The sequence below is a fragment of the Rissa tridactyla genome, chromosome 4, assembly GCF_028500815.1.
Source record: "Rissa tridactyla isolate bRisTri1 chromosome 4, bRisTri1.patW.cur.20221130, whole genome shotgun sequence".
In the NCBI taxonomy this organism is placed as follows: domain Eukaryota; kingdom Metazoa; phylum Chordata; class Aves; order Charadriiformes; family Laridae; genus Rissa; species Rissa tridactyla.
The window spans coordinates 60,465,178-60,535,926 of NC_071469.1; the positions used below are offsets into that span (position 1 = coordinate 60,465,178).

Below are 70,749 nucleotides of genomic sequence, written 5' to 3' on the forward strand. Positions count from 1 at the left end.
GTTTCCTGCCACTGGCTCTGGCCTGGCTTGTGCAGGCTGCTGCCCTGCAGACTGCTGGGTGGCCCTGGCACAGGCGTCATCCCACACCAGCCAGGATCTAATGGCACAGGGCTCATTCAATTGTCCCAACTGAGACCTCACCCATGGTCTGGCCAGGAGCCCAGAATGGGAGCCTTTTCCATTTCCTTCATGGGGACTTTACCCACAGCAAAGTGAGGAGCCCAGTTGCCAAGACGTGGGCACGGCCCATTTCACCCCAGTACAGCCTCTCCCCGATGCTGGCAGGTGACTGTGGGGCAGATGCTCTCTGCCTGCCACCTCCTGGGCAAACCCTTGGGAAGCCTGGTCATGCTCTGCTTTGGAAAAAAGCCTCCACACCCACAAATCGCATGAGAAACAGTTAATGGATACAGAAGCACTGACTACAAGGGAGACCCAGAGTCTTCACTGTGGGCTGGTGGCATCACTGAAGAGTTCATCCTGAGCTGTGAAAGACAGGATTTTGTTTGCTGCCAAACACTGGGGACCTTGGGAGAGCCCCTGCTTTGGTGCCTGTCCTGAACAACAGGGTCACATTGGAGATAGCCTTGATACTGCTCCTGCCAGAGAGCCATAGCAAGGCTGGTGAGTAGAGCATGTAGCAGGGTGCCTCGGTTGCCTCTGCGAGAGGTTCAGGAAATATAGGAAGGGAAATAAATTGGACTCATGCCCTGTTCTGATTCTTTGTGTATGAGAGGCTGGAAGTGTTTTGTTTTCTGCTTTTTCTTACTTCAAAAAAAAATATCAAACATCAAGTTGTGTTTTGGCAGAGGTCTCCTCGGAAGATCTAGAGAAGTGGAGTGGGAGGTTTTGCAGCTTCTAGTGAAAGGGGGAGAGGAGGAGGTGTTGAACTGCAGAGATTTTCTCTTCCAACTGTTGGTTAGGAGTGGAGTTAGAGAAATGTTAGCTAAATACAGACTGCTTAAAACATTTTGTAGGAAAAGCAATTCTACTCGAAATTCGTCAGCTTTTACTTGCACTGTCATAATACTATTAGTTCTCCAGTGAAGAAAAAACAAACAGGGTAGACAAGACATGAATTGCTAATGTAAAAACAAGAAACAAAACAGTTTTTGTACCGTCCTCACACAACAAAGAAGTTGACTGAGTGCCCATTTCTCCTTAGCTTTGCACATTCTTTGCTACTTCTTCCTCTTACCGTAAGCGCAAGAGAAAGGAGCACATGGAACTTACGCTTTACTTGATTCCAGTGCGATGTGTCTCATCCTCCTCGTACTCCCAGTGCACAGCACCAGGGGGATTTCTGACCTTGACTGTGACAGGGGTCTGGGAGATACAAGCACACAGGCCAGGCAAAACTGGTTTCTCGGGTCTAGAAATGGAAATGAGGATTGGAAACTCCAGATGGAGGACAAGGCTTCAGCCTCTCAGAAGATGTTGCTCAGGTGGAGGAAAAAGCATGCTGATGTCTGTTTATGGGCCTTGAACCAGTTAGTGGCCCTCTACTGACCAGTCCTAACCAAGCTGTCTTGGCCAGAAGTCAGGAGCTTGAGAAGCAAGCCTGGAGCAATAGACTTATTACAGATAGGTTTCCAGAATGTACCTACAGAGACGCCAGCTGGAAAATCAGCTCGAGTCATAGGCAAGATGGAGAGCGCAGTGATCTGCTCAGCAGGAGTGAGTGCAGGCAGCCAGGAGGAGGTCACATCAAACTGAAGAACAAGAAAGTGATGGACCCCTGAGGCACCCCAGCTGGAGGAAGAGAGGACAATGCCCTGCCTCTGAGCGACACTGGGAAAAAAAAGACCAGCAATAGGTGCAAGACTCTTGACATGGATTATACTGCTAAAAATCGTCCAGCACTACCCCTACACAAGAAGGGTGCAGTGAAGAAGATAGATACAAGTGCTATCAAGTCATCAATGACTGTTACAGGAAGGTTGTAATAGCAAACCTTTCGCGGGCAAGGTGACTTTGCAAGTAAAGATAGGTAAGGATGAAAAAAGTAACATCAATGGGACATAAGGCACTGTTTCATACATTAGAAATAAAGACAGGAACTTTGCCAACAAATCACTGGCAACTTCTAACTTTTCTCCCCAAGAAAAATTAAAAGTGAAACATGTATTACCAGGTAAATTTTCTCGTAAATATAAAGAGTTTGTGTGAGCATACAAGGCAGATCTGGACAGTATTGCCAGGAACACAAATGCTTCTTCCCCCTCCCAAGCAATTTTATAAAAAGCAAACAAATAAAACTTCTAAGACATACAAGAGAACTTGAACTTCATCCCTCAAACAACTTATCTACATGGGATCCAGTTCTCAATAATGTGTGCCAGGCAAACACATGTGAATATTGGAGAGTTTTGTGATTTCCTGAGGGTAGGAGGTAAAAGGTAAAAATTACGTCAAAAGACGTGAGGAGAAGTCCTCATGAAAACAAACAGGCTGCTCTGAATGTCCTCACTATTAATAGATAGGAGAATGAGACTGATGAAAAATATATTCCAGACTGAACCTGCAAAAGATCAGCAAGAGAAAAGAGCTAAACATTATTGACAAGTTTGCCTGGGAGCGTGAGGTGGGAAGCAAAAAAGGGTATGTGAGTTCCCTTCCAAACCTCAGACACCTACAAGTGAACCACTTGCAACTAGAGTGACTCAATCAAAACCGACACGGAAATATTCTCTCTAGCTATGAAGGACAAAGAAAATGTTAAGTAGATCTTCTTATTATTCATTATGTTGAATAGATATTACTTGAAACAAAATTCACCTTTATCTGCAAAAGGCAGAATTTTATATTAATCACAAGCAAATATCACCTTAGAGGATTTCAAAGTGATGGCTAACAAAGTAAAGACTCACGGAGCAACACACCAGGATAAAATTCCTGCCATTTTCTTCCAGCAGCTCTGTGAAAAAAGCTTTGAAAGCGAGCTACATCTCCTCAGCTGAGCCCGGGAAAGGAATCTACCCCTAAGAATGGGAAAAAAAAAGATGTTCAAAACTTCCTCAGCAGATTTAAACTACTGTAACAATCATGATGGAAACATGCTGTTGCCTGTTCCAAGGCAATGCTTTTTGCATAACAGCACTAAGCAGAGCCCACAACGCTGTCAAGAGCAGGCTTCCAGTGCAACTTGGGTTTTGTCCTATTCTTGCATTGACCATATTTTCCACATCATTTAAACAAATGGAAGAATAGCAGCTACCATGTGTCCATATTATATTGGCTTTCAGAAAGTCTTTGGTAGGGCAGACAGAGACTTTCCATGGCAGATATTCTCCAACACCAGAGCAGTCACACTGGGTCTCACTGAAGGTCCATCTAGCCCTACATGCTGGCTTCAACAGCATCCAAGAGATGCTAGGGAAAGAACACAGGTATGGAGCGCGCATGCAGTGATTTTTCCCTTTTTTTTCCCCTTAGGTGTACTTCCCTCATTCACCACCCCAAACATCTGTGACTTAAGGTCTTATTGAGCCAGGAGACCATCATTGTATTTAATTGCCTTCAGTGAATTTTCATTTTCCTTACTATCTATTCACTTCACAACATCCCCTGGCAAGGCAATTCATAGCTGAACTGCGTGGTGTGGAAAAAATTAACCTCTTTTACATTTTGAGCCAACCTCCTGCTAATTACACTTGATGATCTTCAGTTCTTGTACTGACAGAGACAGGGTACGATCATCCCACATTCAACTCTTCCATTGCCTCTTATGATTTCACAGACTTCTCTTACATTCCCCCTGTTTCTCTCTTTCAGGCTGAAGATTTGTGGTCTGCTAGAAATCTTTAGTTATCTAAGTCTAGAGGAATCATCCAGACACCAAATGTGACCCACACATAAGTTAAGAAATGCTCAGTGCTACCACTGATTAACAAAATCAAATGTTTCTCCTTCCCTGAGCTGGAACCAATATTCAGTTCTTTGAAGGAACTGGCCTTTTTCACGGCAACTACAGTTCCAGGTTCGGACAGCATGGTCAGCGATCTGGGCTTATCTAACAACATTTATCTCCTGAGTGGTAAACAGGAGGCAGCAGCATCCAGACAGCCTAGTTTGAATCAGCTAGCAGCAAATGGATCTTAAAATCAGAGGGAAAAATGTCAGTGTGTCCTCATACCATCTCCTAGAAACAGGACCCTTGAGAATTTCTGATGCATTTACTTACCCAGGCAGCTATTTTCCTAAATCTGGTGGTTCGTCCACAGTGGATAGCACTTTTTTTTTTTTTTCAGGATCAGCAGTGGAATTCCAGCACCCTCAGCACCACACTACAGCCCTTTAGCAATAGTGCACTAAGCACAGGTCTTAGAAGAGAGGGAAGTCCAGCCAACAGCAGTTAAATAGCTTTTATCGTGAATGCCTGCAGCAGATGTTCAGAATAAAATGGCCTGACATAATGAAAACTGCTGAGATCTTATAGCGCACAAGTCCACCCACAGCTGTACAAACAGCACAGGAGAGAAGAATCGTCTTGGGTATGTCCTACAAAAGCTGGGCAATGGGGTCTCTAAACAAGCTCTGTTATAGGCGAACCCCAAACGAAAACCAGCCTACTGTGATCTTTGAAATATAAAAACAACTACATCAGTGATTTTATGATGGAACAGTTTGAGAAAATTAGAAGCATTTGTCCATTACGGGGCTGTCTGGCAGGGACAAACTCTGTATCCTGCACCCAGCAGGTAAGATGTGCGTCACAATGGCCAGAGGTTGGATTGAAGCTTACCAGGAGCATCAGAACCAAACCAATCTCAAGTGTCGTGATGCCCACAGTATGAGCAAGGCCCTTACACACTTCCTGATCTTTCTGGCTTGCTACAACCTCGTTATTATGAGCCAGTACAGGTTGGGGGCTGACCTGCTGGAGAGCAGCTCTGTGGAAAGAGACCTGGGACTCCTGGTGGACAACAGGATGACCATGAGCCAGCAGTGTGCCTTTGTGGCCAAGAAGGCCAATGGCATCCTGGGGTGCATCAAGAAGAGTGTGGCCAGCAGGTCGAGGGAGGTCATCCTCCCCCTCTACTCTGCCCTGGTGAGGCCGCACCTGGAGTACTGTGTCCAGTTCTGGGCCCCCCGGTTCAAGAGGGACAGGGAACTGCTGGAGAGGGTACAGCAAAGGGCTACCAAGATGATTAGGGGAGTGGGACACCTCTCTTATGAAGAAAGGCTGAGGGATTTGGGTCTCTTTAGTCTGGAAAAAAGATGGCTGAGGGGGGAGCTTATCAACACTTATAAATACTTAAAGGGTGGGTGTCAGGAGGATGGGGCCAGGCTCTTTTCAGTGGTGCCCAGCGACAGGACAAGAGGTAATGGACACAAAATTGAGCACAGGAAGTTCCACCTAAGCATGAGGAGGAACTTCTTTACTTTGAGGGTGGCAGAGCCCTGGCACAGGCTGCCCAGAGAGGTGGTGGAGTCTCCGTCTCTGGAGACATTCAAAACCCGCCTGGACGCGTTCCTGGGCAGCCTGCTCTGGGTGACCCTGCTCTGGCAGGGGGGTTGGACTGGATGATCTCCAGAGGTCCCTTCCAACCCTATGGTTCTATGATTCTATGATTATAGCTTTTGGGCTTTGAGATGCCCCAGGCCTGTGTCCCATCTCATGACAACTGAGCATTAGTGATACTGTAATAAAAAGGGTCTCAGCTGATCATGCAGCTGTCCAAAAGGCCTAATTTTATTTTAAAAAAAATGCATTAAATGTAATCTTCAAAAGCCACCTTCTTGCCTTTGAATTGGTGCATCGATATTACTTTGAGTTGTGTCTCATGGTATAGCATTACCCTTAGAAAAGCAAAGGGAGCCAAGTTTTAAAACGCTTTTTGTTGTAGGCTTATATAACTTCACAAGATAACATTGCTAGACAACTTCATGTAATAGTTTACAGACTTGTAAGCTTTTTAATAGCAAGCCAAAATTATTGTCTCCTAATATCGCCTGACTTTGGAGGAGCATTGCCAGTTTCCATCAGCCAGGAAATCTGTTCCTTGGGCTCATTCACAGAACATTTTGAGCATCTCTGGCAAAACATTGGCTTAAGCAAGAGAGGAAGAAGTTACTCTGAAATAAAAGTAAGTGCATAGACAGCAGTAAGAAAAAATTCCAGGATAATTGCATTGTCCTGCAGATGCACAGGCACCAAAATGTCCACAACATGACATTTCAGCATCCTCGTGCCCCTAACACAAAGCAAAAGAGAAGGTCTTGTTTCTCTGCAAATGGTCCCAGAGCTGATTGAGGAACAGTCAGTGCCACTGGTTTGCTGCAGTGGCCTGAACAGCACATAAATCAAAATGGCTCCAGTGCAAAAAATAAGTTGTTGTGTTGTTGTTTTGTTTTTTCCCTGAGGGATAAGACCTTCCTTTAAAATAAGCACATAGAGCACTTGATATGGGGCTTCTTCCTAGCAGCAGCACGGAGTTGGAAACCTACTGTGGTCACATCTCTGCTGTCACTTTTACAGATACTTGGCAGAGAGAGAAATCATTGCCCGAGACTCTAGGACAAAAGCTGCTTGAAAGCAGACCTCAAAGCCCAGTTGTGGAAGCTCGGGGTGTCCTTACACAGTCTGACTTGAAGGACCCAGCAGACCCACACGAGAGGCAGCAAAGGCATGCTGCACAGCAGCCATCTCTCCACACAAGCTCATCTACAGCAACCTCCCAATTAGCGGGTGCAGCTCAGTCTCCACCAGCTCCAAAGCACTTCAGTGCTTCAGGCACTGCAGTTCCAGGAGTGCCAACCCCAAGGGGTGCAAACAACATAAGGTCTCAAAAAATCGGCAGATTAAACAATAAAAGCAGGCTGCCAGTGCTCATGTTCCCCATGCCGGAGAGGGTCCTGCTGGAGCACTGCACCAGCACAACAACCTGTAGACCCAACCCCAGCTCAGGTTAGAGTAATTTTCTCACCCCAACTACCCCCTCACACAGGCAGCTTTGTGCACTCACACTTACACACACCCACACTCAGCTTCAGTTCTCATTCCCTCCAGCTTCCCCTGCCCCTCTGGAGGGTCAGAGGAGCATCACCCACCAGGGAACAGGCAGCACCACAGCTCACCTCACCCTAATGCTATCCCTAACCACAAACTCAAGGCTGCCCAGATGCCTCTTGGTTTGTTTGCTTCAGCAATACTGCACACAGCCGCAGAGAAAACAGCGGTCCCAGCATTCACCGTAGTTAAGGAGTTCTGTTAGCTCTCATGCTTCAGCTGGAAGCAATATTGCCGATCAGCAATATTTACTTACCATTAACATCAATTTAAAAAATAACCCTAAGGAGCTCTCAGTGACACACAAAAAAAAAAAATTGTGAAGGGATTTCGCCTGCTCTATATCACTTTTCACCTTCCAAAAATAATGTGGCTTTAATGACTCCTCTTCAGTGGGGCCCTTTGCTGCCTGCTGCCGGTTACACTGAGGTGTTTTACAGGTGCCCCATGTAAAGAGAAGAATGATTTCTTGCTGGGACGAAACGAGGTGTGAAGCCCCTCAGCAGGGCAGTTTCACGGGTTACCTGCAGAGCAGGAGTCCCTGCCAGCACATCGCACCAGCAGCCCGTCTGCATCCCAAGGTGTGACACCTCCCTCACCCCCTCCCTCGGCAGCAGCGGGGCTTTGGGCACAGCCGGGTTGCCTGTGACTTCTTCCCTGCCTTGTGCGAGGGGAAAAAAATCACCGAACAGAGAATCTAGAGGCCTTTTGTTTGCCTCCCCCATCATGGCTTTGAGTCACCATGCGGAGGGTGCGTGGTGCAGTGACACACCGAGCCCCGGCACCGAAGCCAGGAGCACCGATGAGTGCTCACAAGTGGCGGGAGGAGGCACCATGACGTACAGGAGTCACGATTATTTTTCCTCGCATCACTATGTGATCCTCACAAAAGAGGCATAAAGCACCCTCTCCATCCCTCCTTTTCAAGCCCACGTTTTTCTCAAGGAGACCGAACTGACCCCATCGCCCCGAGGCTGCCCCCCAACTTCTGCTCGCCGCTTCCCACGCTGATGCCGCCGGACCCTCGCTCCCGCTCTGTGTGCGCGACGGCTCCTCGGCGGAGCGATGGCGGGGGGCCACGAGACAGGAGCACCTCAGACACCTCCGGTGAGGAGTCAAGCGCTGGAGGGTTTGAAACCCCTGCAAGGCCGCAAACGGAGCCTCATCACCCTTGCATTTACAAAGCTCGTCTGGAAACCCTGAAGCAACTCTCAGAAAACCCTGCTTGCCTCAAACTTTCTTTAGAGACTAGATAAAGCAAGAAAAAAAGTTTGTGTGGCAGCTGCTTTTGCCTTTTGATAGCTTTTTTCTCCAGCAGAGACAGAAAAGATAAAGGGAGCTCTATGGGGAAGAGAATTGCACTGAAGAATATTTCTGAGTCACTGAACAGTGAAGGAAATAAAGGGCTTCAGAGCTTCTTGCTCACTTAAAGAAAAAAAAAATGGATCATTGATTTTATTGGGACTCCCCTAGGCAAAGCAGTTACCTAAAGTACAATATATTTTTATTGTGCCACTGGGAACAGGATGCAAACATTTATAAATCTTCCTTTGAGGAGGTTATCACTCAGCCCTTCTAAATAGCTTTCTGCGATACAAAAGTCCTTAAAACCAGACACCCCTCGCATTTAAAAGATGCCTGCGGGGAGACGAGGGCCCACATTTGGAAATGAATGGATGAAGCCCCCACCTCCCCAAGAGCAGGCTGAGGCTGAATTGCCCCCCAGCAGCTCCCAGTATGTGGACCAAGACTCACTGGAGCTGGTCCAGCCCCAAAAGGGCCGAGCAGCTGTGGGATCCCCCTGGGGGCAGCAGCTCCTGGCCCCTGGTCCACTGGGTGCTGGGGTGGGCAGAAACGCGGTGGGTCAAGGCTGCTGGAGCCAGGTGGGATTAGCTGCTGGCCGCTACTAACAGGAACAGGGTTTGCTCATTTAAAGCTTGCTCAGGTGTCTCTGCATTCCCCGCGCTCTCTCCGGGATTGCACAGCCAGCACACCATCAGCAAGATGCAGCTGTGCTAAGGTAGTGGCAGCCTGAGGCTGCAGGAGGGGTAAGGAGTGCAGGAAGATACATCTTTAATTATAGCCGCTGATATATTAGAAGAACTCCACAAATTCTGGCCCAGAAAGGGTTTGGCTACCCTACAACTTGTCTTTTTTGCAGTTGTGTTAATTTATCAAACAAGGATGGAGCCCGCAGAGGCTGTGGAGACCACAAAGGGCTGGTATGTTACCTGTTGGGTACTGCTTGGCTGTACGGACTTAAAATCAGTGTCACTAAAGCAGTATAACTCACTTTTCAGGCCACACAGTAATTAAAATGTGTCTTTTGAAATAGCTTTCTCCTGTACACTGAAGGAAACATTCTTTGTCTCTTCCAGTACAGGAATTAGGGGCAGAAAAGTGAAGTCTGCTTCAAAGTGAAGCCTCGCTTCAAAACAAGTATAAGAAAGTGGTTCTTCAGAGAGTGGGTGGCCATGCGGGACTCCTTGCTGCCTGTTGTTTTGGATGCTAAAAGTCTGCATGCATTCAAGAGGAAGCCGGAGGAGTTCCTGGAAAAGGAACCTGCTGAGTGTTGCTACATGCTCACTGCAACCCAGGAAGATCCTGGGCTGAAAATGGTTGGAGGTTGGAGGAGTACCTTATGTATCTGTTTTCTTCTTATTTTTCTCTGTGCAACAGTTAATGATGACTTTCAGAGACAGGGTGGTGGGCTAAGTGGACCTATAGCCAGAGTCAGTATTGCCAGATTTGTGCTGTTTTGAAACAAACCACACTGATCCAAACCATCTTTACACCAGTATGACAGTGCCTGTTCATTGGGACCGAAATAAACTATGTGGGACCTGTGTAAAGGAAGGGCTGAGGGATGCAGGAATCTAAAACAAGACGTGAGAAGAGAAGCCAGCTCCCAGGAGCAGCCGTTCCACAGACAGCAAAGTTTTCTCTGGATGATCCCTCAGCCCTTCCCTTTCCTCCCTGGGCACCGATGAGGACAGCGGCAGCTCACCAGCTCCTGGATCAGGATGGTCACAGTCCCTTCACCAGCCCCACAAGGAGACCCATCTTCAGGGACATAAAATACAGATAGGAAAGGAGCAATTCCTTTTTAGGCTGGGAGCCCACCGTTCCCCCTCCTCACAGGCAGCCTTGTTTGTTTGCACAGCGCATTTTGTACTTGTTTCTCTTGGAGTACCAGCCCCGGGCAGAGGAGCAGAGGGGGTACAGATGCACGGAGTCCAACCGTACAGCTAATCCTCAGCCATAAACATGGGCAAAATAAAGTACCATCAGGCTGGTTTTGGGGTTTTTTTTATCCATACTTTGAAAATGGTAACAAGAAGTAATTTCCATTTCTTCTGTCCCCTGTGTTGCCCCTGCTTCCTAAACACCGAGCTCTCCCCACCTGGGCACCCCAAGGTAGCAGGGCATGTACCCCATTTGGAAGCAGGAAAGGGAGCATCGCTTGGCCAGCATCGCTCTGAGGTGGTCTGTCCTGCCCAGGGAGGCTCAGCAGGAGCAGCGGGAGCCCCCTGGCCAATTCCTGTGGGCAGGGAAGGACCCAGGAGTAAGAATTACTGGGCATACTGGCCATGCTTGGCAGCAACCTGATGCTCCCAGCAAGGGCACGTTGGAGTCCATTTGCTCAGTTCTCAGACCTTCTCTGTTCTAAAGACCTTTCAGAAAGCCCAAAGAATAACATTAATTAAATGCAAACCAGTGCCTGGACATGTTCTTGTAATGCTGGCCAGAAGGGTGTAGCGGAGGAAGCCAGCACATGTGTACCCTGGTGTCAGAGTAGCGCAGGTCTGTCCCTGTGCCACGGTGAGCCTCACCAAGGCCACCAGGCGCAAGTGAAGCATGAAATCCAGTCGGCAATAGGCAGTAAGTCACAAGAAAGCATCTTCCTGGGGGCTGTTGACATTATTATTCTAGATCAAGAAGCAAATCCTACGTGTTAGTTACTTAGTAGATGAAGTTACCATGCCAACTCATATGCTACCTTTTTTTTTTTTATTATTATTATTGCAAGAGTAGGCAGCACTCCCTTGAGATTTCACAAAAGGGGAGGAAAAATGTCAAAGTGCCAAGAATATAATGGAATTTCTAGTCTCAACCCTCTTCCCCATAGATCTGTTTTTCAGCATACATCCCTCTCCTTCTCATGGCAGCAGCGAGGCTAAGCAAAGAGACTCTCTGAATGGTAATTTAGTGGCCAGCCCACGATATTGTGGTGCTACACTCCAGTAATCCGCAGCTCTCTGCCCCCGCTTCGCACAGTTTTCAGGGAACTAATGCAAGGAGCTGGTGCCAAATGATTGCACAGCCTTCCCCCAACCCCTCCTTGACTTCTCTGCACTTCTTTCTTTGTTCACTGCTTCTCTCCTGTCTTCCCATCTGTCTTCTTTTCCTCTGCTGGAAAGATTTTTATTTCTGCCAGTTACTTTCACGTTTTTTTCTCTGTTGTCTTTACTTGTTTTCCTTCACAAAACATGTTATACTCCTGTCTTCCCCCACTCGGGGCTGCCTCTTCTGTTCTCCATCACCTCTAAGGCCCCATTGCAGAGCATGTAACCCCCCAGGGGAGAAGATGTGGATGCCACCAACACGACGCTGGGAGGCAGGGAATTAGCTGTCCATACCAGTAAAAGTTTCAGATAGGCACCAGTTCAGCACAGACACGAGAAAGCCTTTGCCTGCCAGAGCTGCTGTGCCCAACCTTGCTGGAGGCAGAGCCCAAAGTCTGCCTAAATTTAGTGCACTTTGCTTTCTGCCTTGGGACTAAAAACCATCCGGCTTCAAGAAGCGCGGGTGCCGCAGCCTTTCCTGGGGGAAATCCAGTGATGGATTTTCCTGATGGATCCAGGACACATGAAAAGAGACGGGCTGCGGGGAAGACACTGGGAGCAGGATGTGACCGCCAGCTACCTACACCTCTTTGGGAACCTGCGTAGGGTTGGATTGTGGAGGAACAACAAGACTCTTGAGAGTCTATGGAAAAAAAAAAGGTGCATTGAGTTAAACGCAGCCACTCCTGGCACTGCCTCCTGGCACAGCCGGGAGTCCTTGGCGCAGCGCTCAGCTGGATCAGCGCAGGAGCCACTTGTGCCTATACACCGACGGCTGGTTGTGTCAACATTGCCATTTGTTTGGAAGACACGTGGCGGCGACGGGGAGAGGATGGCTGGCAGAGGCTGTGCGGCTGCAGGGGGTAGGTCCCTGAGCCTCTTACCATGGCGGGGCAAGGGGGTCCAAGCACTCGCCGTTCCTGCAGCAGACACGGACTGGGGAGCACCAGCCACCCCTTTCAGATCTTGGTCCAGATCTTACATCCCTCGTTATATGAAGACTTTGGAATCCAGGGTTTACCTTCACTGCCTCAGAGCCAGCTCTACCTCCTAAGAAGGAAAAGCACAGACACTTGCACTACTTTCACACCTGATTTTCTTGAAGACCTCCATGTGAACCAAAAAAAATTGGGCACAGACCTTTGTGCGGAGTAAAGTTTCCTTCACAACTTGCCTTGCATCGCTTTACCCTGCTTATCTGTTCACTGCCCTGGTCGGTTAAGTTCAAGGATGTGATATGGGTTGTGACTCAGCAGCTGGCTGTGGCCAGCACCAAACAGGATACATTTATTTGTCCTGGTCAACATCCAAGGCCGAGTCCTCTTTTTATCTTATTTAACGATCTTGGCTATTGACCATTGTATTCAAACATAGTCAAGCGCAGTGAAGACAGGCCATCCAGAGGTGCTCCTCGGTTTTTCACACACAATGCAGCAGGTAAATATGAATAATTACTGCAGTTCTAATATTACGAAATGTATGCTGATGCTTGGCTTTTTGTGGTCAGGTTTTACACATCTGTTTGGCTTTACCTATAGCCACTGGACCCTGCAACACATGAAAGCCTGACTTAGTGATGCATAACAGGACTTCCCAAAAGTGCCCAGTGGCGGCCAGCTCTGCTCCCACCGAGGCTGGTGGGCGTCAGATAAATCCACACCCACTTCACACCACCTGCTCCCCCCTTCCGATACAAGAAATATTTTAGAAGTTATCAAGCTGAGGCAGAGGCAGTCGTCAGACTTTGGAGAGGTTGCTCACAGGAATGAGGAGTATCCCCACGTATCAATGCTGCTGGAATGATGGAGAGACTGGAGGCTGCGATTTGAGAAATTACACCAGTGCAATTACTGGTTTGCACATAATGCCTGAATCATGGCTTGCGGGGGGTTTATTTCCATCTCAGCGCAGCGCTGTAGCGTGGTGGGCTGTACAATGTGATGCAGTGTGTAGTAAATCTGAAACCGAACTGCACTTGCAGTGAATAACTCAGAGCCCGCAATCACAGCTTGAGCAGAGGGTGAATTGCATTTCAGAATATGATGTTGAAATAAAACAACAAAAGCCCAGGGAAGGTTAATAGGGAAAATTGAAAAGTCTTGTTGGTTATATTCTTTCCATCTGATAAAAGTCAATAATATATTAGAAAAATGTGTTTAATAGGTCAAAGAAGAGGAGATGACTGACATTCCTCTGCGATGTGGCACAAAGATAATCACGAGGCCAAATATTTTTCAACATCAGTTTAGCAGATGATGCCAGAGAGAAAATTAAAATGCAGGAGACAAAATGTGCAATAGCCACAGAAGCAATACAAATTTGGCTTCATTGTTTATCCTTTGATTTTTTAGCAGGCTGGGGAAGACATTTGTATTTGGATTTAAAATGTGATTTACCAGTCCCATTGCTACTTTGCAATCATAGAGAGGGAGGATTTATACACCTTTCCCCCGCAGCGTCATCTTCTCTCATCCCTTTTCTCCGTTTCCAAGAAAAGGTGTCTCAAATGGCTGATTAGAAAACAAAGAATGCGGAAAACTGGAGGAATGCCCTTGCAGTTTTGTTAATTCAAACACATCTATGCTGACTCTTCTAGGGAACTGCTAGAAATGGCCTAAAGTCCAAATTCCCACGTAAGACAGGGATGAAGCCTGACTCAAACCAGAGCTGCATAGTTCCAGCATCTATGGGCTCCTGCAAACACCTAACGCTGCAGAAGGGTAAAACAAGGAATTCAGAGTGGGAATGTCATCTCTGTCCATGCAGGTGCGCATGGGGTATTTTCAGAGAGCAGCGACCTGCAACAAGGTGATCCTCACCACTGGCATCTCTTCACAGGCTGGGGCTGAGTTCCCCAAATAGCTTCAGCTGGAGAAAACTAGTAGCATTTTAGGACTGGGTTTGGTGGAGTTGCCAGTGCAGTGGGGGGAGGTTTGGGACAGTAGTGTTGGGGTGCTCAGCCAGGCTGTGGAGCTCCAAAACCCCTGGTAGGGCTGAGCTCCCACCTGCCAGGCACTGCCCCAGGGGTAAGATGCCAGTATTCCTTTCAGAGCCTGCTCTGCATTGTGCCAGTGACAGACCAGTCCCCGGAGCAAGGCCAGGCAGCCACCTCTGGCTGGGCAACCTTGTGTGTATCTAGGTAAGGTTCTGGTTCACCAAGGTATGCTTGCATGACAGGAAACACCAAGGAGGACACCAAGCATCACCTGCCACTTCCTGCCATCCACTTCTACCAACAGACAGTTGAAGGCAAAATGGGGAGAGGGGCAGGAAAGATCAGGCAAGGTTTCATAGAAATCACTTAAAAAAACAACAACAACAACAAAAAGCCCAGAACCTGAAGAATTTCAAATTTGTTTGACTCATTAATGGATTTCTCTCCCCACAAATTGCTTGGTATGGCTGCTGGCTTGGGAAACCAAGCAAGAGGGATGTCCCACGGCATGGCACCAGCCTGCCATCGATGCTGCGGCTTCCTCCAGGATTGCCCAGCTCCAGGGTGTCCATCCGCGAGGCCGTGGCAGAGCTCTGCAGTGCTGCTCAGCGCATGGGACGCGGGTTGGAAGTGGCCGGGTGCAGGGGAGGGAGCTGCTGCTTCCCTGCGGGGAGAAGGGAAAAAGTCTCCCTCCGGGAAGGGACGATGGTGACAGCCACTGGGAACCGGAGCCTCGCGTGGGGCGCCATAGAAACAGGCAGAAAGCTCAGCTCGCTCCCATCTGCTGATTTCAAAATTGTTTTTTTTTTTATTTATTATTATTTCTTTCCTGCCGTGGCAGTGGGAAGCCCATCCAGCACCAGTAGCATCGAGAAGCGCCGAGTATGTCGGGCTCCCGGGTGGGGGACACTGTCCCTGGGGCTGCTGTGGGTGCTGTGCCTGCAGCGAGGTGCTCAGCAAGGACATGGGCACTGAGGGGCTGGCTGCAGACGCAGCTCCTGGGCGGAAGAAGAAACGCTCCCTGGAGAGCCCAGCTCCGCAACAGCACAGCTGAAGAAGGCTGCTCGTCCACAGCACTGAGAGCTTCCTCCATCTTCCAGCTTCCCAACTAATGCCAGGCTTTCCAGCCCATCCTCAGCTCTGCAGAGACAAGTTTGGCTCCATCCTAGGAGGGATGTGAACAGACGTTTTCTGCATACCAAGGCTATGCTGTGGCTTGTAGGGCATGCCGTGTCCTCAAAACTGTGTCAATAGCGTTAGGTCAAATTAAACCACATCTGTCGGTGAAGAAGAAGAAAGGTTGGCAAGGTTTGCCCAGCTAGGAGGTAGTGCAGCCTCATGCAGGCTACTCAACCTTGGCTGCACCGTGGCGGGTTTGGTGCTGCACAAACCACCCAGACATCGCTCGGAGGAGTTTTCTGTGGGCTTGGAGATGGGGACACGGCTGTGCTGCCGTGACACTTGGCTCTGTCTTGGCAGTGAGGGGGACAAAGTGGTCCCAGCAGTAGGGTCTGGGCTAGCAGGACACAGGGAGCCTGGCGAACGTGGCTCTCTGAGATCTCCACCCTGCCCTCTCCTGCCTCTGCAAGCGCTGGATTTCATCCCCTTCCAGCACAGCAGAGAGAAAAGCTGGGTCTTAAGTCTGTTACCGTGATTTACTTACATTCCTGCAAGATTTGCTGGGCAGAGACAGGCTGTCTTTCAGACCCATAAGTAGAAGATTTCTCACCAACATGCTTCAGAGAACAAAATAAAAATAATTTTGTGCTTTAATCCTCAGTGCTAGAGCATTGCAGGAGGAAGGAAGCAGAGAGAAACATTCTACACGAGGGTGAAATGTGTATTGGAAGACTTTAAATGAAGGGAAATGTGATGGCCTGTGGTCCTTTGGTGTCCCCTACATATGTGCACATGTTGAACACAGCTGTCTATCTATGCAGGGACATGCAGACCGGTTAAAATTACAGTGTGCATTGGGATGACGTAGTGGCATGTGGAGGTAAGTAAATACTCAGTAAATCTGAAGCCTTTGTTTCCCAAGTTGGAAGAAAGTCAGTTTTGTCTCCCCAGGTCCAACACTGGAGCAGATTTTTGATGCTGGAGCAGACAGAGGCAATTAAACAGATCTTTTACATTCTGGTTTTGGCTCTGGTGCCACGAGGCTTTTGCAAGAGCACTTTGGGAGCCCGGGACGCCCACGCACCCCAACGGCAGCTCTGCCCCCCCCAGTGGCACAAACCCCACGGCGGAGGGGAGCGCGCTGCCAGGCAGCCTCTCCTTGTTTCACCCTGGATAAATCACAGCTTCCTGCTAACACACACGCAGAGTCAGTCCCGGCGCTGCAGAATTACATCTGCTCCACTCACCTCCTTTTTTGGTTTTTTTTTGCCTTTTTTTTTTTTTTTTCCCCCTGGGGAAATGTGATATATAGGCTTTTTTAAAGGGCCACACGGCAGATGCAAATATCACCCTTTGGGCTGTGCACCTGACTTTGTGCCCCAAACTCCCTGGGGTGTGCACCAGCAGAGGAAATTGCTCCCGTTGCACAGCGCCGGCTCCCTGTGCCAGTGGCAGCCCTGACTTGCTGGAGGATGGCAGGGACGGGGATGCAGAGGCAGGGAACGGCCGAGTGGATTGCGGAGCGTTTGCTGATGGAGAGACGCCGGGGGAACCAGGCTGCTCCCGCTCAGCAGGAGGAGACACATGGGAGCCCATGGGCGAAGGGTGGCCATGGAGGGTGGCTGGGGAACGCCAGGTGAGCAGCTGGGTTCTCCCCGGTCAGCTGGCCCCTGTTTTGCAGCAGGATGGCCCATGGCCCCCAACAGCGAGTTCCTACTGGGGTTCCCCAGGAGCAGACTTCGCCTGTGCCCCTGCAATCAGGGCTCCATGGGGCCGTGGTGGCTCCGTCAGGCACAAGTGCTGCCTTAATGCTGCTTTTCCACCCATTTCTGCAAGAGACATAGGAGGAGGGGCAAAATCTGCCAGCACGTGTGAGAGATTCATTGTGTCCCTGTCACCACTTTAAATCAAATTAAACTCTACAAAAAAGAAAACGGTGGTTTTACAGCAGCACCTGTTCTGCTGCTGCAGTTAGGGCTTGGTTACAGCCCTGCACATTGCAAGGTTTCAAAACACGGATGTATAAATCCCCTTGGACTGAAAAAGAAAAAAAAATTGCCAGTCAACCGGTTTGTTCGGAAAGGGCTGCGGACAAACAGGACTGACAGATGGCTCTCGAGGCTGAGTGCTTTGGGGATCCTCAAATTATACACCCGAGTTGCTCGAGTGCAGGGGCGATGTTCAGCTGGGGTGTGAGCAGGAGCCGTCCCCACTGACCTTCCGGGCAGCTACCGCCCTCCCGCTGCTCCGTGGGATTCTGGCATCATCTTCTACTGGTTCCCAGTCTTCCATAGGGATTATGCATTTAATAAAATAAAGGCCAGACTCCTAGGACTGGTTTACCATAGCGTTATTAAGCAGACTCCATTCAGCCAGGAGAAGTGCCTGGTGTTTTGCAGCAGCAGCAGCAAGGGTTTGCAAACGCTCTAATAACTGGTTAGGAGCTACTGCCTTCAGCGGCGTAATAACCAGCTACGGCTTAACCCGTTCACTCTGAACAAAGCGGCATCACGATTTCTGCACCAGCTGGATGCGGACGCACCCGAAAGGTCCGACCACCCCACCATCACTGCGCAGAAACGATGCACGTCTCGCTGCAAATGACGGGAAAGACTGTGAGGGTCAGAGTGATGGATTGCACATGAAATAGTTTGGGGCAAATCAACTGAAGAGAGCGACGCTCGCCCTGAGCGTGGCTTGGTTATAAAACCTTCGGCTGCCTCGCACGGATGAGGCCCCTCTGCCTTCGCTGACCACCCGCCCTCATGGCAGCGGCTCGTTGAGCAAATTATCTCCACACCGATGAGCCCTGAAGGCATTCATTGGCACAATAGATTAGAACAGTTTCCGCAGATTTATGGATTTAGGGTTTATGGAGTCATTGATATGTGAATTAAGCACTGACTGACTGAGAGTAACTCTTCAAAAGGAGTCATTATAATCTCTATAGAAATATAATGATTCCAGTGACAACATCTTCAATGAAACTTCAAAAACACTTATTTAAAAAAAAAAAGGTACAGAAATATATATTTAAATAAAATGCTAGTTCTCAGTTTTTCCCAGCCACCGAAGGTAAGGAAAATTCAGCTTTCCAGAGCTCCAGCCCTGAGGATGGACATTCAGGTTTCATGTGGGGACGTGTTCAGAAAAAGCCGCTTCCCCTTTCCCTGGGTGCACCGCAGCTCACACTGGTGTGGGCAATGCAAAATCGTGATACCTTCACCCTTCGGCACTGGGAGGAAGTTAGAGCTAGGCAGATAAGCACCAGCCTGCACTTTTCTCCCCTCCATCAAACCAAGCCGTGGGATTAAACCCGAGAAAATTCAGCCAGGAAGAAGAAGAGGCCAAAGAGGTTTCTCACAAGGCGTTGTCGTTTTTTCTCAGCATCCTTGTGGTTGAGAATATCCTGCAGCAATGTGGCAAACAAATATTAACCTGGCTTTGGTAAAGGTTTTGAGCACCGTAGATTGCAAATTTTGGTGCAGTAAAGCAAACCCTTGCAATGGAGAAGGACAAGCTCCTGCTGACCTCCACGACATCCTCAGCAGAGGCAGTGCTGAGCTCCCAGCTTGGTCCTTGGCCTCCATGACACATTTTCAACAGCAGACATCCGGCTGCAGTGACATGCACAGCAGGCAGGTGCCCTTGCTCCAGAAGTGGTTTGCTCTTAGCCACCTGATTTAAATGACAGAGTAGACTAACTTTGCGTGAATCACTCAGTGGGGCTTAATCCCCCCTCACAGACTGCTGGCCACAGGGGAGCAATCAGCCCTCAGCCACCTCCAAGGGGAAACTCTCCCTGCTAGGTTCAATGCCCCATCTCCACGTGATGGGGCTGGTTATCCCCCCTGTGCTGATGGACCTCGGGCTCCATCCCACCAAAGCCCCTGGAGTTCATAGAATCATAGAATGTGTTGGGTTGGAAGGGACTTTTTAAGGTCATCTAGTCCAACGCCCCTGCAGTGAGCAGGGACTTCAACTAGATCAGGTTGCTCAGAGCCTCATCAAGCCTGGCCTTGAATGTCTCCAGGGATGGGGCCTCCACCACCTCTCTGGGCAACCTGTGCAAGTGTTTCACTACCCTCATTGCAAAGAACAACTTCCTAATGTCTGATCTAAACCTACCCTGCTCTAGTTTAAAACCATTGCCCCTTGCCCAATCGCTACATGCCCTTGCAAACAGCCCCTCCCCAGCTTTCCTGTAGGCCCCCTTCAGGTACTGGAAGGCTGCTCTAAGGTCTCCCCAGAGCCTTCTCTTCTCCAGGCTGAACAACCCCAACTCTCTCAGCCTGTCTTCATAGGAGAGGTGCTCTGGCCCTCTCATCATCTTCGTGGCCCTCTGGACCTGCTCCAACACGTCCAACCCCCGCATGACAGTGAAAAGCCGTGGTGTCAAGCTGGTGTTTTGGACAAACATAGGGTGAACTAAGAATGGAAGCACAATCATGTAGGTAATCAGCAGTCACTGTCATGCACAAAGCACTTCTGCTCTTTCAGGTCTGGTTTGGCAGCTCCTGTGATGAATAGGATGAGGGCACCCTGCTCCATAGGGCAGCAGCTTCTTTCTGAAGGCAATGAGCTGCGACATTTCAATCTCCAGGCTGCTCCAAGGGCTGGGGTGGTGGACTCCACCCTGGCCTTGCTGATGTTCGCTGCAAACTAATGGGCTACTGCGCGCACAACCTGGACAGCTAGGGGTTTTTTGTGTGAAGAGCAATTACCATCCATCTACTCATCGGCTCACCACTAATGAAAAACAAGCAGAAGGAAACAGCTTAGCAGACGGCACCACAGCGTGTCCCTGGTGCACCAGCTGAGCATCCCTGGGAGCAGAGCTGCTGTCAGTGGTGGCGGAGAGAGCATGGGCGCTGCACCCTGGCCCTGGCTGCACCACGCAGCTTGTGGAGATGTTTCGGAGAGTGGTGAGCACAGGATTTATATCTCAAAAGGCCAGAACCAGGTGAACAGAGAAGCCTCTCTCCAGGCCATGCCACCTCCATTGTCTGGCACACTTTGGCATAGCTCCTGGCATAGCACGCAGGGCTGGTGGCTTGCTGAAAGCGTTAAACATTGTCATTATACCAAAAAAGAAGAAAATGAGTGTGAGAGATCCTGCTCACACAGACCTGTTTCAGACCTTTTGTGGGAGGAGGGGAGGGAAAACTGATGTTTATCCTCCAAAAGTACCTAAGATGGGCTTCTGCAGCAGTGGCAGCTCTCATGGAAAATCCTCCTGTCCCACCTTTCTGCAATGAAATGAGCATTTGTGTGCTTGTTTCCCAGTGTAATATTCAGTGATCCCAGTGGTCTACTTCCACGGCTGCTCAGAAACAGTGTTGGACCCTGTCACACCCCCATTCCTGGGTCTGGAGCACCCTCCTCGCCAGGCAACACTCTTGTGCTTTGCAGAAATGCATCCTCCAAATGCTTCCACTCAAGCCTGGGGGCCAGCATCCCCTCTGCAAAAGCCAGTCTCCAAATCACAACCTTATTTTTCCCTCTAAAGGGACTTCTTAGCTTAAGGCTCAACCCTCCCTCACCTTCCCCTACACCCTAAAAACAGGAAGAAAAGTATTGCAGTATAAGCAGTATATCTCGTTTCACTGCAGACCTCCCCCTCAGGAGGCAATAGCTGCATAGGCACAAGCAGCCCCCGAGCAAGCCTTTGCCTCATCCATCACCGGCGATGCTGTTAAAAATACCAGCCCGGTTCCTCCCCTGGAATAAATCACTGCAGCTCCGGGGCTTCCTCCACCCGCACAGGCTGAGATTTCGTCCCCACCACGGGGTGAGTGAAACCTGCAGAAAGGGAGCAGGTCACAGCACACCCTGCCGAGGCCGTACCGGCTGGGCTGCCGAGGCTGGGAGCAGGGATTCGGCACGTCTTTCTGCAAGCGCATTGGAGGAATCTTCCCCTGCCGACCCAGCAATGTGTTTTTCTCCTGGCATTTGGAGCTGATGAAAACCTCGGGGCTGCAGAGAGGATTGCGGGACACCCCCGCCATGACACTCTCCCTACTCCTCACCCTCACCAAGGAGCACCACGGGTGTTAGATGCAAGAAAAAAAATAAGCAAGAAGACAATAAATATGAGTAATAAACACAGGGAAGGGAAGAGGGAGGAACTAAACCCCAAACCAAATATTCAGAAGTGTCAGGAGGCAAAGCAGCAGTGGGGTAGCCTCACAGAGGTTAGTGGGTGGAAGGCATTAGGGAGCTGTTGGCCAGCAACACCCCTGCAGATTTGGGCTGTTGTGCGTGTCCTTCACACCGTGGCTGAGGAAATCAGAAAGCCCTTGAAATACTCTTACAGAAAGAGAGCAACCAACACATCTCATCTATATGACCCTCCCAAGGAGGGTAAACTGAATACCTGCATTTCATGGGTGGGGAAACTGAGGCAGGGGGAACAGCAACAAGCTCCAGAGGTTGTCCTGTTTTAACTGTGCCTGTTAAACCCAGATTAAGAAATAGCAAGGACAGGACAAGCAAACACAGGTCCCAGCAGGTATCTCTGAGCTGCACAAATACCTGCTGGGAAGAGACCCCCGAGCCCCGGAATGAGGGAGGCTTGAAGCAGCCACTTGCCATGAGATCCCTGACCACAGTTCTGAGGTACCTTTCTCTTGTGCTTTCTCAATCCATTTTTGCTTTCTTCTCTGTTTTCATCTCCCTGGTTGAGTTGTCCCGGTGGGAAGGTCCAAGCTTAGCCTGGTCCACCAGCCTGCTGCTGGCTCAGGCTGAAAGCATCCATATTGAAACCCCCAGACGGTGAGTAATCTGTTCTCACGACTGCGCCTGGAGACCCAAAAGGCAATTAAGCCAGTGCTGCTGGGTGGAAGGTAGTTTCACGATGCTTCCTCCAGATGGCCAGATCTTTTAAGGAACATGTGTTCCCGTCGACGGCAGGGCTGAACAATTGTACGGAGCGCCACGTGCCGGCTGCGGTATGAAGGCTGGCACAGCCGGGATGCTGCATGGCTGTCGCTGCGTCAGTGGGTGGATTAGCAAAGGCTGAGCAGGAGACAACCCAAAGCATTGCTGGGGAAAAACAGTTGGAGGCCACCTACTGCAAGGATTGGCTTTTCTCCCCAGTTCACTCATCCACCTCAAGAGCATGGCTGTGAGTTTAGCATCCGAGGGCTGCGCCTTCCTGGTGCCTGGGAGGGATGGAGGAGCATTGTGGGCCTGCGACACCTGGCAGGGCTGGCATGGGTGCCCCATGGCTCTCTGGGGACAGAGTGGTGTCCACGTGGTGCCCATGGCAATAGGGACCGTCATCTTTTTGGGGCGAAGTTCTCTGAACACTCACCAGCTCCACCATGGTACTGCTGAGGAAACATACACCAGATACTGCAGGGCTGTTAATGGTGACATGTGAAAGAGACGGACTTCTTGAAGACTTTTCTCTCCAGGGGCTACAGAGAGCAGGAAGGGATAGATATATTATAGCATCACCCAGCTTTACCATTTTATTGAACTTCACCACAATCAGTGGTTTGTTTTTTTTTTTTTCTTTGAAGCTCCCTCCTGGAGTAAGCAGACCTTAGGTTTCCTTTTCAAAGAAAATTAACCCTCACGGATAGCTTGAGGGTTACGACCTTCTAGCAAAATTGAAAGAAAATGGTAAACAACTGCACGCTATAGTAAATTTTTAAATTCTTATGGCCTTCTGGGGCCCAGACTCCTGGAATCAGCATTGCCCTGATGGCACTTCGAGGAGCAGGCGTGCTCCTTGAGAGCTGGTGCTGGGAGGGAGCACTGGAAAGAGCCATGGGGAGAGAGATGACCTAAACTGTGGGTGCAGAGGTCTCCCAGCGTTGAGTCTATCAGCACCCCGGCAGGCCCTGGTGCTAGCTGTGTTTTGGGGTAGCTGACACCTCCCAGGCAGGTCCGGATCAGAACCCATCCATGTCAGACCTGCCGCCTGCTCTGGCTGCACCCCAGCTGTAGCAAGTCTGTCTGTACAAACAAACAGCCTGTAAATGCTGGGGGGAGGAGACAATTACCGACCTGGACGGAAAGAGGTTTAGTTGGACTTTGTGTGCAAAGGGGCTTTCCACACCTCAGTGTGTGCCTGAGCAAATAGCTCCCTCCTTTTGTCACCCTGCCAGAGCGGCAGAAGCATTACCCATCGTGGTTTTCCCCTGCATGGCAGGGTGGTCTCTGGCTTAAACGTGGCTTTGAAGAGCCCAAGGGCAAAAGGCTGAGCTCTGGGCCACCTGGCTGGGGGAGGTGTCAGGCAGGACTCCCCCTGCACTATGGGGCAGCCCCAAACAATGCTCTGCCTAGTCCTGTCTCGCCATCAGGGCACCTTCCCACCAGTCTGCGCTGCCGCTTTTCCTTTTTTAGCTGATCACAATTATTCCCACCCCAAGCATTTTCCATTGGCTGGACACACAGTACCTCCCAGCCTCAGGGTAGTTATGAACCGCTCTGTTCTCTGCGTGGCACAAAGTCCAAATGTCACAGGACTTTATGTTATTGCATCAATCCCTCAATAAACCCTCTGACCCCCCCTACCACACGGGCAAGCAACGAGCTGGCAGGCTCCTAAAGCAAAGAAGTGCATGTTGCCCGTGGCACAGAGGCACCTCCTGATTTACCCCTCTTGCTTCACGCTGGGGTCTCGGCTACTTTGGGACCGCTCCATCTGGGCACTGCAAGGTCCCCAGGCTTAAATCACTTACACCATTCAGTGGCAAGCCAAGTGACTGTGTTTAACGTCATTTAAGCCTTCCAGACCCCTTCTTTGCTCCTTTGCTTTAAGTTCCCTCTGAGGTGCCCAAATGCCCTGGGGATGGAAGGATCCAGGGCCAGCGTCCCCATGGCAATTAGTGCCCTTGGGACAAAGTGAGGAATGAGAGGGTGAATATATAAATGTATAACCACGGGACATGTACCTCCCCATTCCTCCCCCATGCCTGGCAATCATTATTAGGACCGAGCCACCTGTGACCTCCAGAAACGTGGCAGAAAAGGGTGAAATGCAGCTGCTCCATCAGCAGCTCTGGGGCTGCTTTTGAACCCCCACACCCAGACACTATGGGGCTTTGCCCCACCAGCACAGGACCAGGTGCCAAAATCCTTCTCCCACCAGCTGCCCTGGGCCATCTCAGCCCAGCAGCTCAGCCCAGTCAAGCCCCTGGTCTCACTTCCATCTCCAACTGTAGGGTAAATCATTAACCTTGAACGCTTGGAGCTCGTTCAGCATTTCTCCCCGCCTCTTCCCTTCTTTTAAATCCCCACATATAATGAAAGTGAAAGGGTGCTGCAGTCTCTCCTGGGGAGCAAACAGAAGAAGGTTCTGAAGGTCTTGGGCAGGTAGGGACAGGCCTTTTTTCCCCACTTCTAACAGCCGTTCTCCAGAGGGCAAAGGAGGATGGAGAGCAACGCCATGCACAGAAGGAGCCTCTGGGCCAGCGTGGGCGTGTGTGACGGTGCTCCAGACAGCTGAGGTGGGTGAGCTTACCCGGACCTCTGCCCTGCAGAGCTGCCCACCCACCACTGCATCTCCCCGGGACCTCCTGAGGCACAGAGCGGCTCTCAGTTTCTGTGGATCACGCCTGCGTTATCCAAGCTCGCTCGCTGCGGAGAGGATCGGTTCGGTAGGTACCAGGGTGTGTATCCCTTCTCTTTCTTTGCCCATGGGCTCACCTCTTATGGTCCTCCTGCCCTGGCTCCCTCCACTGCACAGCTCACCCCTTTGATCGATGCTGCTGCTCTGCTGCAGCCACAGAGCCCCCGTGCAGGGTTTGAGCTAGAGGCTCAGCTCCCTTCCTACTGAAATCCCTGAGAAACGAGGTACCCTCCTCTCCCTCCCACCCACTCTATGGGTTGCGGTGGGGTGAGGTCCCGAGCAAGGCAATCAATGATTAAATATCCCCCTGAGAGGGTGCGACGCAGGGGCTGAGCCCCACGGTGCCAGCAGCTCAGCAAACCCCTGGGAAGATGCAGTCCCTGCAGTTTATAGCCTGTGAAATAACCATGCACGAGGGAGTGAAACTCTGGCCAAACTTGGATCGAGGGAGGATGAGATCTATTTTCAGAGTTCCAACATGTCTGTTCACTACAGTCATATTTCAGTCTCTGGCTCCTGTGTGCTGGACAGACCTGAGATGGGCAGTTCCTGGGTGACCTCAAGCAATAGCTGTTTCTAATGATTTAAACTGATGGCTGAGCTGCCTTGAGCCTGCTGGGGGGGAACGTGGCATTTCCCATCCTTGGAGCTCTGCAATGTACAACGTCCCCATGAGCGGACCGTGTTAGCTGGTGACCTGGTGAGAGCCCTTTGCAAGGCAGGGAAGGCAAAACCCCTCTTCCCCCCTTCCCAAGCACCCAAGCCAGCCCTCAGGGAGGGGAGACGATCTGTCTGCAGGAGGGCAGGAGCTGAGCAAGCACAGCAGATATGACTACAGCCTGGGAGCACTGACAGGAGCACTTCTGTTGAAATCTGAAGTCTCCTGCAGCATCCCCTGCTGCTCACGCAAGGGCTTTGCTTGGCCCTCGAGATACTCATTCTCAGCATGCCAGGACGCAGGGCGCTGAGGTGGGATGAGCGATGAGAATCTTTACCACATTGTACAGCCTCCCGCAGAGTAACCATGACAATTCGGAGTGTGGAGACTGCTGTGGGCTTGATGGAAGGGGCTAGAGCAGAGCTCAGCCACCTGCTGGGGACTGCTCACCCCTGGGACGCCTTCCGTCAGCGGCAGGTCAGGGCTCAAGCAGAGCAGAAACAGCAGCATGACCCAAAGTTGCCGTATCCACTTCAGAAAGTGGCAGCACCTCAGTGAGGCTCAGGAAGCATTATCATGCCTACGTGGCTGGAAATCCACCGAGAAGAATGGAAAATAAAAACATACCTTGTTACCCAACAAAATGGTACGTTTACACACAGTGATTCCTTGGTGCTGGAGAAATAGGTGCCACTTCACTGATTTATGGAGTTAAGTAGAGCTTTCCAAAGCTAAAAGCAGGACAGCACCCTTTGTCTGTGGGTAGTGTGATTGTTTCAGTTGCTACAGACCAGAACAGCTTGCTCTGTCCTTGTATTAGGCACAGGAAAGGGATGGGCCAGATTTTCAGTTCAGGACTGACGTTGGAGACACAGTAATACCTTGTTATGAATGTCTCATTTAATTCTGTTGTTTTTACGCATTTCAGTGGTTACCATCAACCTGCTCGGAAAACCCCTTGTTGAAAGGCAAGATGAATAGAAATACAGAGTTAGCCCCAAGGAGCGTGACCGAAGAACCAGCCTCTCCGACAAACAGTGCAGGGAAGGAAAAGATGGAGATTGCTTCTGAACTGGGCAGCCCAACTTTGCATAGCACGGACAGTGGGTTCTTTGAAAGAGGTATTAAAACAATGTTAAGCATCCGGAAATCAAAACGAAGTCCAAACAAAGAGAAAGGAAAGGAAGGTACTGGTACATGGAAAGGAAAACGACTTTCTTTGCGATTCTCCAAGAGCTACGAGGAGAACAAACCCCCAATCTGTAATGGTGTGGAGGAGATCGGTGAGAAGCTAGAAGCAGAGCCCATTGAAGGAAAGCCTCTGTCAGGTAAGAAGCAAAACCTCCAGTGTAATTTGCTTGGCAGTATATACGTAACCTTCAACTAATTTACACTTTGCATGTCTCGGGCCCAACGGAGATGCTAAAGAACCAGGCATCCCATTACGGGGCAGAGACAACTGTCACCCCTTGCGCAAACTCGTTGGGGTGTTACCTGGCCCAGCCCGGGCAGGTCGCCCATCACCGAACACGCTGTTCTGTGGCCTCCACTACGTTAGTTTAACCATATCCACAACCTGCCTACAATCAACACATCAACGTGTTGGCTCACATATCAGCAGACATATTGCACATCATACATATCAGTCACCAATCTGCTGATCACAGTTTGGGAACTGCTGGTCTGACAGTATTCGGAAGTGCTATTCCTACACTATTGCCTGCATTGCACTTTTGGACAATTTCTGCTTTTTAGCTCTCAGGCTGTATTCTGTAGGTTGCTGCAAGGCCTTCAAGGGGGAAAAAAGATGGCTTGGATGTGATCTGCTTCGGCATCTCCACTTTGTTTCCTAATCTTAGAGACTGCCGTGCAAAGGGACCTCTGCAGACGCTTTTACTCTCTTAAGCTGACTTTCCATCTATTCTTCTCGCAACAGCGCTGCTGCAAGTATTTGTTTGGTTTGTTTTCCCCAGGCTGGTTACTCTCACGCATTTTGTCAGCGTTATATAGACGGCTCTTAGTCAAATTAAAATAATAACCTTCAGCATAACTCTCATCTTTCCCCAAGTGTGGGCAAACCGCAATGACTTTGATCTTAGTTTGCGCACCATTCTCCTCCACCCTCTCAAGGCAGAGGTACTACAATGCACCCACCAGGAGATAGACTGAAGTGGGTCAACATGGCTTAACCTTTCCTCAGCCTAAATTTCTAGGAAGAAGTTCTTGGCCTACTGCATAGCATGTCATGGGAATCAGGTAGAAGGGCTGACGTTGTCTCACTGCTACAACGTGCTCTACTGTGCCATGAAGTTACTTACTGCTTTGCACTGATACATTGTGAGGCTGGTAAGCTGGATCTGAGCCCATCTCAAACTTTGCTAGTCTGGTCTCACAGGGTCATAGATGAGGAGCGACAGGAAATGTTACCATAAGCCCTTTTCATCTCCTGCAATAAACAAGCTGAGGAATTGCATTAATAAGGCCCATCCTGTGCCCAATAACTTGTGATTGGCCTAGACTAGAGCAGCTCTGTCAGAAATACATCCCATCCTGAGATAAATATGGCAAGCGATGGAGACTCCACCATGTGCACCATTAAGCTGCACAATGGTTAATTGCCTTTCAATTGTCTTCCTTCAACTACCAGCTGGCTGGTCTTGTATTGCTAAATTAAAGATCCATTTAGCACCCAATATCACCTCCCTGAATAATTATCCTAGATGGTGATTAAATGGTGTTTTCTCACTTTGATAAACAGAACAGAATGTACTCCTTTAGTCTCTCACTGCAAGCACTTGTGCAAACACAGGGTTTACATTAATTTTCTAGAAGAGACTAAGTTAATTGGCACAATCTCCCTTCCCTCTGAGTGCAAAAGAAACTGTAGCTCCATATAGGAACTCAAAGCTTCATGCATTGTATGCTGCATTAATACTTGGGTTATTTGGTATGTGTCTGTCTTCATATAGATACTCTTATGCTGCACAGATTATTTGGTGCATATGGGATAAAATCTGTGTGCAGACAAGCCCAGGGGCATAAATCACAGGCTATGAACCAGTCCTTCATATCTTTGACTGCTTTCCAATTTTTCTGTATCATTTTATATGTGTATGTCCCAGAAGGACGCGTGCCGAAATAATACACTTTTCCTTCTCCTCTTTAATGTTGTGTTATGCCCAGTATCACAGTGGGATCTCCTGTTCAGAGCATCCGTTATGATGCTGGAGATGGTAAGAGCTTCTCGGGGCCTCTCAAAAGCTAACAGTACTCTTGGATCTCCTCAACATGTGGCAAATACTTCTTATATTACTGGCAAATAGGCAGTAGTCCTTGCACCAGTAAGGTCTGAAAAAGAAATGGGAAACTCAGTAGACCTCAGCCACTTTGGAGGTAACGGTATTTAGTGACTTTCCCCCAGCCTCAGCAAACACCAGCCAGTACTGGTAGTGGGTGCCAAAAGCACAGGAGGTGGGGGAAAACACAGTGAGACCTGAACACCAGGAGAAAGCACCGACAGGTTTGGATCCCCCTCCAATGCACACGTGTCCCCAAACCATCCAGGGACAGCAGTGCTCACTGCTTGGAAAACAAATGTCACAGGTGAGATGCTTGGCAACTGACGGTAGGTTTATATACAGGTGGTGAACAGCCCATCAGCCAACTCTGAACCACCCCAGGTGTGTGAACTCCACATACCTGTCATACTTTGGTATTTCTCCATTTCTTCCTGCTGGGACGCCGGGACCACCATCCCAGAGACTCCCCTCAGTCCCCAGCAAAAGGGTTATTGCAGATTGCAGTAACTGCAGAGCGAGAAGCTGTGGCTTCTGGTCCTCCACAAGTCCCTCTTTTTGGTTGAGAGGAGGCTGAGGACACAAGCACTCACAGAATGTCTCGTAAATGTCTGGAACAGGTAAGAGGCATCTTTCAGAGGCCATTTGCTGTGATAGGCACAGGCTGGAAAGGATGGCCAGCCATGTATGAGCCAGTGTCTAGCTTGCTGCCTCTGTCCCTGCATCTCAAGGAGTCCTCGTAATACAAATCACCAGCGACAACCTCTGCAGTTTTGAGTAAGCATTTTGCTCAGCCTTCAGAAATGCAGGAGCCAGTTTAGCCATGACGTTAGTTGGGAAAGTGTCTTAGGAGAACTTGGTAATGCACAAAATCAGGACAGGAGGGGAGCCCAGGTTTTGCTCAGTATCCCGCTCCCCCTGGGCCTTGGTATCTCTGGAGGACATACTGGTGGTTAGGCTGGGGGCAGACATGACCCCATAATGAGATGTCTGACCTGGGAGCTCAGAGGGCCCGAGGAGGTCTGTCCCATTGTGCTCCCTCCCACCCCTCCAGCTGGACCCCTGGACACCAGAATCAGAATTGGAGAAGGTTTGGTTTGGAAGGGACCTTAAAGATCATCTAATTCCACCCCCCAGCCCTGGGCAGGCACACCTCCCACTAGACCAGGCTGCTCAAAGCCCCATCCAGCCTGGCCTTGAACACTTCCAGGGATGGGGCAGCCACGACTTCTCTGGGCAACCTGTGCCAGTGCCTCACCACCCTCACAGTAAAGAATTTCTTCCTAATATTTAATCTAAATCTCCCCTCCTTCAGGTTAAAACCGCTACCCCTCAGAACGACCCTTCCTGGCCTTCTCGGGCAACGTGCTGGAATGCCCTTTCAGCCAGACATGCTGTGCCCAATGCAGCAGCAGAGCTGTGCTGAGTACACTGGGAAACAAGGGCATCCCTGCCAAAGGAAATCCTGCTGGGAGGGTATATCACAAACTCCTCCTGCTGCCAGTCCCACTCCAGCTCCATGCTAACAGAGGGGAAGAACCAGCAGTAGTTTTATGCAGCCGGAGATCCCAGTGCCCCTCTGTGCAGCCTCCTCAGACATTGCTTGAGGTTCTCCTGCAGGGCTATAATCAGTTTTTTTGATATTTCCTACCTCTGAAACCAGCAGTTTGGAGATGTGGCTCAATTTGCAGTGATTGCATTCCCACTGCTTTCTTCTCCTGTGTCAAACAGGAGCTGGAGTGATCGGGGAGGGGGGGCGGGTCAGTCTCAGGGACACTGCTGGGACCTGGCCCTGCAAGCCTCCCTGTGGGGCATCTTGTCCTGTTACCAACCTGTCAATCACCTAACGCCTGCTTTGTCCCAACCCCTTCCCCCCTTCTTTCCGCAGTAATGGAAATCAATGAACTTATTCAGAAAAGGCAACTTCTGGAAGCGTTTGCAAGCATCAAGTACTTGGAAGATGAGACTATTGCTGAACGGGATGCTGAGAAATACAAAGATAACCCCCAGGAGTTTGTGAGGAAATCCAAGGATGTGGATTTGCTTTATAACTCCATCACAAATGCTATCCAGTCCATCGTGGTGGGAACACTGGAGCATCCCACTGTGGAGGATACCATGCTGACCTCCCTGGTGACTTTAATTGCCCGTGAAGAAGCAGCTCATCCTAACACAGGCAACGCTACTTGTCCTGGGTTGGACTTGCTCGGCACACCCAGAAAATGGAGGGAGGAGTGGAGGGAAGCTATCAAAGAGAGCGCTAGAAAGAGAGTCCAGAGAGTACCCATGGCATCGAAGGAAGAAGAGAGTTCTTGGCTTGATCTCCACTTAGGTTTCCTCCAGAAACACCTGAGCGAAGACTTACTGAAAATCAAGTTATCAGTAAAAAAGTGCTATCCAGAGGAGTACAAGGTGTGTGACATATATGTGGAGGCTTTTCATAATGCCATTGCCTCGCACTTGCAGGATCTCACCCATAGACCACTGGAATTCAATGAGCTCTACACCTTACTCGACTGGGTGGCCAACACCTACCGCAGGTAAGATGCTACGCTTGCCACGCTGCTTCATCTTCCTCCGGAGAGCGGCGGGGCCGCAGGGTGCTTTGAAAGCACCAAGCTTTTTTCAGTTTCCTGAGCGAGCAAGAGAGACACAGTCACTTCTACAGTAGAACCAGATAGCTAATCTATTAATAGGTGGGGACAAAGGTTTGTAGATAAAACACTTGCTGCTTTTCACAGATCTAAATTACCTCGTTTTCCCCTTCATCTCCCACTCACTGTTCTCACATGCCAGGAAGCTCCTCCTTGCAGCACTGATAAACCTGCTCACTTTCTGCAAATATTTTGCAAGGTCCAGCAGCAGCTGCTCAATGACTTTTCCAGGCGCAGGGAGGGAACTATTGTGGGGGGGGTGGGGGGCGGGGACTCTGCCTTCTTCCTGTTTAATTAAAACTGTGATGCGTTTGGAAACAGGCCACGTTACCCCCCACGTTCAAGGGTCAGAGTCATGGCAAGGAGGTGCCAAGACATCACTGTGTGGAATTAGCCACATGAAAGCAAAAGCTCTGGCTCAGACGTATCCACTACTTGAATGGGAGGCCCATGGTTTTTAGGACCTGTTAAAGCTCCCTGTAATTCAGGTGTGACTAAAATGTTCTAGGAGCTGCATAGACACACCAAACGCCATCCTTAGGGCTCCCTGTGTGTGGGGAAGTAAAGGCAGGAATTCTTCACAACAGTAAAAACAGTATAGCTGGACATTGCCTCCTTTTACAGCCAAAGGAGACATCTAAGATAGGCACCAGTAGAAGGTCCAGGCATTGTGCGTCCTCAGTTGTTCACTGGGCCCATCATCGCAGCCCATCATTCCAACACCAAAGAGCTCCTAGACTAAACCCAGCAGAAATACAGAGTGGGGTGGAGAGGAGGAGAGAGGCAACAGCCACAGGAGATGGGTCTGCTAATAAGCACATAAGAACAGCTGTGTCAAAGCAAAATCGTGTCTCCCCCAGCAGCTGGTCTCCAGGAATGGTCTGAACCAGATGCCCAAGGACGGGACAAACGCAAACCAATTGACACCCCTCAAACAAACCAAAAAGGGGGTGAAGGCAGGAGTATCAGGACTGAGTCAAACGGTGGGCAAAAACGGACAGGGAGGGGGCAGTGGTGGAGCAGGGCAAGCTGCAGTGACACTTGCCCACACGACTCCTAGCCTGGGCAGCTTTTGGCGCAGGGATGTTTGGACCACAGATGGTCTTTGTTTTGAACAGCCCTGAACAGATTTATTCTGTGAACTTGCCTAGTTGCTCCTAAAACCCCGTTTACGGTGTGATGACTGTAATGACATGTGTAACTCCCTCGGCATCATGGCACTGGCTGACCCGCATTATGGCAGGACCGCTATGGGAGTGACGCCCCCGCCCATTGCCCCTCTCCCTCACGTGTCCCTGTCGATCCCATCTGGAAGGAAATTCCTGCATGTCCCCAGCCCTTGGGAACTGTACTGCACCCCAGCATTGCAGGAGAGGGGGGAAGAAATGAGCTTCAGCAGCCACGTTCTGCACCAAAGAAAAGTGCCCCCATCATATTTCTCTAACTTGCTGTGAAAGAGCTTATTGAGAGCTTGCAGCTGTTTTGGGATCTGCTTGCAATCACCTTGCTGGGTTGGGCTGTTTCCATTTGATTTTCCCATCCTGAAAGAACTTCATTCCTTCTTGGGACCTATGCCAAAAAAAGAAGAAATTGCCCGACCCAAACTCATTATCGATGCTACAATTCAAACAAATGGGAAAAAAAAAAGAAAGAGAGGGGAATAAGCTCCTCAAGCATACATTTGAGCCAGTCCTTTCAGTCACAGTGGAGAGTTTGTATTTAAATCTGTGGTGTCCTTTTAAATGAGCAGCAGACCCCTGCGGCAGCTGGGCTGTGCAGTGCTCTGCATGTGCAAATCGACCTCTCCAGGAAATCTCAACCATGACTGTGGGGACATTGACCCCAGGACACTATCAGCAGGCTGAGCTTTTTTTCTGCCAAGCAGTCGCTCTGCACCATCCTGACCTCGTACGGTACAATCCTCACTTGGATCCAAACCTAGCCGTGTGCTCGGTGCTGGTTTGGCAATGGGAACGGTTTTTTGATGGTTCAACTGGCTGTGTGTAGGACATTGCAGCTGTCTCCCTTGCTAACCAGGTGACTGCTTGCAACTTATTCAAGTGCCTGAATATGTTCTTCTTTCTCCTCTCCACCTTCATCACCCTGAAAGACGCAATGCCTCCACAGTCGGTGGCAGATTGCAGGGGTGGCACATTCAATTGTACAGGCTAATAACGGGTTTCTTGCCCTGGAGGGAGAAACACAAGCGCTCCCTCCCTTTCCCTGCCTTCCTGCTAATCAGCTGGCCTGATCACACTGCAATCCAGAGGAAAGCGAGTGGCAAAGTCATCTGTCATCTTAGCGCACTTTGTAGTCAGACTCCATAGCTGCACGTCCACCCACCGCTTCCATCTGCGCGGTACGGCGATGGCCAGTGTCCCAGGCATGGGAATGGCTTCCAGGGGCTGCCCTACACGGAGCAGGACCTACTCTGCCACCTCCCCTCACTAGGGATAACACACAGGAACGAAGAACAGGCTTGACGTGAGCTGTGATGTGACACCAGAGAGACCAGCTAACTCCAGGGCAGCACGCTGCTACAGGAATTACCCTGAAAGGCATCTCGCAGGCTTGTAGTCAAATGAATCAGCTTCAGGTTGTTTATTTAAAAAAGTAAATTCTCATAGCACTTTTCATGTCCAAACAACTCAGAAGTCTCATGATTTCTAAGGTGGGCTGGAACCTTAGATCATTTTGATTTTGAATAATTAGGATTTTGAATAGCGAGGAAAGATTTTCTTGTTAAAGCTTGAAAACAAGCATCGCAATTTAAGCTTTAAGTATATTTCTCGCAGCTTAATAATCATGTAGCTCATGCCACATGAATATTCTATCAGTTTACTTACACTCCAAGGCAACATAATTTGTTCGTTTGAATCTTTCCAGTGAACTCTTTCTGGGTCACCCTGATCTCAAACCAGAAGTTAAGACAGAAAACCTGTCCCTGCTGTTAACACCAGATGATTGGGACAAACTGAAGAACGACTACATCACTTCTGCAAAGGTGAGAGCTTTGACCTTGCCCCCATGTGCCCCCCAGGGAGGGTAGGGGAGTCCCAGCCTCCCAGGCAGAGGTCTTGCATGGCTGCCTCATGGTTCCCAGCCCCACCAGGTGCTGAGTCCTGCCAGCGCCACGCAGAACGGCCTTTAAGCAAAAGCAAAAAATCCTGAACACCAATTCTGGGACTGAAGCAGGCCATGAGCTTTAATCTGGGTAACCACAGAGCCAAAAGGACTGTAACAGACCCAGACAGTATGTCAGAGGCATACTGAAAGATCATAGCTGGGCCTCATCAGACTGAAAGCATTGCAAAGTTGGGTGTAAAGACTTTTTAGCTGCTGTTTTCACTGTGTGTGAGGAGCACATCTGAGGCTTGCTGTAGCCAGACAACTTTGGGCTTGTCCCCGACAGAGGACCTCCCCATGGTTCAGCTCCTCCTCAGGCCATAGGAAGCCCCTTCTGCAGTTGTCTTTCTGCTGTCCTTGGCTGGGACCCTGTGTAAGACTACATGGTTTCCTGGCTTTTTGGTGGGCTCAGACATTTCCTCGCAAAACATGTCTGAACCAGGGCACAGCTGAAGGTGAGATCAAGATACCCAGCTGAATAAAATTGGTGTTGCTCCTTCGTGCTGGTGAAGGATTGTTTTGTTTCACCGGCAGCAAGATTGATTTATCAGCCAGGACTGAATGGTGCTGCCACTTCCACAAGTGGCTGTACCGCCAGAAAGGACCAGTTTGATCTTTAATCCTGACCTTGTGCATTGCACATGCTGGAGGACTTTGCAATCAAGCAGTCAAACAGCTGACACGATATTTCCGTGTCAGGAAAATGATTCTGCCTTGATTTGAGAGTACCTTGCCCCAACACAGCACAGCTCCTGGTTTTTCCCAAGTTCCTGGGTAGACCGACGGGGTCTGGAGCAGGACCTTTGACTGCTCACCTTTCTGTGCCCCACACGTGAATCTCACACACATGCCGATGGAGCAAAACGCCGCTTTACTCATGCTCGCTTCGTTATCCTGAGCTGCATATTTCCTTCCTACATTTAACATTTAGGGGAAAATCAAAAGCTATTTTGGAAACATCCTGCGACTGGAGGTCACGGAGAAGTGGGAGAAGGAAGTTCATCCAGAAGTGAAGGAAAACCTCTACCGCTCCTCGCTCTCCTTTGATATTCAAACGGTATTTAATTAGCTGGGACCAAGTGTGGGGGGGCTCTGTGGCTCCAGTGAAACTGGATCATTACCTTCTGGGGTGGAGGTACCGCCTCCTGCGATAGTTTATGTTAGTCACGCACTGTCAGAATACATTAGAGCAGAAAATGCAGTTTATTACAACTTTTAGCTCTCCCGCTTGCCTTCTAGCTGCAAATTAAACCTGCTGTCAATTGTGTCAGCAACATAATAGGCAACTGATTTTAAAGTCCTTAAATCTCTTTGATTAGAAAGAAGAAAGAGAAAGGAAAAAAAGGCGGAAAGAAAAGGTTTGTTAGAAAAACCCCTTGGCTGAAAGAGCAACTTTGTCCCGGGGCTGCAGCAGCCGCGGAAAGGCCGTAGGCAGTGACAGCCACTCCAATTTAGAGAGTACAAAAAACAAAAGCTCCTACTAGCTTTAGGGACTACAGGGTAGTAAAGCCAGGAGGGGTTTGGATTCATTCTCCTCACTCAAAGGGTTGAGTCATTTCAATTAAATAATACCAAAAAAAAAAAAAAAAAAGAGAGGGAGAGAGAAAGAAAGAAAGAAAGAAAATCAAAGAGTTTTGCCGGCTGCCGTGACTCATTTTCCATAGAGGAATATTACACGTTGTATGATCACCACGAAGGCAGGTCTGAATTGGATTAGCAGATGGGTAGGATGCCTCGGGAAGTGTGGGAGCGGGACGGCAGCCTGCCTCACTCCGGAAAGGCAGCCAGGTTTGCGGGAACGGGAATCAGGGAGGAGCCCCAGTGCAAGCAAGACTCCAGGGTGATGCCCGACCCTCTGTGCGGCCCTGGTGTCGCTCCTGAGGAGGGGGCTTGTGTGTGCTCCAGGGACGGTGCTTAAAGCCGCCCTCAGCGTGGGGACACGGGGACAGCTCAGGTCCCCTTGGGCATTGGGTTGGGGATTGATCCCTCCCGCAAATCCCTCCAAAAGAGGAGGATGGCACCAGGGTGGCTCATGGCTCCGGTTGACACCACATCTAGCTCATGCTCAGACAGCAGAAGGACATGGGGCCATTAGGGATGAATGGTTGTGCCACAGATCAGTTTGCACCTCTTGGCCCGTTCCGGATTATTATTTTAAAAACTGCCAGAGAATAATAAAAACCTCCTGGCAACATGTCGGCTGTTTCCCCCTTTGCTAAGCGAGTCATTTTTATTAACCAAAGCTGCACGAGGTCCTTGCAAAGGATGTTTCTCCCATGCTTGTCATGTTCACTGGCGTTTTTTCATGCCCTTCTCTAGATCATCGGGGAACACATGAAGATATCTGGAACCATCAGCAGAAGCCTGGGAGCGCAAATGCTTGAGCTGTGCCTGGCAGAGCTGCACGAATTCATACCAAGGTCATCGCCGCTCTGGGCAGCACATTCCTTCCAAATGAGTCCCACATTGGTAAAAAAGCAGGGAAAAGGTCTGTGCATTGGGCCAGACGTTGGCACCGAGCAGGCACAGGCCTGCTCCTGTGAGAATTAGAGATCTCAATGAGCCCAATAATGAGCAAACAGCAAAACAACTTGGAGTCATAAACAGACCCAGATGGGATTCTTGTGAGTCCCAAAATCTGAGGTTAGAGCTCCAAGAAGGAGCTGCTGGCCAAAAAGGGATGGGACCACTGTGGTCCCATCTATCCAGGACCTTTGTGGCGTTGGATGCTGCAGCTACAGCCACAAGCAAGCAGCAGTTATGGACCCCCAAACCCAGAGCCTGCTTGCCCAAAATACCATCTAGGTGTCCCAGCATGAGTCCTGCTGAGAGGGATTTCTCCCGCACCTCATGGCTATGGGCATAAAAATGGCTGATGGGACCCTCTCTGTTACAAAAAATATATAGCTAGACCACCTTCTGAGTCTTTTTTAAAACCTAGTGGGTGTCCAAAGGACACAGGACCCTGCACCTTTGCTGAAATAATGTTTTTCTGCTTGGTAGTCTCCGAGTTACGGCCTTAGATCTTCCCCCCTGCAATGTGCTTTGGGGATGCTCCAGGGAAGATTTTTGGTCCCAGCACAGCGACACGCTGCCTGGCCCTTCCGGTGGGGCTGTGTTTCGAGGGGGTTCACAGCCGCTTGCCGGAGCAGCGATTTGTGGAGGAGAAAGGCCATTCGGCATGAATCAACTCTGAGTGAGACTAAAAATAATTTCACATTAACCTTTGAAGTTTCCCACCTCCGGCAGGCGCTGAGTCGGGTGTTTGCTAATAGACGTTTTGCAGAAGCGAGGGTGGGGAGCGCGAGCGCTGCTTTCTCAGATCGTGAACCCGGGGCATGGCAGGTGTCCAAAGTGAACCAAAGGCAGTGCTTTCCCTCCTAAACCCTCATCTCCAATAGCCCAGCCATCTACACCTGTCTCCTATACCCTGAGCGAGCGGGGTAATTCAAACCAGCTATTTGGCTTTGAAGGCCACCTGGGTTTTTGAGGAGAAACGCAGTACTGATATTCCGGTCTTCCTTTTTTTTTTTTTAAAAACTTTTTTTTCTCTTCCCCCCCCCCCCCCTTTTTTCCCTTTGTCCTTTTTTTTCTTTGTTCTCTTTTTTAATTTTTTTTCTTTTTCTTTTTAAACAAAATTGGTGTAAAATGCAAGCTGGGGCAGCAAGGGCTCCCATACAAAAGGGTCACTGAAACAAGCTTTTTCTTAACGAAACCTGAGATGCAAGTGGCTGAGGCTGGCCCTAGCAGGTTCTTTTACCCTGACAAAGAATGGGACCACCAGGTAAAGCCTGCCTGAGCACGCAGCCTCCTGCCAGCAGTGTGGACCCAGCTGTAAAACAGCTGTCAAAACCATAAAAGCAGTGCTACACAGAAACCAGCTACCCAACACACCACGCTGAGGTTGTGGTGGACAAATGTAGGTGAGATGCCCTGTTCCTAGTCACCTTCTGTTGTAAAATCATCCCTGAGGTCAATCCTTTCCTTGTGCTGATACAGTGATTAAGAGGGCACCATGTTACATTGCCCCAAAAGCCAGAGAAATGAAGGACCAGACTGATGAGCCTGAGTACTGCGGCCGCAATTAATCCCTCAGCGTGAGGAAGATTCAGAGATTTGGCGTGCTGAGATCCTTGGCATCCCTCCAAAAGTGATGCGTACCCGCTCAGGCGAGCGCACCCTAAACCCATAATTATCTGCCGTCTATTCCCCTCCAACGCACACGCATGTTATGACAGCTGGAAAAACCATGTCCGCATACAGAGGGGACAGGTTGGGCCAGCCACCGGTGTCTCCTGACGTTGCCGTGTACACAGAAGATGAGCCATCCGTGGTCCCTCCAACCATTAGCATTACCTACGTGTCTTCTCCTGCAGGTTCGGGGAGGAGTTCGTGGTGTGGAGCACCGCCCAGGACAGCCCCGTCTTTGCACCCTATTTTGCTGCCTACATCAACAGCTTCCACGACCTGGTGTAAGTCCCCCAAGCCGAGCTGCCGCGTTGCTGGGGTTCGGGAGGGTGGCAGCATCCAGGAATGAAAGGCCAAGGTATCCTGGGGGTGCCCCGCGGGGTGCTCACTCAGCCTCCGGCCCTTCCTCACCTCATGGGGGAGATGTTCCCCAAGAGATGCAGATAAAAGTCACTTCACTAGGGCAAAAGGGTGAGGAGACAGAGGTGGGGACGGATGCGGTACGGGGACGGACCTGGTGCTTGTGTGAAAGCTTTAAACTCATTTTCAGCCCATCTTTTTCAACCTCAGAGGAGGATTTCTTTTTTTTCATTTTTTGTTCTGGAGCTTGGTAGAATAAACCCAGATCACGGTCTGATGGCTGTTTTTGGCATTGGGCTGGAGGAAACTCTATGAAAGCACTCCTGCAAATAAACCCCTGCCACGGCTGCTGGCAGGAGGAACTTCTGGGGCTTTGCATGTGTTAAAAATTAGTTATTTAAATCCATGAGTTGAAAAGGCCTCTGATAAACAGGTGTGCCCACCAGCTCTGACTATTAAAAAGTACTTTCAGGAGAGGGGTGGTTTCCCCATAAGTAGGACGGTGCCAGTTACTGTGTGTCCCAGGGTCTGGGCCATCAGCCTGGTGCTGTGGCACGTGGTGACCCTGCACTTCCCACCCCGCATCTGCCCACGCAGCCACCACAGCCCACCGCTGATGGTGCCATGGGGAATCGGGGCTGTTCTTAAGGCACCTGCCCCGGGGGAATGGTCTGCAGCCATGCAGGGACACGGCCCACCAAGGCCCCGGAGCTCTTCAGCATCTGGGGTCGTCTTGCCATGCAGATGTGGTGCTTCGGAGGCCAACCCAACACGCAGCTAATGCCTGGGTCCGGCCACCAAGAAGCTTGAGTTGTTATCTCCAGCCCATGCTGCTGCACCGCTGCCTGCGGTGGGGATGTTATGTGCCAAATATTATTCAGGGGATGCAGAGGATTGCGTGTTGCAGTGTCTCACAGGAGGCAGCGGCTCTAGCCGCAGCGAGCACTACCGTCGGGAAGTCTCTAGATGGCACGGTCTCTCCAGCAATGCTAACCTCGCCGAGGAGCTGGCTTTCTCTCCCTCCTCCTGCAAAAAATTGCTCTCTGTTCCCTGCTGGGGACTGGCGAGATGGTGAAGGAAGAAGCCAGCCCTGGGCAGGGAGCTGGCAGGCGTTTGGGTGGTGGATTGGCTCCGCTGGGTCAAATTATTTGTCAGCCTGGGGTGACGAGTTGCTGGGCAGAGGTAGGTGCTCTGACAGCATGATATTGTGCATGCTGGACGCAGACTTCAGGTGTTCAGCAGGAGTTATGGACCTGAGCCCCAGCCTGGGAGAGAGGGTTGGTCTTATGTGTTTTGCAGTCCCGCCTGAGCATCCTCAGATATACAAACTAGTTACCAAGCAGCAGCAGGAACCCGCCGTGGCCTGTGGTCACAGCAGTGGATGTGGCACATCCAGGAATGCTTGAGGACCACTGGAATTTTGGTGGTGCTGCATCAGTTCCCCTCGGAGCGTGTTGCAGCAGGGCAGGGATGGAAAGTGAGAAGAAAGCCAGAAGGTCGCAATACCCCCAAAGCCCACACATACTGCTGGGGATTTCATTAACCTCTCAGAAGTTGTATTCTCTTCCTCATTAGTGTGAAACCTTGCAGAAGTACGCACTGTCCCTAGGAAACCCCACAGGTTTCCACCTCCATAGCTCACCGTTCCAGCTGCTGCCGATAAACGCTGCACGGAGTGAGTCAGCAGGGCTCCAAGGGACGCAGGGTCAGCAGCTTTCCCTTCTCTGGCTCTGTTATTTACTTCTCTCGGTGCCCCTCGGTGCTCTCTCAGGTACCTGGAGATCATTTAGCAGAAGTGTTGCTCAAGTGAAAAAGTAACCAGCCTGCGCAACTGCTCCGCGTGGTTGAACCTGGTGAGGAAATAGGTGTTTTTTTAAGCACAGTTACTCAGATGTGATTAATTTTCAGTGTATGGATTGTGCAAAAAGAGTCATTACTTTCACTCATTAAGTGTTTCCAAAAGGAAGTGTACCAGATACACAAATTTATTTAAAAATAATGCCCAAGATGGCAATCTGGATAAAACGCTTAGGGCAGTGTAATAGTTTACATTTTAACTTCAACCCACCGGTGGTGTCTCTCTCTCCCTCTCCAGGTCAGGGTTAGAAACAGTGTTTAAAGTCAACACTGAGGAACTGCAGAAGATTTTGTCAGCTCTGACAAGGAACTTCACAAATATTTTTCTAGATAAATTAAGAACAAAAGCACAGGTAAGAGGATCTTGGCCACACTATTTCCCAAATATAAGGGGTACGTGCAGGACCACTGCAGCAGCTGAGGGCCGTTGCCCTTCCCTTGTCTCACCAACCACATCTTGTTTTGCAGCACGTGACATTATGGTCCCTCCAAAATGCATCGTGCCTAACGTTTGTAGAAATCCTCCTTAACCCAAAGTGACAGTTTCGGCATCCTGGGAGTTTTTCATGATGAGCAATGAGACATTTGTCAGGCTGTTTGCTTTACTACAACGGCAACCAAAAGAAAAGGGTATTTAGTGACTTCCAGCATCTCAGGTAGAGCAGTGGGGGGGAACCTCACCCATGGTGAAGCACCAGGGAGGTCAGCACCAATGAGACATTTTTCCTTCTATCAAAACATTTGGATTTTTCAAGACTTTGATTTACTCTCGCTTATTCATAGCTCTGCCATCACAGTCGGTTATCAACCTCTTCAGACAGGACAGAATTCATTCTGGTACAGGTGATTTTTCCAGGCTGTTTCTATGGTGAAGAAAGACTGAGTCTTTCATCGTGAGGATGCTAAAGCTCTGCTATCATCTGCTAAAGCTCTGGTATCAGCCTAACTTGTGTTAAGAGGCCTAAAAGGCAATGTGCTGCAATGCAGTTTGTGCTTCCTAGGTGGGAATACCACGACAGACCGGGAAAATTAAGCCTTTGGTCCCGCCTCTTTTCACTCACCCTAATTCACTTTCTAAATCACCAAACATAACCTTCAGAAGCCAAGACAGTCACACAACTGCTCCAATCTAAGCCAAGCCCGCCTGGCCAAGGGGGACTTTCCAGTGACTGCAGAGCTCGTGTCAGAGCCTGACGGGCAGGCGAGGAAGGAGTCAAGCCAAGGCATTGAGCAAGAGAGGAGAACTGCCGTGAGAACTGACAGCGGCCGGCCGAGACAAAGCATTTCTAAATACACCCCCAGCCGGCTGGGAGCACAGCAGGAGGGCAAAAGTGGGGGAAATAATTGGGAAGGAGATTGCCAGGAATCTAAAGACAGAGATCCTGAAAGCTAAGAGGAGAAAAGTACAAAGGGGATGGGCCAGAGAAGGGATATTTTGAATTTGGCCCTTAGGGGAGTCTCTTCCAGGTGCCACCAGAAGCCTTTAGCGAATATTGATGCGTTTCTATGCAGAGGGACATTAGCTCTAGGGATCCGGCAAGGGAAATAGCCCACTGGGGACACTTGGTCAGAGCACCTTGTACCCAGGGCAGATGGGAAATGGTGCCACCAGTCCCACGTCATCACTGACCATGAGGCATCAAGTTGGGGATGCTCCCAGCTGCTATCCCACAACCACCACATCAGAGCAGTGAGCAGAAGGAAAATCCCAGTGAGACCTTGTGCAGACGCGTGGGTCTGTAGGGAGTACAAGTGCTGTGAGCAAGGGGAGCTTGATTTCCTTTGTGGGGAAGGCTGGAGGGGCGATGGATTACTGGGCTAATTTCCAACAGATTCCCTACCAAGTGACTTGTCATGTCCATAGCTGGTGCAAACCCATGTAACACTAGCATAGGCGCTTGCAGGCCACAGCCTGTTCTAGCCATGCCTGAGTTTCCTCTGATTAACATTCACATCTGTTTCTTCATCCATACAGTAGGGATACAAATTTATTTACCTAAAGAAATATAGCCGGTGGATTAGAACGAGGCACAGAGCAGGGAAATGAGGTGTCACAAGTAAGCCTTTAACGCCAAAGCAACTCCTGCTTGGACAGTGATTCTTCTCCTGTCTGCACTGCGGCACCTACCCAGAAAGGGGAAACGTGGGTCTGAATTCCCTGGGGTGGAGACAGAATCCCAGCCTGCTCCATGCTGCTGCTGCCTAACTCCCAGTGTGTCTTCACGCAGAGCGGGTGCGCTGTCAGTGCTCTGTGCTTTTCGGTTCAAGCCCCCCAAGCAGGCATACGGGTGGGCACCTTCAGCAAGGGCACCAGCTAGTCTGAATATTACCGGTGCCACCAGTGAGTTGGTCTTTTTTCAGCCACTCCTTAAGAAAATCCTGACCAAGGACTGGATTTTGGCGACGGAAAGGCCGGACTCACTGGCATCGGCGATCTCACAGTTCTCCAAGCACCTGCAGCACATGAAGGACCCCACCGGGCAGGTAGGCAGATGGTCCCGCGCCCAGGCACAGGGATGCTGGGGGGGGTTCCACTATCATTTGCAGGCTGCGGTCTGACCTATAGACTCATCTCCAGCGGCAGGGGCTGTTTATAACCATGGGGACTGCTGATGGGGGGCAGCTCAGATATTACAATACTTTCACGTGAGAATTAGCAAGACCTTTCCTTTCTGTAGTTTAAATACGGGAAATGATGCCTTTAAAGAGGAACAAAAAGCTTTGGTGAGCATTACCACTGAACATTATCATTCCATGAGTGAAAGATGGTATGCTCCTTTCACACCTATGCAGTTGTGAAGTAAATGGGTAGGTGACAACAGCACTATACTTAAAATCTGAAAGCACCATCAAAACCTACTTTTAAAACAATCCTAAACACCCCCCTTTGCTACTGAGGAGCCAAACTGCCAACACAAAACCATGGGCTATTTCAGGGTGAGGAGTATTCCCATGGCATTCCCTTGGGCACTGCTGTCGCTCTGCGCCAGAGCAAGGGGCTGGGGGCCACTGGCTCCCTTTGGCAAAGCTGGTCCAGGCACTGCCTTCGTGCATCCCCTCTATGCCCTCGGCTGCTGCTAAAGACCCGAGGGCTTCCCTTGCCTCCTCTCACTGCCGTGACCTTGCCTGAGAACAACAGCAAAACCACGAGGTTTGCTTTTTTTAACCAGGAGCTTCTACGTGACATTCATAAGTATGTGGTGAGGGAATACATCACTCAGGTCATCAAACCCAGACGGAAAATGAACAATGAGACACGGCAGCAAGTGAGTGAAAAGATGAACCAGGAAGCCAGAATCCTTAATAATATGCTCATCGATCAGGTATGTGAGTTCCCTCCTAGCATCCCCCGGTTGTCCCATTCCCAGAGGTGTGATGTCCCTACTTGGCTTCCCGAGGACTGAGGTGGCAGGCTTTCAAGGAGGGCAAGCCTCAAGAAATGCAAAAACGTGCATTAAAAGAGAGCAAGCAAGGTGGTCACTGCAGGTTAATGGCACGGACTTCCAGCCTGGTGGCTACTCTGCGGTAGCAACTTGTGCGTGCTCAGCTGGCCACTCTCCGATTGCAGCGCCGGGTGTTTTATCAAACTCCCAGACCCCCAGGCGCTTTGCGTAGGTTGGGCTACATGCCATAGGATCAAGCTCATCCTGTGGCAACTTGGTCCTGGGCCTGTTCCCCTGGGCCATGGGATGCACTTTGTCTCTGAAGGATCCCTGCACTGGGTACAGTTCATGGAGATGAGTCCAGCAAGAGGGTTCATCTGGGCACACAGTCTGCATACAGGAGGGTGATGGGGAGAAAATTGCAGCTGCTTGTGTGTTTTGTGGGTAGGCAACATCGGTCTGGGATTTCCAGGGAAACCAAGGTTGAATTTATTGGATTTTGCAGAAAGTCAAGTGTGTGCGATGCTGAACACCAGCGGGGTTGTCACTTGGCCGAGGCAGATCCCTCTCAGCAGTGAGGCACATGAAACTATTAGGCAGTGTAGGGGGAAGGCTCTGGCACCCGCTGCTGTGCTGGACCACAGCCACAACGCCCTGCTCAGGGTCTGGCTCTCCGGGGTGCCCCTGAGCATCAAGGAGTGCAGAGTCGGACCTGGCGGAGCTCCTGGGAGTGCCTTGCCATTGCCACCCCCCGGCAGCACCCTGCCCACCCGAGGGCAGCCTGTCCTGCCTGCAGCAGGGCTGTCTTACACCAGTAAAAGCGACCCGCTGCCATGCTCTGCCCTGTCAGGTAAAAAGCATTTTGCAGGTGCTGCGCTTCCCCATGACCGTCCTCATGTGCCTCCTCGTTCGCAGGGCTCTGACTCCGACTGGCTCCTTCCCGCCATACACCACATCGCCAATATCATTGGGGAGAAGAAAAAGGACAAGATCAAGGAGTACGTCAAGGAGCTGTGTCAGGATTACCCAGATATCAGGTACGTGAAATGGCAGGTGCCAGAACTGCTGAGCTCCATCCTGAACAGCACCAGCTCGCCCCAAGCCTTGGCCAAGCCCTTCACCTTCTCTTCTCTGCTGGTAGCCACACGTCAGAGATCAAGGTGCCAGCAACAGGGGGTGTCCCACCTTAGTTTTCCTTCTTTATGGCTGTATCCTTTCTCTTTTTTCACCTGTCTGCTGGGTCTTATAGTGCACACAAGTTACCTCAAAAGCCTTTTCATTTTAGAATAGAGTAGAGTAGAGGCAGAGTCGAATGCCGTGGAATGCCGTGGAATGCCATGGAATAGAATAGGAATAGAATAGGAATAGAATAGAATTTCAGTTGGAAAAGGCCTGCAACGATCATCTAGTCCAACTGCCTGACCACTTCAGGGCTGACCAAAATTTAAAGCATGTTGTTAGGGCATTGTACAAATGCCTCTTAAACACTGACAGGCTTGGGGCCTTGACCACCCCTCTAGGAAGTCTGTTCCAGTTTTGGACCACCCTCTTGGTAAAGAAATGCTTCCTAATGTCAAGCCTAAAGCTCCCCTGTTGCAGCTTTGAACCATTCCCATACGTCCTATCACTGGATACCATTTTATTGCTCCAAGTGAACCTTGTTTCACTGTAAAGCTCCAGGTTGCCTTTAAGCTCACCACCGGTGTTAGCCCAGCTTGCCAATTTGCAGCCTCCAACTTTGGAGCAAATACTTTTTCTCCTGTTCCCAGGCTCAGACCTCAAAGCGTGGCAGACATTGACACAGTTCAGCTGCAATTTCTGAAAGGGCCTCCAGGTAACCACTAAATTTTGGAATAAATTACAAATTCTTTCTTTTGTACTTTCCATTTGCTGTTCCAAAGCAGCATCTGCAAAATTTAAGGCTACTGGAAAAGTAAACAAACAAAGTGACTAGCTCTGTGCGTGGCTAAGCTTCTGCGTATGAGAAGTTACCTCCTCTTCTACAGCTCTTCTACCAACCGTTGAGAAGGAATATCAGTGGTGCAGCTAAAAACAAAAATCCATTTCATAAGAGTCATTTCAGAAAAAGACCAAAGGTTTTTGAACTGGGTTACACAGTTCCTGCTGGAGAACACTTATACAATCAAAATAAACCATGAATTTAACAAATTGCTCGGAAGACTGAAATGGACCCTCAAATATTTAGAAAAAAATTACATTAAGTATATTTTCCTCTCTCCAAAACTGAAGCTCAACATTTTTCCTAAGTCTATTTAACTCAAGGTGGTCAGATATGCTTCAGGCTTATCTGTGTGGGGAAACTCAAGACGTGGACTTGAAAAAGAATAATTGTTCCTGAGTAATTTCCTTGGTGAACACACCTATCCTACAAAAAAAAAAAAAAAAAAAAAGCCTTAATCCCAGCGGCCAGACTAAGCTGACGAAGGAGGCAGTGCCTGTTCTGGGAAGGATGGGGGAGGTAAGTGATGGCTAGTCAGGCTTAGCTATTTGAAAACGATTTTCCAGGCAGAAAAGCCATTTACAAGGCTGTGATTTGTGGTACTTTTTAGTCATTAGCCTTAGACCAAAGCCAGGTTTTAAGGACCATCGTCTTGGTTGATCTATTTCCTGGCTTTCTGTTATTGAGTAATATTATTTTAACAATTAAGTTTGGAAAACAAGGCGGAACCTGCTGGACCTGCATTGCTTCCTGTTCAGGTCTCTGTTAGTTCTTCCCCTGAGCTCTCAGAGACGTTGCCGAATTTGTATATACCAAGATTACTGGAACAGGGTATGTTTCCAAGTTGGCTTTCCTAGCTCTTATCTAATTAGTGCCTGTCAGCTTCCTAAATATTAGCATTTCCATTACTCAACTCAAAATAATCATTAAATAAAAGGTCTGCAGCCTCTCAGGAAAACTTTCGAAAGACGTCAAGTGTGTGTGGAGACAGAGGAGGAAATTCCCCGAAGCACCAGCAGCAGGAGGGTGTCCCATCAGCGCAGGGTGGTAGGAGCTGATGCTCGCCAGCTCCGTGGCTGCGGAGGCTGCAAACCCCACATCCTGGCGGCTCCTCCAGCACAGTGAGGGGTCGTTCCCTGTCGCTTTGCCATCGACTGGCTCCATCTCCAGCATGGTGGTTGGTTGCTTACCTCTGGGCTGATTTTGTCCACCAGGACTGAGTGAGGTCTCGTTTGGTTTCTGCAGGAAGGAGCACATCCTGGCGGTCCTCGCGCTCCGGGGTCTGGGGCGCGCCAGGAGAGCGGCGATTTTTCGGCAAGGCTACCACACCCTGGAGAGCCCTGACGGTGGGGAGGGCAGCACGCTCTTCGCTGAAATTGATGCCCCAGTGATCATCAGCTGCTTCTAAACCAGAACCAAAACCATCAGTCAGCATCCTCCCTCCTCCTATGCTGCCTCTACGGCATGGTCCAAAATCTGCTACCCCACCTCGCTCCTCTGCAAACACAATATTTTGACTGCCATGGGAAGAGGAGTAGTTTTCTGAACTTGCTACCCCGAGTTCAAAAACCCAAGGCAACAGACGCACCAAGACACTGACCTCCTGCTAGAGCTCCTGGGCAGCAGCTCCAGCCCGGGCACTGTGTCCACCCGGTGTTCAATACAGATTTTATTGCTAGGAGGCTGCTCTGTTGTTTGGTCCAAGATTGAGTCTATTTTCAGAGAAGAGGAGAAAACCAAAAGGAGTTCACTTAGAGCTATATTAAGGCTTGGACTGTGCATTGCATAATTACACAGCAGCAGAGCAAGAACCTCCTTCATAATTAGTGTCCCTGAGCAACCGAGGGGCAGAGCTTGGGCAGGGATGTGGTAGTGCCCAAGTCTTATTTCCTCCCCCGTGAACGAGCTGGCATGACACAAGGTCAGTGACGTTGTGACCCAATGCCACAAACCACTGCCTGCCTGGGGAGGAAAACCTTGGAGGGTAACCAAACCCCACAGCTGGGACATGCAGCGCATGGACCACTCTGCACTCCATGATGGATCCTGTGGCCTTTCTGGGGTTTCAGCAGATTTTCTTCGCTCGTGGGCTGCCTTGCAAAACTCCAGTGGGACCGAAGACCTGTTCGTGCCATCACAGCCTCTCTATGTGGGCAGACATGTCTGGATCAGACTTGCCATGTGGAGGGAGGCTCTGAGTCCTCCTCACCCCCAGGAAAAGGGCTACTATGCCCCTAGTCCATTTTCTTGTATGTTCAAATGAATTTTAACAAACTTGGTACAATCTGACCGCAGTATGAAACCTAACGTGAAATGGACAGGCATAGTGCTACAGATCAGATCCTCATCTGGTGTAAACCAGCATCACCCCATTGATGGGCATGGAACACCACCGTTTAACTCCAGGAGGGATCCAAAGCATTACATACAGCATCTGCAGGGGAGACTAAGAGAGACATCCAGCAGCCTACGGCCGTACAAATCTGATTTTATTTAATCCAATATTTTCTTTAGGTTGCCCTCCGCAGGAATTAATCCAAGACTCTGTACAGAAGCATGTTTACGATCTATCAATTTATGTGATAAATGTGGACATGGCATTGCCTTGAACACTAATTTGGCTGCTGCATAGCTTAGAGCACCAGTAGCGAGCCTCTTTCATTTCCTTTGCTCCGCTCTCCAGCAGTATAAATTCCAGCCCGGGTGAGCAGCAGGTGCTGGTGACAGGCCAAGGGAGCTGTTGTGATGGATAGGAAATACAGAGTGTGCCTTTAATTCACAATCATCACATGACAATTTTTCTAAGGTAGACATGCTACCTCCACAGTCAAGACGAGGTGTTTTTCTAAAGATGGCTTTGAAATATTGGGTGTAAATTGAGAGCTTGAGGCAGGAAAATCTGGGAGAAATTTTCTGCCCTGCATCATTCTTCTATACAGCTCGTGACAATTCCTGCCAATCCTTGTCTTGGTGACTCTCTGTATTTGCTATGGAGAAGGAGAAGTAAACTATCATCTGCACCTCTCATTAGGTTTGCAGAGCTCAGGAACGCTTTGGAGATCCCCTTTGCTGTCCTGGGGACATGGTGCAATCGGGGCCCTGGATTACCCCGCCATGGGTGTGTGAGCCACATCCCCCGTCCCCGTGGTGGGGAAGGGCACCAGCGCTGAGAGATTTACATTTAATGTCAAAAGCATTGACTAAGTTGAGGGGAGGAGGGGGATAAAAAGGAGATTTCAACTTTTGCATCCTCAGTCCGAGGCGTCTAAGACTGGATTTTCAGAGGAGTGCAGGATTTGAGGCCCTAAAGCCTCAGCGGGAGCTTTTGTGCATCAGAAATTTCCCTCTGCCCTGTATGCATCTCTGATCCGAGTGCAAGGCGTCTGCGGCACAGAATTTTTCCCAAGTGCATTAAATGTACGCTGGGTTTTCAATCTTATTCTTTTACTAGCCATCTCCCCACAAAGCAGCTGCCTTTCCCCAGGCTCCAGCCGCCTGGCCCTGGGATTAGATAAAGCGCTCGGCTTCCATTTTCTAATAAAAGCAAGTTGCTGCCTGGAAGTTGTGGAGGAAAGCTGGGCACAGTGGCCTGCCTTTTGTCACAGCCTCTCCTGGGACACTCGGATCCTGCAGCCTGGCATCCTGTGATCCAGCGGCAGGAGCACAGCCTGCTTCCTCCGGGAGCTGCTGCTCTCCTGCTGCTGGCTCTTAAGCAAACCAGTTCAATGCTGACCCCTGTTAGGGAGAGACTACTGTTAAGTCCCCGTCCTTCCTCAATAGCCATGCTGGAGAAGGAGCTCCAGGGTGGGCGGGGAGCAGGGTCCTGTCCCCGCCTGGGCAGGGGATGCTCAGTCTGGGCTGCAAGAGCGGCTCCTGGAGACACCGGATCCAAGAGAGAAGAAGGGCTATGCTCTCCGCTGCTGTCCAGCCATCTTCTTTCAAACACTCGGTGTTGATTAGGACCATATTTTACATTCCAATAAAAGAGAAGAAAGGCCTCTCGGGGCTTTTGTTGTGAAATATGTTGCTTTTGTAGGAAAGTGCCAAGGAGCTCACTTATTACCCCGTTAACTCCCTCTGTTTGCTGTTTCCCTGTGGTTTCCACCATCAGCCCTACTCCCGCCCCAGTACACAGTTACATTCCCCACCGGGAGTCGCAGCTCACTTTTACCCTGGAGGGACCAAGTGCAGATACATCCTCCAGTGAATAAGGCTTTCTCAAAAGTATCCAGCTAAATAGAAAGCCAAACTCTCTCCAGATTTAGTTTCTCAGGGGTGAACGCTGCATTTCGGGGGGGAGATCTGGCACAGCTCACAGCACTGTGTGGGTGGTGACAGATTTTTATTTTTTTTGTTTCAGAGGTCTCTGCTGTTTCACAACACTGTTCGTTTCTGGTTTGGGGTGAAAAGGAGTGCTTCCAGTACTCTCTGTCCAAGGGAACAGCGTCCGCAGCCAGGGTGGCCCACAGCATGGCATTTGCCATCTGAGACTGGCCTTCGGGTGCCATCATTTCAGCAATTTAGTGAAATGGTCTTTTCCTGGAAGCAAAGCGCCACTCCGTTGCTCACCACCAGCAGCTGGAAAAGCTCCAAACTGCCCATCAGAGCATCACCAGCCTGCAGTGATCCCTCCAGAGGGAAGGGCTGGGAAGCGCCAGTGGAGACGGGCAGCAGCCGTCCATGGCTCACGGCTCCTCTCCCGGGCTCTGCTGGTGCCAGTGCCCACACGGGGGGGCCCAGCTGGATGGGCAGGCACTCACTGTGGGCATCAGCTCTGTCTGCAAGAGGGAAAGCAGGAGCCAGGCTGGCAGTCACCGCCCGCTTCAGCGCGTGTCCCACCACAAGCAGAGATGCTCAGTCTGCTCTGCAGATACTGGCTTAGGCAGAATTTAGGTTTCAGGCACTGAATTTGGCCCTTCTGCTCAACTGTCAATTATTCTGCAAGGAAAGGGAAGAACTATGCTCCTTTAAGACATAGAAAACGGGTTCACTCCAAGCAAGAAAGGAACAAAACCAAGACATTACAGTGAAAGCTCCGGAGGCTGTCCCTGAGCTGAGGATCCTAATCCATCAGTCAAAATATTGCAGAAAAAGCCTTTTAGTGCAGCAGCACTATAATGTTTAGCTCCCTGCCACGTGGTATCTTTCAGTAAAGAGCTCTCAATTGGGTTAAGATATTAAGGAGAAATGGATTGCAGTATTACATCTACTTTATGAGCTCAGCAGCGTGGCCTGACACCACCCAGCAAACGTGGCTGGGAAGAAAAGAGGTGCCAGGACATTATTATCTCAGGGGCAGCTTTGCTTTTCAGCTACTAATTACTTTGTTAATTGTATATCACAGCTCTCCAAAGTAGCGGTGTTTAGCCAACATTTATCTTCTGTATATTTTGCTTATTTCTCCATGGAATCTTGTTGTGGTTGGATTTACTGCCCCAAAGCCAGTCATTCCGTTTCTGCCGGCACTGGGCAGATACAGGAGTGCTCTGCTCAGCATCACTGTGCACTTGCATCCCTTCAGGACGTTTTTATGTGAGCCTGCTAACGATGACACAACATTATCACTGGGATTGGCCCACCTCTCCCACAAAACCCAGTCAGTTTGCTGGAGCATTGATTGGACACAGCATGTTTAGATCATTTGCTATTACTGTTACAGTAATAAGACAGTACTGGGAAAAGACAAAGACTGATGTAAATTAATATGCGGCAAAAGTGGATTAAGGTTAACATTTAAAGAACTACAAGAACTTCCTCTAGTCCTACAGCCACGTAACTATCTGCCTGATGACACCGAGCAAATGTGAACTTTTCCTCTCTGTATTCATCGCTGTCCCACAGTGCACTGCAAATAGCCTCTAATACTCTTCCAATGTAGCGCACTCTAGTTATATCTGTAAATACATATCAAGTCATTCAAATACATCATCCCAGAAAAGGGGTAACATGTAAAGCCAAGAAACTTCCAGGAAAAGGCTGTTGTAGTATTTTTGCCATCTTGATACTATGTGAGTAAGATTCTCAAAATGCCCGTGTAAGGCTTTCTCTGTTAGCTGCACAGGGATTATACTTCTTGCTAAATGAGGCAGAAAAAGTGAATGGCAGATCAAAGATGAGCACCTAAGTCCCAAGATGTCTGACCAGGCATAGTTTATGTTTGGCCATGCATGAAATTGTGCCTGGCAGCATAAGTATGTCTATATCCTGAGCTCTGTAATGAGCTGGGGCTGGGAAGCTGCCGTGGGCTTTGGTATGGGATACAAGATTAGGCCTTGGTTCCCACGACTGTGGGGAGATGGCATCAGGTGAGACAGAACTGGTTTTTTGTGAGCAGTATTACACAAGTACAGAAAAAGCAAATCAAGCCAGAAGGCAGAAAGGGGTGGTTATACAGCTTGCCAAGCCACCCCCTGGCTGCACTCAGCCCCTGGAAAGGGGCTGGCAAACTGCAGCTGAGGACAGCGTGGCGTCCGTACCATCAGTGGCATTTAGCAGCAAGCCAGGCAGATACCTGCAAGAGAAGTGCCAGCATGGCTGGTCCTGCTCTGCGATGGGGACAAGACGGGCTGAGTCCCTTTCAGCAGTGCTGCATGACCACACAGACACAGGAGCAGGAGTGCGTTGGTGACCTGAGCCACCAGGCTGATAACACGTGGTGACACTGATGCTGTGGCTCTCTTGGGCTGTAGTGATCTGAGGGACCATGGGTCCGTTACCAGCCCCAGAGGTATTGGTTCAGATACCGAACTAAAACAAGGAGCTGCATCCTTGGTGGCCCACAGAGCCAGCAGCAAGAACAAGACCAGGGAGTTTCTCCTGCTTTCGCAACCACGTACCCAACAGCGCTTTCTGTTGACACTCATCATGGGTAATCCCAGAACTGAAATTAAAGAAAATCAAAGTAATCATAAAATTCTGGCATCCTGAGCAAGGCACAAAATGCTGGGGATCATTTCCTGAGTGGGGGAGCTCACAACTTTACAATACTTTTTCCAAAATTCGGGAAAAAATATTTCCTGAAGGAACTGTGCTATGAAGAGAAGCTCATTGAGTAGATAAGAGGCAATCATCGAATTAATCATCAGGTATTCATTAGGAGGAGCAAGGCCAACAAAGCTGGTGGGTTTTGTCTCCAAAAGCACGTCACTTGCACACATGGACTGTCATCTTCCCCTCACAGCCCCGATTAGAAGAATGCATTACACATGCTGTCATCTTGAGAGCCCTTTTAAACGAATGGGCCTCGAGCCCTCCAAAGCACTAGCGAAAGCCCACAGTGCCTCTTTCCCTCGGTGATCTCAAGGCTGAATCCATCCAGCACAAGTTCTTGCTAAGCAGCCATTAGTCACCCACCGAAACAAAGACCATTCCCCGGGATGACGTGTGTACTGACTTTAAGGAGACGCGTGGGAAGAAATAACAGCCCAAAGGGCCAGGCTCAATTTGCCCATGATAAGTTCTCCCAGCAAGCTCAAGGAGGAGCTGTTATTTGGAAGCACGATTGCTCGCGGCTGCTGGAGGACGCATGAGACACCGCACTGATTCAGGAGACCTTCTTCTGGATCTGGTGAACTGGGTCCTGGTGGAGTAGGGCGAGCAATGAAGGGGAGACAGTGGGGTACAGGGAAGGGAGGTACCAAGAAATGGCTTGTGCTGCTCATCCCGTACATCTCCCGCCCCTGACAGCCTGCAGCCCAGCCCTCCACCTGCATCTGCCCAGCAGATCATGGCCCCCAGAAAGGTAATGGAGGAGGAGGCACCCACACAGCTCTGGTTCTACATCCCCTCCTATCTCAGCAGCGCCTCTGGCCTCAAAAGTGGGTGTGAGCCTTGTGGCACCACATGTGAAATGCCTCTTTGCAACTCTGCTTTATCTGAAAAAACAACTCTTTTTGCCTTTTTAGTTAACCATACGACTTTCACTCATTTCTTCACTACCAAACAGCACAAAGCCAAATTCAGCCACAGCACAAGAAAAAAATAGATCCATGGGATTGTACCAGGTTGTGGTCTAAATTTCAACCCCGTTATTCTGTGCAAGGAAAAAAGCCACCCTTGAGAAGGTCCTGCCCTTGCAGTGCTGGCCAGGATCCTGGAGCAGCTGTGGCACGTGCCAAGGCTGGGCATGCCCTTGGCACGGCAGCACTCCACATTGCGGCAAAGGCAAGAGAGCACCTCTCAGGAGCCCCCACGGTGGAATCCCACATGTGACATTTCAGTGTTGCCCACAGGGAGAGGGGGCTGAACATGAACACGCCACTTCCTCCGCTTTGGTTCCGACCCTCGGGTCTGGGATTTCTCATTTCCATCAAAATGCCTTTGGCAAGCGATTAAATACTGAAACAGCTCGAGGCTGTCTCTTCTGAATGAATTAATAAAATAAAATAAAAAAAATTTAAAAAGGATTTGTTTGGCTTGCAACAGGGCAGGAATTCTTGAATGGATGCCTAGTTTTGCTCTATTAAACATCCAGAGCAGGAGAAAATCTTGAGTTAACAAAACTGCCTACAGACAGGCAGCAAAACTCACAGCAACATTGTTCAATTTCCCAGAGTTATTCGCAATCCATTGCAAACAGCAGCCGCTGCCTCTCCACAATCAGTTAACCATGGTCCTTGGTGTGTGGATTTACTTGCCATTGTTTTGGTCACGACATAAAAAATGAATTGCATTGATTGCATTGTTGCTGTTACAGCTCTGTTTCTGGGAAAACGCTTGCATGGGGTGTACCGAACAGAATCCTCTAAGGAATATTAATTTCCACAGCTAGAAAAAAAAACCAAAACTGAACATCAAGACTACATGATGTAACAGCCCTTTCAACCTCTTATAAGTGAAGCTGCTTCTTCTTAATGCAGGTGGATAGAAGCCTGAAGGAGTTAAGAGTGCATACACGGGGCTTACCTTTAAATACCGCATCCAAAAATACCATAGGCATTGGAATATCGGTTTTCATATCCATCACTCATCTTTACTTACTTTAGAGCTCTTCCTTTGTTCTATGAAGGGGATGTGAAAAATACTACGACAACCTCACTCGATGCCGAAGCGGTTTAGGAAGGATCGTGTCTGGCTGCTGAGCTACTGGGATGATTCCCAGGGGAGCAAAGCACCTTACCCAGCCCAGCGGTGCAGGTTCTGCCAGGGCAGAGGGAGGCAAAGGAAAAAGTTATCAAACCTGTAGAGCCAGAGGGATTCCTCAGATGTTGGTTGAGGAAAAAGGGAGTATTTAATTGGAAGGTCAGTGGGAATTTCAGTCCTTGGGAGATCTGTAAATCTCATTCAGGAATACGCCACTATTTACGAAGACATAATGAGCCGCTCTCCACTGCCAGTAAATTCAATAGCAACAGCTCTGTTGATTTCAACAGCGCAGGATAAGCAATGAGTTCCTTACTGAGTCAGAGGGTCTGAAATACAGGCTATTGAGTCCTCACAGTCACTTGGATTTCCCCGGAAACTTCCCTCTGTGCCACTCGCCAAGCCTGAATTTGCTTGGGCACACAAGGGTAACCCAGCAGGAGAGAGCCCGGGAAAAGCAACCGGCAAACTTTGAAGACCCAAAAGGACGTTCAAAACAGAAGAACTTCTTGGTGTCTTGCTTTCAAGACCTCAAAAAGAAGTACTCCTTTTGCAGTTTCCCCATGTGTTTTCCACCCAGTACTTTCCACCGCGTGGTGATGGGGAGTTTATGGGCAGCCCTTCCTGCTGGGCAAACAGAGACACCCCCAAGGCCAGCGAGTCCTGGGGCAGGGGGGAAATGACTGCAGTGAAAAGATATCCTGATTAGCCCTGCCAGGTCTAAACACCACGCTGCAACCATTGTGAGGGCCAGCTGGGAGTTGGTACCATCCAGTGACCTTTGGGATCAATGTCACATTCCCTAATCTAAAATTAGGCCTCTCACCCCCTGCACACAAGCTGTGTGCCAGCCCCAGCACAACCCTTGGGATCAAGTGTGGCCAGCAGGTCGAGGGAGGTCATCCTCCCCCTCTACTCTGCCCTGGTGAGGCCGCACCTGGAGTGCTGTGTCCAGTTCTGGGCCCCCCAGTTCATGAGGGACAGGGAACTGCTGGAGAGGGTACAGCAAAGGGCTACCAAGATGATTAGGGGAGTGGGACACCTCTCTTATGAAGAAAGGCTGAGGGATTTGGGTCTTTTTAGTCTGGAAAAAAGACGACTGAGGGGGGACCTTATCAACGCTTATAAATACTTAAAGGCTGGGTGTCAGGAGGATGGGGCCAGGCTCTTTTCAGTGGTGCCCAGCAACAGGACAAGAGGTAATGGGCACAAACTCGAGCATAGGAAGTTCCACCTCAACGTGAGGAGGAAATTCTTTGCTTTGAGGGTGGCAGAGCCCTGGCACAGGCTGTCCAGAGAGGTGGTGGAGTCTCTGTCTCTGGAGACATTCAAAACCTGCCTGGATGCGTTCCTGTGCAACCTGCTGTGGGTGACCCTGCTCTGGCAGGGGGGTTGGACTAGATGATCTCCAGAGGTCCCTTCCAACCCCTACCCACTCTGTGATTCTGTGATCTGGGGAGGACCCAGGAGCTGAGCACCAGTGAGGACAGGCATGCCATAGCTCCGGCTTTTAAACACGGATGGGCACATTTCTGCCGTGCCCGTGGGCAGCGGGTATTCGAGCAGTTCTGCTGACAGAGCTGAATCAGCTCTGGCTGCTGCAGGGTGGTTTTGGCAGCGCCAGGGTTCAGCTGGCAAAGTTCCTTTTGCGGCAGCTGTTGGGGATCTCTTGGCTGTACAGACAGCCCAGTGCAAGTGCCAGTCTCCAGCTCGGATTTGTATTGAAGACCCGAGGCTGTAGAGCAGGCACGTCGGGACCAGGAGATGGGCAATCCAGCCCCGTGCTGAGCAGCACAGTTGTGCTACCACATCTGGGAGCACCCAGCCACATGGTGGAGAGCGCGCATGTCCCATGCTGCCCAGGATACGGCTTCTTGCACCATTTCTTGTAGCTTCACCAGTGAGGTGGCTCCCATCATCTGCCTTCCCTCAGTCCCTGGCTGTGCTGACCTCTGAGGGCACCCGAGTCAAAAGTGGCCCCATTTTAGTGACCCCGTGTTAATGCAGGAGCAGTGTGAGAAAAACAGCCTGCATCTTGCAAACACACACACACACGCTTGTCTAGCTTTACAGAGAGCTGGTCCTTGTGTGTTTGTTCTGCCCCCCCCCCCCCCCCCAAAGGCATTAGGAAGCTGTAAACAGAGAAGCAGTGTTATATAAAGATGCAAGAGTAAACTGGGAAAAATAAAGAACTATGGGGTAGTGCTGGAGGACCTTTAAAATAGGGTTTAAAAAACAACACTGCTTTTCTGTCAGAGGATCTCTGAGGTTTCTCCAAAGCAGCAGTGTTTCCCAAAACTTCTGTGGTATGGGCAGAAGTGACACCCCCTGACAGCCCCAGCCCAGAGCTCATGCAGATCCACTCCAAGCGCCTCGCTCAGCCCCATCCTAGACCCAAGCCCAGTGCTGTGACCCTACAACTTGCTCTCCATTCCCCGACGGGAGCCGGATGGCAGGAAGCGTGAGTTCCCACTCCTCTGGAATGAGTTGTGCTGAGATGACTGGACTTCCACGCTGGGAAAAAGCACTTCAAGTTTCCTTTGGGTGAAGAGGAAGAAGCTACACCCTTCCCTAAGCATCCACCGTTCCTCCCTAAGTCACCATGCAGCAGATGTTGAGGATGCCCGTCAGTCAGTCTGCAGGCAGCTCCAAACACAAGGACGGTATCGCTGCCTCCATTTCATGGAGGAGAGCAGTTTGTCCCATGAAGCCACTCAGCCAAAGGTCCAGGGATAGCAAACTGGGAATGTCCGGCTGTCAGGACAAGGGGACCTCTCTTCCAGCACATGTCTCCTGTCTGCGGTGAACATGTCAGGGACAGCTGGACCCAGCCAGAAACCTCCAATATGGACCCCTCCTCCAGTCTCCATGTCAGGGGGAGGGTGGCAGAACAACCTCAAAAATGCACACCTCCCTCCCACAAATGTCAGGGGGAGGGTGCGAGAGCAGCCTCAGAGACAGATGCCTCCTCCACCAGAAATATCATGGCAAAGGTGTCATCAACCTCAGCTATGGACCACTCCTCAAGCAGAAATATCCGGGTGGGGATGCAGACCACACTTGCACACAAGCCCTTCCTTTGATAAAGATTTAGGACATTCCTGTCAGTTTTCAATTCCTGGTTCATTACTCAGACATGTAGGATTTTTGATACCAGTAGAAACCAAAAATCAGGAGAGCTCTGTATGGTTAGTTTGTTCAGATGTGGCTGGAGAGGGCAAAACTACCACGATGGTAGTACCATGGTTTGTACCACTGGTAGCAAAGTTCTCAAAAGGGGTTCACACTTTTGAAGCTACCAAATCACAGTTTTGTTGCAGGTCAAACCCCCAACACCAACCTCCCTCAAATAGACCTGGGTAAAAAACATGTGCATTCACCATTTAGGGAGGAAGAGAAGGGAGCCAGAACTATGAGAGAAGGATGAAGATACACTGCTGCAGTGGCTGTTGATGCTAAACATGGTTGGTGAAGGACCTCCTGCTTGGCTTTCAAGTCTAGATTCAGCAAAGCCTGAGTAGATCAATCTTCTCAGAACAAGGGCAGGCTTTTGCCTTTGGCAACAGGGTCCGTGTTGGAAAGGACAAAGGATTTTCCAGGAAGAAGGGAGGTTTTTTGGATCCACGAACATCAGTTTGGGTGAGTCCTTTGATGCTTAAAAAATATTCCATATTGTTTGGCATTAAGGTGTTGAGTTTAGGTGTTGCTTTTGAACAGTAAGATACTATTAGAATTAACCAACTTGATTGTTCCCTTAAACCTCAGGCTGAGCTATCATAGACATGAGGAAAGAGTCTGCTCCTCACCTACCAAAACCCATAACCTGCACTAGGAGTTCTTTAGAGAAGGCAACAAGTAGGCTTCAAAGACAGCAGAAATCCATTCCTTTATGTTTCTGTGACCATTTTGAAAGTCAACGGATGTTGCACTTAACCACATGGCTTAGTACATGTTTACGGACAAAGAATTCATTGCAAATGGATAATTATGAAGGGTTGTGGGACACAAATGAAAACGAAGTTGGGACAGGGAAGTAGTTCATGAAATAAGAGAAAAATGAGAGGTTATATCCTGTTATCTCACAGGAGGTATTTCAGACTGGCTAGAAACAATAGTCCTATCAGCCTGAAAGGTTTCAAACTTGTGTCCCAGGAGGTACTCTTCACTAACTCATTGAAGCTGGGCCCTAGGACATTTAAAAGAAGTCCAGTTAGCTGCAACATAGGAGGTCCTCCGTTCATTGACACATAGAGGAACTGCAAGAGGAAGCAAAACTCCATCCCAGTGGTTTCCGGTATTGTCTGGAGGAGAAGTCCTGGGTCCTTCATCTTTGCTCGCCACTACTTATTTATGTCTTTTACATGAAGCAGCCATCGTCTGTCACAGGAACTTTTCCCAAAGTGGTTAGTACCGCATGACACAATCTGCATGGTGAACTCAGGTCCCCTCACCTCCCATTTCTCATACTCTGTTCCTGCCGCTCACAACTACCCTGTTCCTATGCTATAAGGCCAATATTTGGGTATATCATCACAGCTCTTCGGAGTCTGTTCTCTGATGGAGAAAAAGAGCTCTTGCTTCCATTACTTGCAGTCATTACTGGAGAGGAAGACATCTTAATCCATCAGAAGTAACATATTTTGGTGAGCACATCATCCAAGCAATCCTTTTATGTCCCGAGTGGTCCTAGTTAAAATGCACAACAGTCTTGAAAGCTGGATCCGTCTTCCCTAGACCTCCCACCAGTTACCAGCTGCTTTGCCTCAGCTGCTGAGCAGCGACAGTGTCTTCTGAGCCAGCAAGTTCCTCCACAGCTTGCTGACATGCCACGTCCCTCCACTCAGGGAGAGGACCTGGGGCTCCTCATGACCTAGCTGTCATTGCTCTGGCCTGTAGATTGGAGTGAATCTTCAGAGTTCAAACTTTCAGCCCTTTCGCAGCCCTTTATGAACTTCTGGAGAGAAACAGATATGGCTGGTGTGACCTTTTGGTCTTTTACCCTACAGTTTAATGAGGGCCCCAAATTCTCCTCTGTTACCCCTGTTTGCACATACCCCCACTTCTATAAAAATATCCCACAGTAAGCAGAATTAGAACAGGTATATCTATGCACAGGAGCAGTAAATTAACCAGCTACAAGCAGCTCAGGGCACAGCGGATGCAGTCCCCATCACACACTCCTTCATGTGCCTCCCCCAGCACTGCAGGGAGGTCAGCTGCCACAGTAGCATCCTTCCCTGTCCCCCTCCCCAAGTTGCTGCATATCCCATCCCATGCGGAAACACTGCTGGACATTACCTGGCCCTGGTTTTCCAGCCCAATCCTATGCCGAGAGCATTTTCTGACTCTCTTAAATTCTTCTTCAGGCAGTTCTGCCTGGGTCAACCTCCTTTGTGTGCCTCACCAGCACTGGGAGATTGTCCTCCAAATCCCCAGCAGGAGGTGACAGGGTGGTCCCTGCCAAGCTAGAGGGCTGCTGCCAGACACCTGCACCCAGACCTGCTGCTTTTCTATCAGTAAACATGCACAGCTGGAGTTACCTAGGACAAATGAGTTAAGCCCACAGAAAATCTCATAGAAAAACTAATAGTTCCCCTGACTGGTAATAAAGGTAATTAAAATAAGCTTGAATAAAAATCCCAAATACCATTCAATGAATAAGCATATTGAATTAATGGATTCCGGAAAGAAAAACCTTTACCCACATAACAATCTGCTTCTTGACACACCTTTAGCTGGCAATGAAGGATAACAGCTCTTCAGCACGCTGAAAGAGGAAATTAAAACTTCGCTTCAAAAATCTCCTTATCAACGCCTCTTGTTCATAGTCTCTGCATTTTTAGAGATAAGACAAATCTTTCATTGGCTAGTGCAAAGGATTCACAACGTTTTTTTCAGTAGAGACACATCCCTTTTGTAGGCTCCTGCCCAGCTAAATTTGGATATTAGGACTGCCAGCGAGAAAGGCTTCGATGCTCAGTATAGAAGAGGTGAAAGATCCCTCGCAAGTTCGCTGTTCAAATTTAAGGAAGCATCTACAAAATTAAGTTACAAATATCTGAAGTACCTCTTGCTTTTAAGTGTAGGTTGCAGCTGAGAAATACATCATGTATATTACGGAAGTCAAGCGTAAAACCCCGGATTTCTCAAAATCACAGACTTAAGATACCTTCTTAGATAGCATAAGCCATAAACAGAGAATATGACTGTAGCCCTATGCAATGCACTCTGAGTAGTTACAGAGCACAGAAAAATTACCGCACAGCACTAGAAGCCTGGGAGCAGGCTGGTATAACTGGGATACCAGCAGCCTGGTATAACTGGGATAGCCACTAACCAACATTGTATAAGTAAATACAAGGTGCCTGTCTCAGAAATCAGAATACACAGATGAGCAATGCCACGATCAACAGGAGGTCCAAGTGCAGTCATAGGTTTGTTTCAGGGCACATGAAGGATGCCTTCCAGGAACCGTATCCCTTTGCCTTCTGCTCAAAGGGCCGTTGGATCCAGCACCTCCAGCTGCACAGTCCTGCCCCAAAACCAGCTTTAACTGCTGATTGCAAACCTTGCCTCTCCCCTTCACATTGCCATTGGAGGAGGCGATGAAGCACAGAGAAAATTTACTGCACTTCAGGGCCAAGTCTCACACCGTTCCATGTTTCAAATGATTTTCAAACTGACGTGGTACCCGGGACTTCTGTCTCATGACAATAACTGTTTCTGGCCACCGGTTGGGGTGGTCTCAGAGGGGAACCCTCCGCCCAGCTCAGACGCAGGATGGCCTGAGATGAATCAGTGTTTTCCAGAGACCGGAGATCATGGGTTTGCCCATCGGGGCGGCCCCTCCACTTCTGCTTCCTGTTTTGGCAGACATTGTTGGGTGGGAGGGTTTTTTTTCCTGCTACCATGGTCTTTTTGGGGAGAGAGTCCCAGACAGGAAAGCAGCAGCCCTGGCAGGCAGAATGCCTGCCGAAAGGCACAGACTGGGAGAAGCATCTGCTCTCCAGCACTGTGCCCACTCAGCCAGCACAAACTGGTCCCAGATCACATGGGGATGCCCCCATGCTGGGCCTGCATAGCCCCCCAAAAGTTGTGCAGCCACACAGGTGCAGCAGCACCATGAAAGCTCATGGTTCACACTCAGTTTTAAGTCTCTGGACCGCTTTTTTGCATTTTGTATTAGATCACAGCTATCAGATATAAAACAGAAATCATCCCAGGCACAGCAACCAGGCAATGGGACCTGCAGGCTGACCCCTCCCTGACCCACAAGAGCTTCCCAGGAAAGGAGAGAGGAGGTCAGGCTCTACAGATCCACAATATTTTGATTTTCTGTCTGCAGGACAGCTGCTTCAGACCAGATCTCACCCATGTGGATGTAGAAGACGCTCAACATCTAGGCAGGGGACAGCACAGCCTTCACGGACCCCCTGCAATAGCCCCCCACAGCCATTACTGTCAGCCAGCTGTCCCCTGGCCATCCTCCAGCCATCCCCTGCTGTTGCAGCACACATGCTTCCCCAGCGTAACAGGCTCACTGCACCTCCACAGCCAGGGATGTGTGTGTCTAGGAAATCAGGGAGACAAATGCCCCTTCTGCAAGGTTCAGAGGCTTTGTCTGAGGAAGGAAGCCCATGTCTCCCAGTCCCTAGGCAGGGACACAAACCATCGTACTGAGGGTGCTTGGTGATAACAGTGTCCCCTGGGAGCGCCACAAGCCCCACTCTGGGGAAGGCACTTCACCTTGGGCACGATGCAGGACCCTGATACGGCAGGTTGTACTCTCAGGTTGTGCACCTCATCCCTGCCAGCCCAACCGTGGCAAAGCCCTGCCCAAGGAGCGCAGCTTTTGGAGGCTTCTGCTCCATCCCTAACGGTGGGTTTCCAAGGCTGCAATGGGGGGCAGACACACCATATATAGAAAACCCTGGGGCAGCGAGGCCAGGGTGCCCCACCACAGGTGCATGAGGATGCGATGCTTGGGGTCCAACCCCTGTGCAGGGGCAGACACCACCACCACTGGCGACCAGCCATCCCCTTCCTCCGCCGGAGGGGATTTCTCTCTACCCTTTGGCTTGAGCCCATTTTGGGAGGGGAGGCGCAGCCGGAGTTTCCCAGCCACCGGGGCTCCCTGCGCGGCCGGGTCTCCGCCTCCGCTCCCTCCCCTTATAGCCAGCCTGCCCCGGGGCTCCGCAGCCAGTGCCGCCCGCCGCCGCGCAGCCAGACCCGACGGCCCCGACAGCCCCGACAGCCCGCCCGGCCGCCGCCGCAGAGTAAGTCCTTCGTGTCGCCTCTCCCTGCTGCGCAGCTCGGGGCTTTCCCCTCCCCGCTATGGCCGGTGTCCCTCTCCCGCTCCTCCCGCTCCCCTGCCTCCCTCCCGGCTCACTTGTTGCGAGGGGAGCGAGCGGGACCGGCGCTCCGCTGTGCCTGAGAGAGGGGGGAAATAAGGGGAAGGTGCTAAAGGATGGGTTCCCGGACGAAGCGCCAGGTTTCGGCCCCGCTTTGTAATGACCTGAAGAGAGAATAAATCGAACTGCTGCCAGGACGGCAGCTCCAGACACATCCCAGGGCTGCGGATGGCAAGAATATGTGTCTGGCAATCCCATTGCGACAGCTGGGTCTGATTTCTGCTGCTCATCTCCCAGATTTCAGGGCACGAACACAGGCTTCGAGCAGTGACTCCTATTACCCACCCCCCCAAACCCCTTCCCCAAAGTCCGGACTTAGGTCTTGGGCACCAAAGCATCCTAAACCCAGATCAGGCACCGGGATCCAGATTCAGTGTGGCACTTCCCACCCCCTCCTCTTTGTCTCTCTTCAGTAGGAAGTGGTTTTCTCCTAAATCACAGGAAAACAATTGAATTATGATTCACTCAGCCTGGCTGGGCTGGAAAAACACCATTTCAGTGCCTGAATCTATCATCCCAGGCAGCCTCTGTACACTGCACCGTGCCAGGGTCACCATACTGAGCTGGCTCATTTCTGTATTGCCGTGCTTGCCGTTTTGTGACTTTTTTTCCCCAGTCAGGGAAGTCCCAGTGCCCCTAGGACCTGTCTTTTCCCAGAGCACTGAAGAGCCTGTCGAAATTCCCTTCTAGCCTTGGTAAGCCGCCCCACATCCACTGTGTCAGCTCCTCAGGCACAAATAGAGAGGTTCAACCTCAGGGTTAGGATCCTCAGCATGTTTAATACGGGATTTCTTCTTGAGGCTGCTGCAAAGTAAGGAGGAGGCTTTCTGTGACTGGAGCGTGTGGGTGATCTAGAAGCCATGGTCGTGCGCCATCACACCCAAGTTCATGGCAGAAAACCTGAAGAAACAGTCATTCTCCAAAGTATTAAACTGCCTGCCCCCGCCGAGGGATTTTGAGGCTTGCCAATTCCCATTGAGCCGATCAAACGGGAGCAGAGCGCTTTGGAAAACTCTGGTTTGGGTTTGCTTCAGTCACCCTCTCTGTAAAAAGAGGCCTGGGAAGCCAAAGAGTCTGAAAGTGTCTTTGGCTGAAAGTGTCCAGGAGCTCTAGATCTGGCTCCCAAAGGAATTTGTGTATCTTCTCAGTCAGTGTCAGCTCCAGCAGTGAACTTTGCAAACTCCAAGCCTGAATGCAGGATTTGGCTTAGGGAAGAATAATAGGAAAACAAAATCTCAGACAGCAGCAGATGGTTTTTCTTTCGGTGGCAGCAGTTTAAAATGATACTACCCAGATTTGAAGCGAGAAGAAAAAGGAACTTACTACACGGCATTTTCTCTGGTTTTTCCCAATAACAATATATATGTGAAATTTTCTCCTCTTTTGCTGTTTGAAAAATTCTCACTAACAACAGGAGGTGCTGGTTTACAAAACCATTTTCAGTTGTGCTTCAGTAACATAAGGAAACCGAATTCTCATTTAAAAATTACTGCGGCGGTGTGTAGCGATATCTATGCTGTTCTCCAGACAGGTGATAACATGGTTTAATGCTGGTTTAAAGCATCTCATGCCAAGTGAGGTGCCCTGGGACCCTGTGCCTGGCCCGCTCCTGCCATTCCCCTTGGTCCCTTGTGTCCTCCATCACCCCCAGCCCCATGGGGGTGCCTGGCATTGCTAAGGTACATGGATCGGGTCCCCTGGGAATGCTCTGCTCCTGCCTTGACTTCTTTACTGGAGACATCGGTTTTGTTTGCCCTCATCTTTTGAACCCATTAGGAGCAGAGCTTGGCCACCATCAGGATGGTGCTGGACCACATGGGGTGGTGGGTGTCCCATAGGAGTCTGCGGACAGGAGCATGGATTTGAGCTGTACAGTACAATTTCAAGGTGGGGCTGTTGGTGGCCCAGCTCATCTATGGTCTGTGATTTCCCAGACAGAACCACATGGGAGCCGCCAGCTTCACAGTGTCTCCATTCAGTACCCAATCCAGCTAAAAAAAATTGGTAGGGAAAAACACCCACCTCCTAGGAGGGCTTCCCTGCCTGCCAAGATTGGGGCTGGTGTCTTGGTAGACTCTTCGCTTTGATTTATTAGCAGTTTATTTGTGTGTCACCGGCATAGTCTGAGGTACCCTAAACTCAGACTGGCTACATTGCTTTAGTGCTCCAAAAGATGGTTTGACCTGGTGTGATTTTCTTGTGTGGGCAGGGGTGACCCCAGTTCCATGGGGACCAGGAAAAGGCTGTTGCAAATACAGGGAACAAAGTTTGCCAGATAACTTTGGATTTCTGAGAGGCTGTGGGAGAGAGGGGGATTTCCACTAAAACGAGACATAAATCCTAGGATGCCAGCAGGCTGGAGAGGACTGAAAATCCAAACAAATGCTTGTTAATACTGGAAGCAGCTCAAGAAAAAGATCAGCAAAAAATTTCAGCATAGGGGTAATCAGTAAATCTTCCCCCGAGTGCTCTCTGGCACACCATGAGCTGCCCCTCGCGAACGAGCTCATTCCTAAACGTGTGGCACGAAGGCTGTTTCCTTTGAGGAGGAAAACGAGAAAACAGGAAGCCACCGTGCCCAGAGTCCAAGTTGTGTCCTTGTGTGTCGTGGCTCTGCTCCAGGTGTTTCCCTCACCCTTGCTGCCCACCCCTGAAAGGCTCCATCCTGAGGGGTACCTGCCATGATTGGCACCATGGTCCCTGTGGGGTCCCTCTCCGGCCACACCGGCAGCCAACAGCACCACTGTCCTAATGGTAGAGGTCCTCTGCGCAGGGCAGCAGAGGATGCGATGCGAGCTGTGATGCTCTTCTGGTTGGAAACCGTAAGCTGAATATACTGTGTCAAAAATAATTGCAGCTAAAGACTTCCCCCCCCACCAGAAACTATAGCGCCACATAATAATAATGGGGATGATGATGATGGTAACAATAAATGTAAGAGTAAATTACTAATAATAATGAGTTGGGATCTATGTCAAGTCTTGGCCTTAAATCATTAAATTTACCAAGACTTGAATTTGAGGTCTGTGCCTGGGAAATGATTCGTCATTTCCCAAAGTGTTAACTGCTGAAAGAATTAGGAGCCTGCTGGAGTTGTAATGAGCCTTGATTTGTGGGCAGAACCCAGGCGCACAGGAGCAGCCTGTGGCCATCCGAGCCACAGCCGAGCTCCTGGCATGTCCTGTCGGACGCAGCGGGCAGGAGCGGGTGCCAGGGGGGCACGAGAAGCAGCTCCTGCACAGCATCTCCTGCCCATGACCTGCTGTAAGCGGTGCCACCTCCTTTTAGCTCAGTGCTTCTTGTAGAAAGTGTGTGGGTTTTTTTTCTATAAGAAGGTTTCTTGTAGGTGTTTCTTACAGAAAGTGCTTGGCCATTTAGTGATAAAGAGATGAGATGGAGAGGAAGTTTTTGGTACCACTTGCCGCAATGGACTGAGGCTGCATTTCATGGCTGAACTGGGAATCTGGGCTTTACTTGGTATTTCCCACTGCAGATACAAACACATGCAAACCAGCAGCGGCAAACTGATAAATGCTGGGCAAGCGCTCAAGCGGGCCCAATGTGAGTGAGCTTGACAGCCTTTGCGTTGTCAGCCTTGCTCAGATGCTTAACTCCTTCGGTGTTCGTTAGTTCAAGACGAAAAAACACACCCTGACAGGCCGGTATTGCCAACGGTTCTCACGCTGCTGATGTGCAGCCCCTGGGGAAAAGGCGCTGGAACTGATTTGATCCTTCTTCTAATTTGGGCGTGGGAGTGTTTTAGGCAGGTCAGAGCATGGAGAAGAGCTGCAGATGGTGGCTCGGTGCTCTCTGCGGAGGGACAGCAAGGGTTTGCCCAGGCTTCAGCCCCTGGCAGCACGTGCCCAGCCACCTGCTTTTCTCCCAGGCATCGCCAGCCCCCACGCGTTACCAGGACAAAGTTCTGACAGGCGTTAAAAACTAAGGTATTAACCAGCTTAATCTTTCCCTCACTGGTTCTTTCATGTATAGTGTCATTTCAATGATTCTCAAAGGTGAGTGACATGCATCTTAGAACTGAGGAGGAAACAGAACCATTTTTAAATCCACCCCTCTGATCATGATTCATCAAAACAAAAGACCCTGAAAGTCACCTTTGGCTATAGAAAAGGGAGAGGTGCTTTCTTTGCTTGGAAATAAACAAAAAACAGAACAGTAAATGCTTTGTTTGGAATAATAGGAGAGAGAGAGAGAAAGGACTCAGCTGAGTCTGTGCTTGAACAAACAGGAAGGAAGGGATTTGGCAGGATGAATCTAAACACAGCGTTGTATTGGGAAATGCAGGCTAGGAAAATTGCCCTAGAAAAATTAGGAAAGTCCCAAACACTTACTGAGAATCCTGGTTGTCATGATTTTTATTTTTTTTTTTTTTTTGCATGGAAATGTAAGAAAAAGGAGCTCTTTCCCACTGTTTCTTGGATTTTAATGGGGCATCCTGACTAGAGTAGCCAGAGTGAGCCGCAGAGGTTTTTCGTCCCTCCCTAGGGAGGAAGGAAAGGGGAAGAGGTAGGTGCGTGACTCCATCCGTGACTCACTGCTGCTGGGCAGCTCTGGTGCTTGGGCCCCCTTTGCTCGTCCATGCAACCGGCCCCGAGCCCCGGGGCACAGGGGCTACAACCCGCCGCTTCTTGGCAGCCACCGCTGTCCCACTCAGCTGTAGCAGCACCTTTAGTTTAGCTTCGCACTTTGCCCCAGGTCGCAGACCACCAGTCTAGCTGAGAGCCAGCCAGATCCCGCGCACCCAAACCCCTTTCTCTCCTTTCCGAATGAGTTTGCATCTTCATTGTGTTTTAACAGCAATAGCATTACTAATCTGGAATGTGACCAGGCAGCCAAAGCACGGAGAAGGGAAGGTTTTCAGCGATGCCAGACTCTTAACTGCTCTCTATACCACCCAGCTGCTACCACTAACTTGGTGCTTCAAACCTCTCCAAGCTGCCCAGAGCCAGCAGCAGGAATCACAATCAAAATTAAAAGCCGCACTCTTCCAACCAGTTTGCCCAGAAATAAGTATCGCAGTTTGTATCAGCATGATACGTATCAACAGCATAAACTTAACAAGGGTATTTGAAGATCACCACATTGTGGTCTTATAACTGAAGCCAAATTCTTCCTTTATTTACAGCCTAATTCCTCTCCTCTTACACAGTATAAGCCAGAACTTGCCTCACAGATCTTCACACAGAAGTGCGCTGGTCTCCCAGAAAGTCATTTAAAAAAAAAGTTGTTAGAACAAGGATTGGAAACTATGAGTCACTTTATTTATTTACTATAATAATTATAATAATTACAGAAATGAATATAATTATGCAAACAAATCTACAGCAATACACTAAATGATACGTGTAAATCAATAATTCTAAGTACAAATTTTAAAAAGATGTTTTCGCAATAACAAATTTCCATCACTGATTATTTGCAGTACAGGAGCGTTGGTGGTGGAGCCGGCCTGTGGCACAGGGTAGTGTCTGTTTGAACAAGGCTAAACCACCCTGATCCTGGTGCCTCGTTCGCGTTTCCTTCTCAGCCGGGCGAGGACTGCCCTGGACGGGCAGGAGCCCTGGGCACGAGCACCGGTTTCATTTACCGGCTCTGGGAAAAGTCCGGTCTGGTTAGTCCCTGCTCTCAGAACCTTGCCCCTTCCACCCTGCCCCCAACATTTCACTTGCATTTCTTTCTGCGCGAGCCACGTCCCGCACTACAGCCCCACAGTTCAACTCAAACAGATGGGAGGATGATTGCTCCCACCTATTTGAAAACACCCAACAAGTTACACGGAAGTCGCAATAAGCTGCACTAAAGTTGCCTTTTATGGGGATACCATAGTCGCCCTGGGACCATTTTAAAAATAAGATTATGTAGACTATGGGTGGGTTTGAAGGGTCTGAATGCATCCTTGAGCTTGTGTCTGCCACTGTAGGGATGTGGGCAGCACGTAGAGCATTGAAGCCATGCTTCGGACTGGGGTTTTTGGGCCTAAAATGATAAGCCTTGTGATGCTCATATCAGGAGACACTCCTGTGCTTCCCACACTCCCATCCTTTCAACCATGGTTTTCACATTCCCATTGTTTCTGAACTCAGCCACCTTCTCTGGGAGCTCTCCCGCATAAAGCTAAGAATGTTATTGCTGACTCCAGTGGGGTCACAGTTAAACCAGTAGGACTTTTGATCAGCAAAGGTTGCTGCGTACCTATCATGGTAGACTCGTCTCATCTTCATGCTGTACTTGCAAACTCAGTGTGTGAGTAGCTACACAGGGGCTTCCACAAACACATCTGCAACCAGATGAGCAGAAATCAGCAAAAATAGGCTCTAAGGAAGTTTGGAAGTGATCCCAATGCCGTATGGTGGTTGTTTTGAATAGGCACAGGACGCTTGTCCCACCCCACCCCCATCATTTGTGTGCAGCATCCACGCTGACATCCGTATTCCCACAGCATCCCCTGGGAGAGCTACTCTCCAATATCCAGACAGGCCTAAGGTCTCAAATCGGGCCATCTGAATCACCCTTAAAATCTCTCATTGATTTTCCCTAAGTTGTTTATGAGACCCGAGAGCTGCTTCCATCCTCTCGGTTACCTGAGGTGACGTTGCCCAGGAGCTCTCCTGCAGAGCTGTGCTCATACCAGACGTATGTAGCACTTTCCACACAGGGACAACTCATTACAGATTTTTATTTTTTTTTTATGGGAATATGCCTTGCCACATTGTGCCATGGTAATTTTTATGCAAACTGTTATAATCTGACCCGTTCTTTCTG

At 49.8% G+C, this 70,749-nt stretch overlaps 2 protein-coding genes across 2 annotated transcripts in view; both read left to right on the forward strand.

Annotated features, from left to right (window-relative positions):
- Window positions 1-24,675: 24,675 nt before the first annotated feature.
- On the forward strand, window positions 24,676-51,057 carry EXOC3L4 (exocyst complex component 3 like 4). The gene is made up of 12 exons (XM_054201103.1): window positions 24,676-25,035; window positions 26,582-26,981; window positions 30,838-31,489; window positions 34,490-34,607; window positions 35,661-35,786; window positions 37,049-37,149; window positions 39,106-39,201; window positions 41,373-41,487; window positions 43,496-43,618; window positions 44,305-44,457; window positions 45,433-45,554; window positions 47,723-51,057. Exons 2-12 carry the CDS (start codon window positions 26,627-26,629, stop codon window positions 47,883-47,885), a joined length of 2,124 nt encoding a protein of 707 aa, XP_054057078.1. The 5' UTR covers window positions 24,676-25,035; window positions 26,582-26,626; the 3' UTR covers window positions 47,886-51,057.
- Window positions 51,058-63,737: 12,680 nt separating this feature from the next.
- The window catches only part of TNFAIP2 (TNF alpha induced protein 2), a 21,667-nt gene continuing 14,655 nt past the window's right edge, over window positions 63,738-70,749 (forward strand). The window contains exon 1 of the mRNA XM_054201142.1: window positions 63,738-63,834. The gene's annotated coding sequence lies outside the window, so the exon portion shown is untranslated. The remainder of the gene's footprint in view (window positions 63,835-70,749) is intronic.

Excerpts from the sequence above, each read along its gene's own strand:
- EXOC3L4 (XM_054201103.1), top strand. The coding sequence starts at position 26,627 with ATGAATAGAAATACAGAGTTAGCCCCAAGGAGCGTGACCGAAGAACCA. Across the intron at positions 31,490-34,489 it reads GTGGCCAACACCTACCGCAG|TGAACTCTTTCTGGGTCACC; the intron begins GTAAGATGCTAC and ends GAATCTTTCCAG. Across the intron at positions 45,555-47,722 it reads CAGGATTACCCAGATATCAG|GAAGGAGCACATCCTGGCGG; the intron begins GTACGTGAAATG and ends TGGTTTCTGCAG.